This window comes from Centruroides vittatus, unplaced genomic scaffold (genome assembly GCF_030686945.1).
Source record: "Centruroides vittatus isolate TY-2023 unplaced genomic scaffold, ASM3068694v2 contig_1427, whole genome shotgun sequence".
Lineage (NCBI taxonomy): Eukaryota > Metazoa > Arthropoda > Arachnida > Scorpiones > Buthidae > Centruroides > Centruroides vittatus.
Genome location: NW_027120893.1, coordinates 792854 through 862783, shown reverse-complemented (window position 1 = coordinate 862783; position 69930 = coordinate 792854). Strand labels below are relative to the sequence as shown.

At 26.9% G+C, this 69930-nt stretch overlaps 1 long non-coding RNA gene across 1 annotated transcript; it reads right to left on the bottom strand.

The window, feature by feature from the left end:
• Window positions 1-11070: 11070 nt before the first annotated feature.
• LOC136968292 (uncharacterized) lies at window positions 11071-58595 on the bottom strand. The gene is made up of 2 exons (XR_010879636.1): window positions 58219-58595; window positions 11071-11314 (listed from the first exon to the last, which is right to left on the bottom strand). It is a non-coding gene; the product is annotated as an uncharacterized lncRNA (long non-coding RNA).
• Between the last annotated feature and the right edge of the window lie 11335 nt (window positions 58596-69930).

Here is a 69930-nt window from a genome sequence, read left to right as displayed (position 1 = left end):
CGAAGGAACACGATTAAGACTAAAGACTATTGAGATTTTTTATAGCACCAGCGATTTATAGAAAGCGGTAGGTTGGTAGGCGGATAGAAGCACCCAACGCCATTCTGTTCACACGAATGGATTCAAGAAGACAGAGCACTGCGTGGGACAAATGGCGTCTGGTTTCCCTCGGGCGCAGTTAGTATGTCTCCAGTATTGATCGCCACAATCAACTTTACTCGCACGAAACGCATCTGAATAACAACTGAATCCTCAAACAAGATGAAGTATCGTTAAATTTAAGAACCTCCATGAATTTTTCAACTATTTTGATTTTTTATTCACACAATTGTTTGTCTATTGCCTTCTTAAAGATGTGCGCTAGAAATTACATCTATTTTTCTCTTAAATATTAGTAGCTTCCAATCAACTAAATTCCCACAACATTTATTTTATAACTACCGTAAGCTGGACTCTAAAAAAGGGGGGAGGAAACGTATAAACGTCTTCAATATACTTAGCTTGTCGCAAGGTTTAGCAGTAGTGAAGCGATATTGGCAAAAATTGATAGAAATGGTAAATAAATTATTGTATTTTTTACCGAGGAAATTTATTAAATTAAATAGTTAACACTTCATAAACGTCATATACTGTGTATTTAATGTTTATTATATTAGATACGTCTTATGAATCTGTAGAAAAATTGAACTAAACTACTCTTTTAATACTTTTAAAGTCAAAATAACATTACATCCCACGTATTAATTTAATCGAAATGGAAAATTGATGCAAACTAATTCTAATAAAAAGTACTTTTTATGATGCACTTAAAGGATTTATAAAAAGTGACGCCTCGAGAATGAGGTGAATAACCTTAATTCTAAATTTACAAAATAACTACTTAGAATTTCCATTTTCCTTAATATAAGAAAATATCGTATTTATTTATAAGAACGTTTTTTAAATAAGATATTCAGGAATTTCTACATAGAATAACGAACAATTTTTTCGTTCTCCTATCTAATTTAATACTGAAATTCTTTTAAGAATATAATAAAATTAGAATACACGCAAAAGATAACCCGTATATACGGTAAAACCTGTGTAAACCGGACATTCACGGTAGCCTAGTTTGGCAGGTTTTCCGTTCCGAACAGGTTTTACTGTATTTAGCGTGTAAAAATGGCGGGGGGAGGAATTGATTTATTTTTTCGGTTATTTAACATTATTAAACTTCATAAGTCATGGAATTTTTACTTTATATTCTTCCATAAAATAGAAACGAAAGATTAAACGAGGCAATTACACATGCTTTAGCGCAATTATAATTTGATACCGTTAAAGTTTTCCCCGAAGACACTTTCCTCGCCAGTATTAGATTTCATGTTTTCAAGTGGCACGCAACTACCTCCTCCAATGAGTGATGAGCATGCCAAGCCATTGGGGGTCCCGCCTTCGACACAACAGCAACAACGAATCTGCAAATGCTGTTTAGACCCGCGCGGTGCCAAGTGGCAGACTATGCGACATTTGTCACAACTTAAAGATAAAACTGTCAGTTCTACCATACCCAAAAAAGATGTATGATGGTATAACCGCCGAATGTGTCGCCACAGGTTGGTTGCACCTGTCACGACCAGTCATTTGCCAAATAGGAGAAAAGAGATTGAAAGCACAGGGTTAATTTTCTCAAATCATGATAAATATGTCCTCTTTCTAACCAACAGCAATAATCTTATCTTCTATTTTGTAATGGTTCAACACACTTTTTATTATTTTTCAAGTTTTTATTACTTTCCAACGGTTTAAACGTCAAAAAATCATTAAAAATTTCAAATTTCTTAATGAATTTTTTATAGAAAAGATAGTAAACTGGTCACGTAAATTTATAAGAATTTAATTCTTATATTTTTCCAATAAAAACGACTAAAATGTTCAATCTTCTATTGTATAGGTAGGGGAGATTTATTAAATTTCTATTATAAAAGTTTACTCGTGTCAAAAAAAATTGCATTTATTGTAAAAAATAAAGTAACAACATAACTAGAAATATAAAATATCAAAAGCTGAATTGTTACCGAATAGATAAAATATGTGCCGATCGATATTTAACGAATAAATTTTTAAATAGAATTGATTCTTTTGAAGTAAAGTTAATGGCGTTGGATGGATGTAACCGATCCAGTTAATAACTAACCGAGAATTTAATGTTCCTTTATAGGAGATAAAATGCTAACAACCCACCCTTCCATAACGCGTGGCATATATCCGTAACCCACCCCCAAAAATTACGTAACACGCTACGTATAATACATAGCATAGGGTACCCAACGTTACGCTGTCTTATTAATTAGCGGTATAAACAATGTGGTTCTCTATGCAGCTCTTCGGAAACACAACCGAATTAGTTACTCGAGGGTCGAGATTCTAGCATTACGTAACGTTTTTATAAACGTCCCACCCCTTGTAACTCATCGTAATGACTATATGTATATCCACCCACACCAGCGTTACGTAATTTATGGACCACCCTACGTTTATAAAACAAAGAATAATTTTTTTTAAATTAATTATCGTTTGTCTATGCAAAAGACGGACATTTAGAAAATAATTACAGGATGTAGAAATGACATTTTTCCACGCTTATTCCTTATATAGTTTCTTGAAAATAACAATTTTAATTCTTATTATTTCTATTCGTTTCCTTTTCGCCATTCCATAAATAGATTCTAGTTTATAGATTAAATCTACATTTTCTGTTTTGTATACATTTAAAATGAATAGAATACCTGCTAACTAAAAACAATATGGAGTACACATATAGGGTATTGTATATAAATAGCTTTCTACGTTACATTGAAAAGATTCAATTTTAATCAGTCAGCCTAGATCTATATATAAATGAATCTTACATCTTCTATAATATTATTTCAATCATTTTATTCCTCTAAAATTAAATAGAGTTTTAATAAATCTATTCTTCTTGTAACACAATGTAGTTGTAATATCTTGTTACTTTACTTAATTTCCTTATTATTTTCGAAAATTTAATAGAGGACAAATTACTTGATTAATTGAATTTTTATATATATATATTTTCCTTCCTTATTTTTCAGAAATATCCTTTCATTTTAACATTACTCGAGTAGGAAAAACGACTCGCTTAAAGCATTAAATTTATAGAAAAAGTTCAGTAAAATTCTAATATTCTATATGATAATGTTGTATTATATTCAGAAGAATTTTGTTTTTTTTTTCTTATTTAAAAATTACCCCTTATTAGAATTTCAAAACATTTTACTCCAGGCTAACATTAAAGTATGCCCCGATTAAGTTATACATAGTCGGAATGGCAGATAACGAATATAAATTAAGGAAAGATGATGTTGGCCAAATAATTCAACAGGAAAACATAAGTATCGAACGTAGGGAATTTTAGATAAATGTGTGACAGTCAGACCTACTAAACTTCAACACTAAGTCAGCGTAAGTTTGTAGAGTTGACTGACATCTAAAGACAAGTCTATTGTTCCCACTTGTTCGACCTTAGGGCATCGAAAAGAAAGAAGAAAAAAAAACTTCATAGTGCTGAGTGCACAAAAACAGGACGAACTTTCATCTCAAGGACGAAAATTGCTTGGTTAAGTGAACAAGTAAAATCTCCCGGAGCGAATATGATGACTGAGATATAATATCTTCTCCCCCTCCATGATGAAGATCCCAGTTAGGTAACAATGAAACTGATTTTGCTTAGTAACACTGTATACACTTTATTAATAAATAAATCTAAAATTTATATGTATATTTGCTTATTTATTTAATAATAAAAGGATGAAATTATCATCTCTCTTCTTTTATTTATAGTCAAAATTTTATTTAATTGTTGTAATTATAATTTTTATTACATTTAAAGTTTAATTTTTTTTATATTTTTTTAATAAATATATAGTAATTTACTGTAATATGTTTTCTATTTTTTTTTTTAAATCATTATTTTTAAATTAGTTTAATTGAGCGGGTTTTATTTTTAGGAAACATTTCATTAAGTTTTAATCAGAGAACGTGTTTAATTTTGAATTTTTATTAATAAATATAATAAATTAAAAATTACAAAGAATTTTCATTAAAAACTACTTTTTTAGCATTTATTTTTTTCCTCCATCTTGATGAATTTTATTTATATTTTTAATGAAAAAAGTGTGTAAAATTAAAATTAAATTATTATTAATTTTTTTTCCTCTCTCCGAAAATGATTAAAATATTAATTCAACTGAACGTATTATAATTATTATAATTATAAATTAAATAATAGTTTTATATAAATTTTAATGTCATTTTAAAATGCTTGTAGCCAAGCAAAATCCCTTTTCAGTAATAAGTTTCGAGGGGCCTCAGAAATATGAAAAAAAACACTTCTACATAAAGGGCCTTATAACAAAATTGCGCTTAGGGCCTCAAAGGAACACAATCCGCTACTGATAAAGTCCAAATATATAGAAATTATATAATGTTTTCACGTAATTTTCATCGCAATTTTATTATTTTGAACCCATTAATCAGTTAAATAAACTTGTCGAAGCTCAATGATGCTGAACTCAAAAATTAAATGGAAATAACTATAATAGCTTCGTCTAAATGCTTAGATTGATAAACAAACAGAGTTTAAATTATTAACTAAAAGAAAATAAACAGGCTATAAGTCACTTTAAAGTAATTTACGTGACGTCCAATGTCTATTATTTTCAAAACTTATTAAATTAAAATATTTGTAAGCTTAATGCTAGAGAATTTTCTAATCTAAGCCATTAAAAATAAATTCTAAACTTTCGTATCATCATTTATCAATTAAATCTATTTATTTTTCGATTGCTTCAAGGCAATTTCAATCATTATTCATATACAGATTATATTAAAATGTTCGTGACTTAAATAGTAACTCGTTTATTCATTTAAAAATTAAAATACTGTATAAATTTTATAGAATAATATGCATTAGTATGAGTAGTAGCATAACCAGAGAAGGGCCCCTTAATTTTTATACATAAATATTTGATTGATTTCCTTCATTTAAGTACAGGGAATAGAACTTAATGTGACAAATTCGTATATATGCAGTACAATATCTAAGAGTTTACTCTTTATCCACAGCGATAGTGGCTATATCCATAGAGGGTGAATGTAGATTTGCCACGTTTACGCTGCTGTGTACGAGTTTAAATTGAATTATAACACTACCACAGCAAAAATATTACAAGGATATTCATATCGTTCTTTAAAACTCAGCATAAAGAATTATGCATTTAATATAAACTAATGGTCAATCACAATAAAACAATCACATAAATAAATAACCCTTTTATTGAGTTTTAACCCCGGATTCAATATACAATAGAGTTAATAGGCTGTAAATCTTATCAATAATCTCTGTTGGTGGGCTTCACGGCTGCACATCACCGTACACTGTGAAGCCTTATAATACGTAGAACAAGGAGACGATTGTACAGATGTAGCCATTCTCTGTATAATTAATGGAATACTTTATTTTATTTTCAGTTATTTCTGCTTTAAAAATAGCATTAGATACTACTAAAGTCGAAAATATTTGCATAATAAACAACTAAAAACACTATGCTCTATGTAAGACGATACTCCTCTCGAGGAACTTTTTTTTTTATATATATTAAAATTTTTATTACAAATTTCCTGTTTGTTGGTTGCAAGGTCGAGATGTGTAATTAAAATCATTGTAGTTAAGTACATCTTTATGTAAATAAACTGCTGAGATTATATAATAAATCTACAGTTAAAAGAAAATCGAACTTTTTATACATTTTTATGATTTTTTTAAATTTAATTTTCATACAGTTTAATTGATTTTTCTGTTTTAAATTTCATATTTTATGTATATTCTAGTTCTTAAATAGCACAGTTTAAATATTTATTCGCATTAAATATTTAAAAAATGTTCTTTAAAAAATATTAAAGTAGTTCTACACAATCAAATTTCGCCGAACAACCACTTACTGTATTATTATTTATATATTATTTGTAGCCTATAAAGATTTTATCAATATTAAATTACAAATATAAAAAATATATATATATAAAATTTTCTATGTACTTATATATTTTTCCACTTCTTTTTATTCATAAACTTTTTTAAGGTTTATAAAAATTGTATAGACACACGACAAATGTAATTTAATATATTATCTAACATAAAATTTATGGAAATATTAAAAATTACGAATGTTTTATTCGTTAAAAAATTGAATTTTAAATATTTTAAAGTCAAAGAATATATATATATATATATATATAGGTCGAGGTAGTTTTATTCATGAATTAACTACGTGAAAAGATTGAAATAAAAGACATTGTTATAAAGGAGACGTTATTCAATTGTTTTTCCTATTATTACTCGGGTAATAAAACCACCAAGATTACTGCTGACTGCTTTGATACTCCACAAACACTTGGCACATTTCCACAAGCATATGGCAACCATGTGGTTAATATATCGAATCAGGTTCCTCCTCAGGACTATCCGATGTCTACCGCAAAGAATGTTTACAAAAAATACCCCCTCTCCATTCTTGAAAATCGAGATAGACAAGTTTCAAATTTATACCAAACAATATAGCGATTATATATTTATGCTAATAAGCTTTAAATTATATCAAACACAACTTTTTTATTATTATTATTATTATTATTACTAGAGTCAATTACATTTTACGAATGGCCCAGAATAACATTGAAAAATGGTAGACATAAAAATTCACTCAAGTGCACCTGTTATTTTCGATGTAGTTGTCAGGATATTAATAATAACATTAATTTCTTTTAATAGATTTAAGTAAATAATATATTGTTTATCACGAAATTCGTTTCGAAAGATATGACCTATATAAATTTCACAATTTTGATGTATACGTTTGTGTTTATTTATATACTCGTATAGGCTATATATATATTGTGAAATTTCTATAAAATATCGTTTATTAGTAATTACATTTCCAGTATAAATAAATAAAATAAAGACAATCTTCTTAGCTTAGAATTTCAAATGAGATATTGTGTCTTGAAGAGAACGACTTTGTAGATATATATATATATATATATATATATATATATATATATATCTTTCATGAATTTCTAGAGAAAAAAAAAGGAAATAAATATTCATGCTACGACAGTTGATTCTTAAGAAGTCGTTACAAATGTCCTTCATACGGTGCTTTGTTATCAATTCTACAGAAGATTTTCCTACTTAGTTTAAGTTTATTTTGTTTAGAAATAATGGTAAAAAATAAAAAAAAAAAAGATTGAAGATTTATAAAATTTAATAATTTAAAATTACAGTTATAAATTTGCGAATTTATAAACTTTTTATCTTTTTGAAAGAGTAAACCGATTGAAATTACATAAAAATATAGTACTAGGTGATATATTTAACGACGTTTACTTAGTTGATTACTATATTTCGGTGGATATAAACAAAATCTATTGGAAGGAGGATCTGTAAAAGGAGAACGGTCGAAATCCTACCGCTAGTCCTATTAGCAGCTGGTATTATCTTTATCTCTTATAAAAATTGATCAAGTTAAGCTTCCTAGAAAGCCGATCAAAACAACGAATAATGATAAGAAGGAGCAGCATCCAGGATACAAATTTAGGAGGAAAAAAAGAGTAACTTTTCCTATTGATTGGATTGTAATAAATTAATAGATTCAGCCCGAAAGACGAATCGTTTTGGAAAACAATAAAAGAAACGATGCCATTAAAATAAATTGTTTTTAATTCTTTAACTGCAACTTAAAACAATAGAAGAAAAAGTTGGAAGAGGATTTAAATAAAACGTGACGCAACAATTACTTGATAAGCAATGAAATGAAATTTTTCATTCGTGACGTGAGGGATTTGTTTTCAACAACGATTAAACAAGCATCGATCACGTAATACAAATCTTAAAATTAATTCGATCTTTTAATATATCATTTGTATATATATATATATATATAACGCGCTGCGTGATTAAATTCTCTTCGTCAACAAAGGAATTTAAGATTATAATTAAATACGTATGACCGTTGTTTTTTCGATCAGTGAATATTTTAGAACTGTTTTCTTATCGGCACTTGAAAAAAATTCCAAGAATCTCGTTTATCACCATTATATTTAAAATTCTATTAGAGAGAAAGAGAGAGAGAGAGGAAGGGGAGGAAAAATAAAAAACAGTTAAGACATTCTTCTCTCGTTACACCGACAACTGGACCGTATAAAATATGCACATACATAAAATTTAAAACAATTAAAATACATAATTAAATATTATATATTTGAATTATAATTTGATAAAATCATAGAATAATCGAACTCGATTCGTCCTTGTACATTGCTCTTTCTAAAGTTAAAGGTAATCTAACACCTGTTTACGAGTTCCAATCACGAAAGGGCAATAAAACACATTCAGAGGTCAAATATCGACAACCGAAAGTTTGAGACTACCTTGCAGGCCACTTCTACTTTTTATCATTTCTTCTTTTTTTTTTTTTAATATAAAGTTCATTATAATACTCGTATTTAAGCTCATTAATCATGAAGAAGAAACTTTATCATATTTATAAGTGATAAATAACAGATATACGTTTGAAAAAACTTACGCAATTTGAATTATTATAAGCTCAAATGATATTAGTCATCGTGTAAGATAGAGAAGATAACAGCTGCATTATACACATACACATCACCTGATTCTTCAATAATAAAATCAGATAATATATATATATATTTTTTTCAATAATTAATCAAATAATATGTTTTGACGTTAACTAATTAACTTTTTCTCACTTTCATTCAGAAAAATAGAAATTAACTATGTTAAATACTTTATTTATTTATTCATATCGAATTTAAAATATATACAGTTTAAATATGGCAGCGATTATATCTTAAAATATTGCATTAACAAAGATGAATAGGGCAAAAAATATCCAATAAACGATATATAAAAAAAAAGAAAAACTGTAACTTAAAACATATCAGAAGTGCTTAACATAGATGTGTAATTCAAACCCAATGGCATTGACTTACGAGACAGCTCAGAGTTGAGTGACAGACATTCCACAGTCGTGCAAGATTTATTTAGTGTGCTTGAATAATACAGAAAAGTAACCGAACGATTGAAACGATCGAGAGATCTTTTTTCCTTTTTAGAATTTGAAGCGAAACGACAACCCAAATTTGGAATTTTGTCTATATCGTTCGACCGTAACGATACTTTTATTTCAATCATTTAAACAAGAGATGAATTTCAATCGAGTGTTCGGTTGATAGCATATGCATGGTAAGAATCAAAAAAGCAGGACACCAAGATGACTGAAAGATACGTAAGATACAAAAGACCCTTGGCGACAACACGACGCTTTAATGGACATTTATATCAACACAACTATAAATATTAAACTCAATCGATCCTTCTTCTTTCCAACTTATATAACTCTTTCTGTTATAAAACCTAATCGCTATAATTAATATAAATATATATATATTTAAATATCCTATTTCAAGGCCGTAGAGGTAGTGTATAAATACATTTTTATGTAACTAAATTAATAATACAGTTATAATATAAGTAAGATGTATGCTGTAATGTACGTTATAAAATACATTTTTAAGTGTTTATAAGCTGTTATAAAACTTTAATAATTCGTGTTATATATGTACTATATTGTACTGTACGTAATAATTATTTAAAAAAATACTTTTTGACATTGATTTTTTTATTATCAGATTAATTATAAACTATCATCAATCATCCAAATATAAAATTCATTCAGAAAATAAAGCAGGTGATGCTGAAAATAGCAATCTTTTTCCCATCTGTTTCTGATGATTTTTCTTTGATACGAAATACATAATTAGCAGAGATATTAATAATTTCATGCAGCTTTTTTTTATAATATATTTTTTATAATTTTTTAGTACTTAGCATCCACATTCATTGATCATAATTTTGTATATTTTTTATTTTTTACTATTTTAAAAAACTTGACTACAGGCACTAAGAACCTTTGAAATTTAACATCCAAAATTAAACTTGGTATAATGATATTTTAGTTGGTTATTAATGTAATTGGACATTTTTCAAATAGTTCTATTTATTCGTAACAGATGCATTGAAGAATTTTAAACATAACGAGAGATTTAATTGGAATTTGCTAGACGAAATGTTGATTTTAATAGAGAGAGAGAGAGAGAGAGAGAGAGAGAGAGGACAGTTTAGAAAAATGTTATGTAAAAAATAATTGGAAATTTAATAGACAATGTAACTCAAAAGTAGATAAAAAGAGTGAAATTAAACGAAGGAATGTTTGTAGAATATCTAAAGAGTAAATGAACAATAACAGTAGATATAGCCCGAAGACACGTGACCCGGGGTCAATGCCACCGAAGAGAAACCCTCAAATATTTACTATAGAATTTTCTCCCACTTTAGACACCTCTCTTATAGAAATCATTCGTCTAAAATTTCATTACGGGTTGCGATTTTTTTTTTAAATTATTTAAACCGTATTTATTTATGTATAAGTATCCCGCACGAATCTTATTCCCGAAGGAAGAAAAGATCGAAAAATTTACAAATGTTTTTACTACTTTCACCAGACAAACGAACTCGCGACGTGTTAGAAAAGACATTAACTGTAATAACGAATCATAAAATTTAAGGAAGAGAGTAAATAAAAATGTTCAGTCAAAACGTGTGAAGAGAGAGAATTTTGGCATCTATCCCGATGACATCATCCGGAGCCGGCCATGACGTCACAGACAACCAGACCACGCCCTCCTGTTTACGTATCGTAAATACCACCTCTACGCATATCCATCTGCTCCGGGCCGGTGTTAGGGGTAAAAAAAATATAAGACCGATTTAACTGTCCCAACGTTACAGGTAAAAAAGCATTGACTTTAGGGAAGAAGCGGCCATTTTTCCATACTCGAAAGTCGTTTACCCGAAGGAAAAATCTCGGCTATCGATAGTCTTTCGCTTCATACATTTAAGCCTAATGATAACTTAAGGTAGGACACTCACCTCTCTTCTCCAAAGAGTATTGTCTGCCTTTTTTTAAAAACTAGTCTTTAATTTTATTTCCGTCCGGCAGATGTCGTTTGCAGTGGTGCCCTTAAAAATATCCAAGAGAGAGAGAGAGAGAGAGAGAGTTATAAGTGATGTCACAATCCTCCACCACGCTACACACACAACTGAGACCGATATGGCGGTGGTTCTCTGGGTATTCTGCTACAGCATCTATCCCTTCCGCCACACTGCCATCTGGTGGAGAGAAACACAAGTATTCTAATCCCACATTTTCTTATAAAGTAAAAACTTTAATAATACATAAAATAATTATAATTTATATAAATAAAGTTAAAATATAAATTAAAATTCATTTTCTTATTTAGTATTTTTTAAAAATATTTTTAAAGAATTCTTTGAATGTCCTCTGTTCTTTGTGTATTTGGATATGTTTTGAGAAATGATGTTAGAAGTTCGTGAGGTCGGAAAGATATTTTAGAAACTATGTCCGTGTCCGCGAATACACAAAATATAAATGCAAATTTAGAAATTTCTAAGCATTTTGATATTTTCTATGATATTATAGTCAAATTTTGCTTGATAATTCTTAAGCTTTAAGAAGTTGAAGTGACATTTTCAGATTAAAGTGAATACACGTCAGATAGATAACATTTATTATAGAGGAAAAAAAAAGAAAAAAAAACCTTCTTTCTTTGTTGAGAAAGCTTTTATATCCATTGTATTCGGGTGAATAATCTTGAGATATATTCACGTATATTTTAAACTGCGCATAGATTCGCGTATGGAGAATACTGTAATGGAGTCCATTTTGAATCTAAAGATACAGTACATACGTTTTGCTTCCTACACAGAGCACACTTTTACGGCAAATTGACATCATTATCACACTTTCTCGTAAGAAAACTGTAAGAATGACGTCAAATTGATGTAATAGCGGTGCCAAAACTTTTCAATTGTTGCGTAAGTCGTAAGTAGGTGGGCCATAAAAACAGTTATTTTGTCTATGGAAGCAGATCTGTTTCTATTATGTTTAAAGGGTGTTCTAGTGAAGGATTTGAATCGGGGATTTAGCATTATTTGGACAAAATGTAGACCTATAAATTCTTCTTGTCTTTCTTTTCTTACTCTCGAGAACCGTGTTAGATAAATGAAAGTCGAGACCAGATATGGAAAGCTTAGGAAAAGGAGCCCCGATTAACTATATACGAACTTCCGGTCCAAACCGGATATCACGTGATTTCAATTCAAAAATTTTCTTCAGAATAGGGTTACATAGATGATCGGTATGACTCTACTATTAACAGGAAAAGTATGATGTACAGGGGCAAGACACTACTAATTTGAGATCGAGAGCATATATTTTAAATTAAATAAATTAAAAATTTTTGCTGGTTAAATATAACTTCGTAAAGCATTAATTTAAGGCGTATCATAATTAATCGATATATAAAGTTAATAAGAAACTTGGAAAAAAACCATTTTTAGTTTCGTTTAATATGATTCACTGGAGCGAAGAACGTGTCAAAATGATTTTTATTTCTTGCGAAAGTCCAATTATTCAACTAATTAATGATTTTAATTTATCGTTATTATTATTATTATTTTTATTTTTTAATAATTATATAATTTACCGAATTTATTATGAATATAATAATATACATTCGATAATGCTCGGGAGTATACCTTATACAGGGCCACAAATATAGATTAATAGTTATGCCAGGATAGTTTAGAACCTTATTACAAAGCATTTAATATTCTCTCGTTTTATTAATTATAATTATACGCAATAATTTTAAGAGTAACTGTATAAGGCTAATTTAGAAGTGGCAATTTTAATTGAATATTAATTAATTACATATTTAAAATTAATGAATTAAATCACCTATTTGTACTCTCTCTCATAATTCAACTGGATTCATGCACATTTTAAGGATGAATAATTTTCCTACTAATTTTTCTTAAGATGGGTTAGTGTCATCGTATACTTAATTTCATATCGAATGCCCACTTTTTAATTAATTTAATATTTTTAGATCTAGAATTCTCGTCTCGAAAGAATAAAATTTGTATTCATTCGTTGTTGGAGACAGATGCGGAGGAACGAAAGGTAATGGAACGAATTAAGTTGTAAACATAGTTACAAGACACTACAACTCTATATGAGACTTAATGTAAAAGATGTAGAGATTAACGTGATGAAGTAACATATCCGTATTACCTTCGGCTCATAGCTAAGTTAAATTCATTCTTACTTATGTTTTACTGTAGGAATTTTAATGAAAATTTATTAAAATTTTAACTATAAAATATATATTTTTTCTCATTTAAATTTTTTTCGTAACACGAAATGAGATGAAGAAAAAAAAGAAAAGTCTACCTGAAGTTAATTGTCACACGATAAATACTTTTATTTCTTCATTACTATTAAAGCTTAATTTTTCATTTCAAAAATATAATTTAATTTCACGAGGTTATCAAATGATAATATAAAATATTTAAATATTTAATAAATTATATAATGTAAAGTCGTAGTATACGTAAAAATTATTGATGATAACATAATTTTCACTCTAGTGTTGCACTATATTAATTAATTAATTATTTAAAATACACTTAACAATGCAATTTCCTTAGATTGGTCGAGCTTCATTTTGAAAAATTCATGAGAAAGCTTAGATTAATTTTTGTAAAATTAGATATTTTTCGCTCCTCTTGAGCGATATTACTAAAATAAAAGTCAATTAGTCTTTGTTACAGTTGTTAGAATTGGAGTTTCTGTATTTTATTGCAGAACAGAGACAAAACGACGAAAGCTCTTAGTCGAGAAGTAAGAAGTTTTCCTTTTTTTTACTACCGCAAATTGGAAATTGTTTCATTAACTACGTCTATTGCCAAATTAATGAAGTCTTCCTTCTTCAAATTAAAATTGTTGTAGAAAGTATATATTTAGATAAAGTTTTTTTTAACTTGAAAATATTATTTTGTACTTTAATAATATTTTTAGTTTATTATCGATTCATTTTTCTTATTGAAACTGTTCAAAAGATAGAACAATAAATAATTTTATCACCATAATTATTGGAGGGCTTGGAGACAAGTAGTTGCACAAATAAATTTTTATTTAAGGATTTTTCGGGGGTTTCCACAAGCAGATTATTATAATACAGAATTACAGAAAGACAGAAAGACACGTCGCATAGTCGAGGGTGTAGGGTTACATATTACAATCACTGTTACGATTTCAATTTGTGGAATTTTTTACTCGATCCCAGGGGGGAAATTGCTCCTTTTACCCCCTCTGCGGACGTCCATGTCCACGAACTAATATTATAATAATTATTTTAGTATCGTTAAAGTTTATTATGAAAGTAACTTCACTTAGAGTGATCGAGTATCATTTTTCTAATATTTATGTGATGCATACTTTCCTCAATTAATGACACGATTTTTAAATATCTTAACTTTCATCAGAGATCATTCATTACGCTTTTAATTCATTAATCAACGAAAAAAAAATAGATAAATTATTATACATCAAATTGCTTATAACAACAATTACTATCATTCAAAGTTTTAAGAATAAATCAATCTAAAGCTATCAAATTAAGGACAACTTATATACATATATAAATTAATTTTACAGGGTTAAAATATACCGAATAACTACAGTTTAGATTAATAATAAGGCTCGAATGCGAGTGTTCGTAATAAAATATCAAGCTTTAATTTCTTAATTAAATTTTCTTGCCATTTAAAGACTCATTATAAAACCCAATTAAGAATTCCTATTAAATAACTCTATTATTAAGAACAGGAAACTTATTAAATATTCAAATCATTTAATGTATTTAAGGGATGAGCAATTGTTATAAAGAATGCTTTTAACTCTACATAAAATGGAAATTTGTTTAAAATATTAATCATATATTCGGTTAATATTTTGAAATTTATGTTAAAGAATAAAATTTCCTTTGTATTTAATACAGAATTAATATTAAAATCGATTTTAATAGGCGTAGATTATAAGAAGTTTAACACGAAAAATCTCTAATTCTACCGATTATATATGAATGAAATGTTTTATGATTAATTTAACCAAATTATCTGTTTAATATTTCATTGAAAATTGAAAAAAATATATCAATTTTTTCCTCCCTATTTTAATTTCAAATTGCTTTGAATGAGTCTGTGCGTGTTATAATTTAGTAAGGAAACTTTATCTCGTTTTACATAACTCTTTGGTATTCTATCAACTGTAGAAGAATTTACTGGAGTGTATATAATAAACTGTATTTTAATAGGGAATTTCTCTCGAAAAAGATAACAAAGTTGTTATAACAGTGTTAATTAAATTCTTTGTTGTTAAACAACAAATACTAAATCATTTGATATGCGGTCTAAAGAACAAAAGGGTTTAGAAACAATGACTTTGCAAGATAAGAATTTGTGAAAAATCCATTTAAGAAAACAAATTAAATTTTTTTTTCTATACTAAATTTCGTCTCATTGTGTAATAAAATCTTAATAACATTTAAGCTATTTAATAAATTTAATAATAAAAGTTTTCGATTGTTTGTGCCAATTTACGTATTGCATAAGCACCGACGAATTCATTGCTATTTTATGAAAGTTTTAACACGTTTGATATTTAATATAAGTTATAAATCATCACGTCAACATTTCAATTTAGAAATTTTAAGCAGATGACTTACAAGTTTTGGTTTGGAATAGCTGAAAATAGAAATCTTTTTATTAAAAAATGAATAAAAAATATGCTGTAAAAAGTTGTTTTTTATTAATTAAAGCTTGTAAGTTTTGATACAGAACATAGTTTTGTATAGGAAAAAAAAGAGAATAAATGAGTTGAACTCAATAATTATCCATAAAAAAAGAGAACTTTTTAGGATTTTGGAGATTAAAATCGCATAACCGTTAATGATTAGCTTATTTTAAATATTTTTTAATGTTTATCTTGATGTCACTAATTATGTACTTATTAATATAATATAATGGCTTCAATATAACGTTATATAACACCTTTTTTAATATAAGCAAAACTGTAAATAACCAATTTAAATATCTTACGAAATATTTATTATATAGAATCTTCTCTCTATTGTAACTATTTAGCAAAGAACAATGAGTTTTTCAGAGGAAAATTTTTTGAAAAAAAATGAAGTTTAATTTGCTATTAAGTGTTCAAAACAAGCGAACGTTTGCTGACATTGAAAGGTACACTTTCATTTTAATTCTTTTCTAGCCTTAAGGAAACAAACAGTCCGTAAAATCCGACTGACTAATATAGAAAGTTCAAAGAAAAGTGTTTACTTAAAAAGCTGCAACGTGTAGAACGAGAGAAAGAAAGAAAGAAAAAGACTGTATAAGATTACATCTTGTCAACGCAAATGTACAGTACAGTACATTTCTTTTATTCAAACTAAAACAGAATATTCTGAAATATCTGCGATTTTGATCCTATTTAAATCATGAATTGTTTTAATTAATAAACTCAACGAACAAGTCTTAAAAATGCTTCCTTTTGGTGTAAAAAAGTTGGGTGCATTCGTGTTGTATATACAAAACGAACACACCTTTAAGTGACGATACAAGTCAGACTATTATAAACGGTCGTTTGCATATAATTTTATAGTGACTGTTGCATTCGTTGTAGGTTATTATTAGAAATATTAATCATACAATGTTACCAGCCTTTTTGCTCAAAAGCTCGAACGATAATTGCTACAAAGACGACAATTTTTTACAATTAATTAAGTCGATAAAAATAGAATAATATCTCCCATCATTTAATGAAAACATTATATATTTGGCCTATTTTGAATTTTTATGCATGTCAGTATTCATTCTGATGCGGGTATTCTCGCGTGATTTTCATCCTCTTTTTGCATCTTCTATCGTTTATGTTAAATTTTCTGTTTATCGTTTCACTCTTCAGCTTATATACTAAATAACTCGATGCATAATAAACATGTTTCAAAACCGAAATATCAAATATCCTTTTAAAATTCTCCTCAAACTGTTTAAATTTATATTATCAATATAATAATGTAAACACGTCTTACTTAATAATTTATTTATTTACAGAATCTTGAGTTTTTTAAATTTAGACTAGAGAAATTATATTTCGAGTGAAAGTTTATGAATATCTCTCCCCGGAATATTTTACATTTGAGGCACGAATTCGCAAAGTAATAGCTCTTTATGCATGACACTATAAAGTAGTCATGTGATAGGCATAAATTAGTAAGGAATATTCAGCCATTTTAGGCCAAAAACCTTCTATCACAATGTTTCTGATGCGTTAAGTAGGAAGAGAAAAAAAGATAAGTGAATTGGAACGCTTTTAGTGTGCTAATAGCTTACTCAAATGCATCACACGATGATAATGTCTTCATTCTGTTACGTTATATTTTATATATTAAACCGAGCGTGACTACTTAGCTAAAAAAAAACAGCGTTTATATTTATAATTTAACATGTTTATGACTCTCGTATTGTTATCATAAAACAAATAAAAAGATTGTATATTGAAACACAAATAGAGTATTAAAGTGTAAATTATGTAATGAAATGCTTTACAAAGTAAAAAGTCCAAAAACGAGTTGCTTAACTTTCCCGGCTATATTTAAAACTGAGTATGTGGCGCCATCTGTTGTTATATTTTATTTTAAAAACTATTTATATTTTTAATTATTATGAAATGGAAAAAAAAAAAAAAAAAGCATAATGTCCGATCCTACTCGAGACATGACACACGGCCCCTCTCTATCTCTCCACTCCGTCGACCTTTAACCACCAAAATTTAATAGCATTAATATCTGTAATACACACATCTCCCTGCAAAATTTCAGAAATTTTCGACAAAAAGCACAGGAGTTATTAAGCTTCAAAGAGGGAGAACAAAATTGTGCCACACACAAACACTAACTTCCAAACATACATTCGCCATACTTAACCTCTGTTATATGTAACAGAACCTGGAAGGTAAAAATCGTGCTTATAATTTAATAGAGCATCTTGTAAAGCCTTCAAATGCTCTTCATACTCGTATAATTTTATCAGCAGTTACATGACACTGCACTGTAATACTATTACACGAAAACAGTTAAATTCGAATCAAAATTATGTTGTACGAATAGAATTTTCTACTTTAAATAAATACTTAAAAGATAAAACTGATTAAATTGTTTTCGAGTTAAGTAAAATTTATTGAAATTGTGCATCAATAGTTTTGAAATTCTAAGAATAGACGAATGCATTGCTTCAATTGTTTATTGCTTTTGAAATGGTCAAAGAAGAAAGGATCTTTTCCAACTGAGCTTTTGTGGTATTCACCGACTGAATCAAAGCAACTAATCTATTACTTTGCAAGTAGTGGAAAATGAATGGCGAGAAGTACCCAACAACAGCAAACAACAATCAATATCAATACAAGCATTTGTTGAACTCTTCTGATCAGAAAAGGCTTAGCTTGTTATCGATTAGTTGCAATTTGGACCAGTATATATGATGTTAATCTACTGTTATAAAGTATCGACTTAGATCTGACAAAATCGGATGAATTATACATGAAAACAATGAATTTTTAAGGTATAAAAAAATAAGTGTTTCATTTGAAAACCATAAAGCAGCACTAATGCTCGGGAAATCTGTAGGCCTAGATCAGGATGTTTCGACAGTAAAAGGAATGGAAGACCTACTTCGTGGATGGAATTATGAATTAGAACAATTTCCAAGTTGCTAAAAACATCTCTAACAGAATTTGGCACTGAGCCATACATGACGCCTTAAATAAGAATTTTATGTTTTAAATTCCAATTTTATTTTCGTCTATCGAGTTTTTGCTTTTATAAATAAACATATTTGCATGCTCAAAGATTCTTGTATATATTTTTCTTTTTACGTAGAAAATTATTATCACCTTCATTTCATATTTAATATAATAAAAATGTTTGCTCATATGCCACTTGTCGATTCCTTAATTTATGGTTGAGTTATCTGAAAGTAATGATTTATTCAACCGTAAATTTTGGCCAAATAACCTATTAAGAGGTGGATTTCGAGTTGATTTTAATATAAATTCGTTTATTGCTTTTTAAAATTTATTATCATTTAGAAGTGTGAGTATTTAATTCTTATAATAAGCTAATGAAAAATTATAAGTATTAATATAGAATTGATTAGTAAATCTATAAAAGATTTGATTTTTTTAAAGAAAATTGTAAGTCATTCTGAAAGGATGATGCATTTATCGTGCATTTATTTGAACTTTATCATCTTATTCTGTGAATATCAGTTCGGTCTTCAGACAGACAGACAGACAATGCAATTTTCAATAAGATAAAAACATTCATTGGATAAAGTAAGAGATGAATATTTCTATTCAGACAAATACTTTTAAGTCATAAGTTTCTACAGAGAAGTTTTCCTAGAATAAAAGCTTTCTACGAGAAAAACTATAAAATATACATACATACATACATACATACATATATATATATATATAGGAATTAAGTAAGGAAAAAAATTAATTTCATAAATTAAACGAAAAAAATCGAAGGTAGAATATCTAAAAAACACATTTAATATATAAAAAGTTATAAATTTCCATTTTATTTTTTATCTTTTCCAGTTTATTAAAAGAGTTAGATTTAATAATTAATTTCCTTTAATATTTCCATAAACAGTTATTGAATTTATTTATATTATTGGGCTGCAATTTAAAAATATTGTAGACCTACAAATTCCCACTATCGCCAGTCTGTATGTCTGTCCTTCCTTAATCTCGAGAACGGTGTTAGGTAGATAAAATCGAGATCGTATTTGGAAATTTTAGGAACACGATTAACTATACACGAACGTCTGACCTTGACCGGATGTCACGTGAATTCAATTTAAAAAATTCCCCCCCCCCGAATAGATGACCGGCACGACTCTGTTGTAATCGGGAAAAGTATGACGTACAGGGGGGAAAGATACTATAAATTTGAGATGGAGAGCATATATTTTAAATTAAGAATATGATTAAAAATTGCTGCCAGGCATTGTGATAATGTCACAATAAATAATTGCTCGTCTCAATTCGATAAATTATTTATTTTTTCGATTAAATATCTCATATATTTTAACTGTTTTATTATAACCATATCAATAAGAATTTAGTAATTATATTTAAGCATTTTTCTGTAGAATTTAGATAAGTATCGAATATCATATAAAACATTTTCTTCTGAATTCAACAGAGTTTTTTTGGTGTTTTTTCCCCCCTGTTATTGTCCAAGAAATCTGAGCAAACGTTTTATTCTATCAGGTTACTGTAATAAGTATAACAACATAAAGAAATTGCGAAGTAAACAGTCTCAGTTGATAGTAAAGGACCTTTTTATTAGGATATTTCTTTGTAGGATATATAAATATATTCTATATTCGAACCTTCAATAAAGGATACCTCCCAACAGCGGCCATTTTTAGGAATTTATTATTATTTTTTTAAAGATACATACAAAAATAATCTCCGAACAACGGCCACTTTTTATATTCCTTTCAGTGTCCGTTCTTCAGAGGTTTGGCTGTATTAAAATATTAATTTTGTTAATATATGAGAAGTAATTAAACTACCATACTAATCACCAAAACCATAGCAAAATTAGTGAAGATTTCATCGATTTGAGATATTAAAATATTATATAAATATTAATTTAGATACTTAATTAAGTTAATATCTGATAAAAGATAATTATTTTGTTATAATGATAAGCAGAAGCATAAAACGATATCATTACAGATGCATTCTGTTAGTTTTTGCTTTATAAATTAATAAGTAAAGCTTAATTTTGTTTTGAATGATTGTTTTTATCTTTTAAAAACGTTTATATAACATTCGATAACAATTAAATTTAATTAAAAAATAATAGTAATTAGTACGAAGTAAGAAAGTTATTTAATTTTGATTAAATACATTTAAACAGTTTATAAATTTTAATTAAAGTTTTTACGTTCTTTAAAATTGAATTTATACAAATATTATTTGAAAAATCAATAACAATTATCACTATTAACGTAGATATAATTTAATATTTGCTTAATTAAATAATTATTTAAATAATTTTAAACATTAATTAATAGAAAGTTTAATACTAATATTATATTAATATATAAAAATATTTTAATGGTAAAGTTTTATAGAATGAATATAATTAATTATATATATATGTTTATTTTAATAATTTAATAAATTTATCATAAATTATGTAAACATTTAAACTTTAAATATGTAAACAGATTGATTTTAAATGTTTTTAAATTAAAAATCTCTCTTTTATATGATAAATGTTGAAAAAATACATGTAAACTTATGTGAATTTTGCTTCTGTTTGCTCCTTTTGTTTTTTCTTAAATTGAATTTCGGATAATTGATTATAACGAAGGACAATGATAATTGTTAACCATTGACCGAATCTCAAGAGATTAATTTAATGAGAATTACTATTCTATATGTTTATCTCGAAGATATTTAATTTGTATATAAGTAATGCATTCGTATGTATATAAATTAAGTGTATTTAGATACGTATACGAGGAAATATAATTGTTTAAACTACATAAAAATCAAATATAAATTGATTATTTTAATGACGATATCGGCAATTAAACGAGAGGGGGATTAAATACTTTAAAATCGGTATTAAAGAAGATAATTATTAATTCAATACATAATTTTACTCTATATACTTGGAATGAAGCTATATTTAACGCCTTTTTCAATTTATTTTCGTGAAGATGAAAAACAAATTTCTTTAATTAAATTTACTTTAACCGTAACATTTAATTAGAAATAAGTAATAGACTTCTGGTATGGAACATGCCTATAGGCACTTTTAAAATGATACAAAGGACATCGTTTTTTTTGTACGTCGCCATGGTGACTAGCGACCTTGAAAGGCGAGCGTGGATAGGAACATGATAGGGTAATGGAGCGAGGTCAAAGTTCGCAACCTAAGTGTCTTCGGTCTTTAAGTTAAAAAGACACTTGTCGTCTCGAAACTAGCAGTTAACGTGTCTCCAAAAACCAGCCTTAAATCTATCGGAGTTGAAAAAATACAAGAATTAATACAGTATATATATATATATATAAAACGTACTGATTACTTTCACTCTCACACGCGTTTATTTGTCAAACTGATAAATACGTTAATAATTGATGACTTTATGAATGAACATTGTCACGCGAAATTTATTTGTGTTACCATGGCGACCATTGACTAGAGAAATGTACTTTCTCATTGTAACCATAGCAATAAGTTGTCCATTACCGACACATGATAACATATCACCATGGCAACACAATATTTCGTCCACGTGATCTTTTAGTTACTATGACAGCAAGAAATCTATTTCGACTCACGTGATCTTTTGTCAGCCCATTTCATTCATGTGCACTTTGGTTGCTATGACAACACGCCTTATTTTTCTTCCATGTGATAAATGCCTTTGAATAACGTGTTATTTTTTTCTTCAAATGCTGATTATTTTATCTTTTAATTCGAATGAATAAATAAATAAATTGTTTTTTTAATTATTAATTTTATCTTAAAACATTTCCACATATTTTTATCTATTTTATTTTTTTTTCAAATATAAAATATAATGAAATTTTTAGCAAATATGATGGATTTATCATATAGAAATCAGAGAATTATCGTTATTACCTGTTTATTTTCGATTAACATAATTCGTAGAGATTATATTAATCGAAAAATCTTTTATTATTAATTAAATTCGTAATTATTTAATAAAAATATCGATTGGATATTTAAAAGAATAACGAGAAAGCAATAATTAAATTGTTAGAATTATTCTATTAGAAACATTTAAATTGTTTCTGGAAGTTTAATTAATTTCTAAGAGAATTTAATTAATGAAACAAATATTTTCAGAAATATTTAAACCGTCTGATATTAAGGTTATGAAAATTTGTTATGTATAAAATAAACTACTGGCTTGGTTTAAAAATATCGATCGGCATACAAATTTATAACAAATGAAACTATTGGAGAAGTATTTTATCGGATTCTCATAATCTCAGTTTGTTTTAGAAATTAGGTTAATGAGTAAGTAAAAATTAACTATTTAAGCTAATTAAATATAAAGAATATTTATGTCTGCATAAGTTATTTACGCTTATATCATTACTATAAGTCAGAAACTTCCGCCGTTGTAAGATTAAATATGCTACTTTAGCTGTAAGAAATTGAAGACAATCTCTTCATTTCTCTCTTATTCTTACGATTTTGAATTAAAAGTAATTAAAAAAATTTCATAAAAATAATGTTTAATATGTTTTTAGAGTGGAAACATTCATCATTTATTTTTCCTTTCTGTTAATTCAATGCAAATGAATCAATGAATAAGGTTATAAACATTAGACTAATCAGAGTTATTATTGAGATATTCTAGATGATAAATTTACCAAATATCATCGTAGATCATTCTTTACATTAGTTACATTTATGAATTATCATCGATGGTGAGAATGATTACTATGGAGAGATAGCATTTTATACGGAGAGACAAAGTCTATTTTGGTTAGCTCTAATAAGCTCAAACCACAATTACTGAGAGAATGATGTTATCTTCTAGAAGACAGATAAACTTCATCAGTGATATATGGTACACCCTATTATTCCCAACCGAATTTCTGAGAGGATAAATGAAGGTGAAGCATCCAATGTTAAATGGTAGAGTATGAGAGATCGAGTCACCTGTCATCTGTCAAGCAACGTGCTCGGTTTGCCGATTCCACCTTTTAGTTTCATGCAGAACTGTCACTTCTTCCTCTTACATTTGCCCAACTTTGACGGATTATTGTATTCGGAATTCAAAACTGCTTTATTTATAGACTATACATTAATTGAGAAATAGTATTGGGTGATAAAACATAATATTATCGGTTGGATGGAATTCAGATTTACGAAATCTCGAAATATTAAAATTGAATGTCTTCACAGACGTATCATTTATGGGCATTTAATACATACCAGGAGAATTTTGATCAGTTTAGAGGGGGAAATCGAAACAGATTTATAAATATGGAAGGCGATTTATATTCATAGACTAATGCAATTGTAATATGAAAAGTTGATTTTATAGAAGCATTAAAAAAGACACGGTTATTGAAGGAAGATCCATTATAAATGAAATCGCCGAGACTAGAAGATTACGATCGTAATTTCGTGTCAGTTTAATGCAATTTTACATGACTAGATACATCAAATAACTAACTCCGAACAATAATTTGTCAAGAATTGAAGTGAGAACAATTTTTTTAACGACCGACTTTTTCTACGAGAAATTTTTATAAATATGAAAAATATCGAAAATATCAATTTTCAAATAATTTAAAAGATTATAAGTGATAGAAAAAAATTATCTGGAATCTGTTTAGAAATTCCATTAATCATTCGACTGATGCCAATGACACAGGAATTGTGTTCCTGTATGATTAATGAAGCCATCTCTTCCCTAACACCATCATTAGTAAAGCAATATGGATTTACTCAATATACTAATTCTGTTTGTATTTAAATAGCGATTTTATTCGTTAATCTTATCTCTCTACAAAAAAAAAACACAAACTAAATTTCACTTAAGAAAATTAGCGCTTTATCCTATAATAAGTATCCAAACTCGATACAGATTAACATTAATATCAACAAATATATTCTTATTTTTATGTGATACCAGAAAAAAAACTACTTAATTTGTAAAAATAAAATATAAATGGAATTTTATTTGAATTTTTTTCAGATCTGCTCTTTATTTTTTATTTATTTATTATTAATTTTTTTGAAAGGGAAGACAAGACGGAAGAAAATTATCCTAGGATTATCATTTGAAAATATGGATTGAGTACTAAGAATATTAAAGTTTCACCAAGTTATCTCGATTGATTTTATCATCACACTCCATCAAAGAGATGGAGCGCGATAAAAGAAACTGCATCTTGGAAAATTTAAAAATCGTTCTACAGTTTCTAAAATAATAAAGTTTCTCTTAATAAAATACCGTGTATTTAAAAAAATATTTTTTCATTAAATCGATGAATTTAACGCAAAAGATAGCCTCGGAGTGTTCTATAAACTGTTCTGAATTGAAAAGGTCGGCATCTCTCCTATTCTAAAGTCATAGCTGTTGCACCGGATGGATGCAAGAGTAAAATTTCTAAATTTATGCATTGACCGTAACTTGAATTAACTTAAGCAGCTTATTAATTAAGAAAGAATTTATTTCGGGTCTCAATGGAACGGTCATATTTAACAAAACTCGTAATCATGCCAGCAAACTAAATTTCATTTTTGTTCTTCGTCTAAGGCATTTGCATTAATACATATAACTGTCATAATTGCCTTTACAAAAGATTAAAATGTCAAGCTCCATTTTAAAATCGCTATTGGGAATATGAATATAATACATTTTCTATAAAATTCGGATTTTCTCATTGTAGGAATTACAGTTTATAGCATAAATCAATCGATCAAATTAATTCGTAAATCTAATTAATAACAATTAAATAGTTAACAATTAATGATAAACTCACAGACAACATTACATATAAAATAATTGAATTATATTAATTAGGTTCTGCATTACTAAACGGAAATCCTTAATTAGTTAAAATATCTAATTGGTTCGAGTCTTTTAAACATTTACATCTTCCTAAAATATGCAGAAACCTTATCAAGTAATATAATATTCTTATCAGGAAATCGTCTTTTAAATTTATATATATATATATATCTGCATATATGCAGATTGTTTCAATTAAAATATTACACGTCTAAATTTTAAATTTGTAGGATTATATTACAAACAGAATTTCACGTTTCTACTCAAAACACCAGTAGAAAACTTAAATATAATCGGTATTTTAACTTTAATTTTTTAATCAATTAATTCTCTGTTAACGTTAAATATTTCTGGAATGATTAAGAAAGATTTCTAAACAAATTTACTTAAAAAAAACCTTAGATAAGAGATGGATTTTGAGAGCTATATCGTATGTTTAGTATAGCATTAGCTGTATGAGCTATAGCCTAGTGGAAATTCGTTATGTTTACTCTACCTGAGCATTACTCCTTTAGTAATGTTTAGATGTTATAAACATGCTTCAAGAAGAAGTTGAAAGGTGTTTTTTCATCCCAAAAAAATAAACTAGATATTGAGAAACTGGAGAGAATCTTTTCATATTCTGTAGTGTTTTTCCTTTCAAGAAAATTCACTTTGATTAAAGTCTAATCATCATAAACTTAATGAAATAACAATTAAATATCCGATATATCTATTAATAATATTCTAAAATGTCATAAATTTTCAAAACACGTGAATAATTTAATGTATATACTTCAAAACTTTGACTATATAATTTTTTAATTATATTTGCATGTTTATGAAAGCAAATATAACAACAAAAAATACATATAAAAGTTATGAATATATATATATTTGAAAAATAACAAGATATAAACATTATTTTCTAAGAAAAATACTATATAATTTACATAAGAGAATAACGTAAAAGAAAGAGAATAAAAAAGCATATACTGTCTTTCGTTTTCTTATAAAAATCTAAATAAGAAAATAAAGAAAATAGCTAAAATATATTGCTAACATTTCTTTACAATATATTTATATATAATATATATATATATAAGAAAAATAATATGAAAAAAATAATCTAAGCGGAAGATTCGAAACTTTATTAATATATTAAATTATAAAAGTAAAGATAGTAAACAAGAAATAAATTGCAAAAGTTTTTCTTCTTTTAAAACTGATAAGAAAAGAATGGTAATCACGAAATAAGTTTTTAAATTTCTCTTGTTATATTATAAAAGTAAATATAAAGTATAAGTAAAATAACAAAGAACAATTTTTGAAAAATGTATAGACTATTCCATGTAAACTTAGCTTTAAAAATGAAGAATATGTTATAAAAATTAGTTAAATTAAATATAATATTTCTACATAAAGTTAATCGTAATACGGTAGGCCCTCGATTTAACAGACCCCGATTTAACGGACAAAAATTTCAACACGTATAGAGCATTCTAAAAGGTTGGGGTCAATGAGTCAATCGGTATAAAATACTTAATTTACTGTACTGTACGTTATATTACTATTTCATTCGCGATTATATATTACTATAACATTTTAAGTTTGTTATTAATATATGTTTTTAAAACATATTCGATTTAACGAACTTTCGTCATTAGCCCTCCAATTAATCCGTTAAATCGAGGGCGTACTGTATTTTAATTATACTGTTTCTATATAATAAATATTTTAAGACAATGCTTTGAGAAATTCATTATAAATCTATAAATATATACACACGTTTATGTACTTTCCCCCCTCTATTATAGGAAAATTCCCACGTGATTAATGACGATTAAGTAATAATTAGTGTGAATTTAAATTTTCCCTTTTTAATAAATAGATATACAACAAAAGGAAACAATAAATAAAAGGAAAATTTGACAAAAATATACTCTTAACTTTCCTTAAATTACTAAATAGCTTGTATAGAATTAATAGTTTAAATAAAGACTTAAACTATTAATTCTATACGGCTTATACTGTAAATAAAAATGCAGAAAGGAGTATAGAAATTGTATTAATTCCCTTTAATTCTGTAAGTTAAAATATTATATATATATATATAGATAAATTGAATGTTTACATAATTATTTTTGCTTTCTTAAGTTTCAATAATTGGCAGTGTTTACATTGACAGATAGGAAAAATCACTATTTATATCCCTTAACTGGATGTAAAATATTATTATATCAATTTAGCGATAACTAATTTAGCAGAATCTACTTTATTATTAATTTTAAATAAAGATAAATATCGAAAACATATCTTACGCCTGACTAACTCCATCCTTAATCAGAATTTAAATAGATGTTCCGTTGCTAACCTAGAAACGGTAGGTAAATCATTCAAGGCTTATTTCAATCAGGCAATGACTTAAGGCCATTTAATCGGGTCGAAGGAAAACTTGAGCATCATCTCGATAATGTGACATCGAACGTTCCGGTATATCGAGGAGAAATTTTGACATTATTTAACCGTGACAGTTAATTAACGTCTTGTCTAGAAGAGGACGAAAGCATCCACTTTCTAGGCTCTTTCAATGCCAAAAAGATCGACTTTTCATGCCATAAACTCGAAAAATATATATATACGTGTAAAACAATCTTCAAAGGAGAATTTTTAATAAAAATAAAAAAATTACTTCTAAAAAAAAGTGGAAGCGTACAGATAAGTGAATTAAGAAGTGTGAAGTTTAAATATACTTATGTATGTATTTAAATTTATAAATTCATTTTCGGATGGAATTTTCACGTATTTATTAATAAATTTATCAATTTGTGCGAGAGAAAATTTAGAATTAACGAGCAAATTATTTATTGTCACATCGTCACAATGTCGGGCTGCAATTTTTAATCATTTTTTTAAATTTATTTAATTTAAAACATATGTTTTCCATCTCAAATTAGTAATGTCTTTCCCTAATCTCTCCATATCTAGTTTCAACTTTCATTTATCTAACTCTGTTCTCGAAATTAAGGAAGGACAGACTGACAGACGAACGGATGACATAGATCTACAATTTGTTTTTTTTTTAATTGCAGCTCTTCCATAAAATAGTAGAAAAATTTACACTTAATGTCAAATGGAAAATTAAATTTTTATTAAATTAAAAAGAAAGAAATCTTCGATAATTTATTGTCTCGAAAACTTTATGAGAAAGACATAAAACTTTGTTAATTCACAAGTGAATCGTTTAGAAAATGTGGTTGTTTTTGTATTGGGATTCTGGCCATTGTGTCACCTAAAGTAGAAAAAAAATATAATAGATTTAATAAGATGAAGTATGAAATTTAAGAAAGTAATTGTTTTCTTATAAGTAGTCGACATTTTGATTAATAGGTGTTATGTCTGAATAGCTTTATTCTTGTCAAGATATCAGAGAAGAATAAACCTACTTTAGTTACCTCGTATTCATTAAAGAAGTAAAACAGCTAAAGTGGGACATAAAACTCCCTCGAGTTTGTTTTTGGTAATGAAGTCAGATTACCGGTTTCAAATTACTGTTTAAGAATTAGCATTTTCATTTTATTAAATGATATATTATTCTTAAGTTCTTTCTCATTTCGGTACATGTCTCCTTTTAATGAACTTGGCAAATCCCACAACGATCGTATTAAAATCTCACTTTCTAGCTTTCTGACTCATTTGTCGTTAAAATTTCGACTACTTTAATCATTTTAAACGCTTTTAAAAAATTTATAAATAAACTTATACCGGATATATTTCTTTAATATATAAGTAATTTATCCAGTTTCTCCGTCCACTCTTCCTTAATATGTGATTAAATAAGCAGAGTTAATAGACATGGATGTTAGTTCATCCGTGTTCTCCTATACATTTTCCGCTATGGAGACGAGGAAAGAAAGGATTAGTTTCATATATAGTTGATAGATGCGACAAGATTAACAACTGATGGACGTCATCTAATATCTTAATGGTAAGCCCGGTACGATACACGCTGAACGAAGATTAGAAAGGGAATGAATCATTCACTATTAATTCAGGAAACAGTAAAGACTAAATTAACGTCGATTAAAGACTGACCGAGCTTAACTCCTTAATCTTATATTCGTGTAACGATAGGACACGTCAGAGCAAATATTTACCGACAGACAACCGAACGTTTCTAGAAAAAAAATCACTCTTATTTTCTATATAAACGCAACTCTATGATATATAGAAACAGAAAAGTTCTAAATATAGATGATGGGATAAGTAATAAATTTACCAAGCGGTAATAAAATAGACAGCTCTATCGAAAAAAAAACACGAATTTAGAAGTAGAGAATACAAATTGGAGAAAAATACTCTATAAAAAACCGATAAGTTATCAATAGCTTGTAGGGGAAAGAAAAGAGATTGAAAGTAATAAAATTTGTTATCTAAAGGCGAGAAACTGGATATAGGTAGATGAAGAGAAATTTGAAATGATCCTTTTGTATGTGATGTATGCTGCCAAGCTATAAAGAGAGATGAGAAATAATAGCAGGAAGTAAAAAATTTATAGGATGAAGAATGGATATTCGTGTACACGATTGAAAAGAAGCACAACTATGCATTCCAATCTGGAAAATATGAATGGATATAAGTCGAGTATTATTCAAGTTTCTAAGTACTTTAAGACCGGATTGCTTCGTTGCATTGTTTTATTTTCCATATTGGAGTTTAGTCGCTGATAAATAAAAAAATATTATGTTATGCGAAAAGTAAAATGCGAATAAAATAGATAAAAGAAAGAGTTATACCAATATCATTGTCAGAACATTCGAGTGAAAAAATTGAATAAATATGAGTTATTATCGACATTTATGGTATTTCATGGAGTATTTTTCTTGGTCGAATCAGTATCAAGAGAGAAATTTATAATTTTTCTATAGGATTTCTTCACTTAGGTATATTTAAGTGATAAATTTCAAAGTGTACTTTTAAAAAAAAAATCGACATATTTTAACTTTAAAACTGACGAAAATCTGTCTTTACTTAAAACGTGTTGCCGTGTTTATTGAAACACGAACACCATTTATTTCTTTAAAATACACTTTTCTTTCTCGACTGTTTTCCATATCGTTTTATTTTCAAACGAGTGAAAAATAATATTCGGATTAATATTTGCCATAACAAATCATAAAAATAGCCCATTTCGGTTGGAATAAAATACTCAAACTTTAAATAAAAAGAGTGAATATTTATTGTAAAAAAAAAATGGCATTTTAAAACACGATTTAGAATGCCATTCTTTTTACAAAATGTCATTTCTTTAAACTAAAACAAAATAATATCAATTCGTACATTTTAATTTAATAAAATAGATGTTATAAGGGTCAACTATTTTTTATTATACGCTATGTATCACCTATAGTTTTTATATAAAAATATTATTAACTAACCTTTTATCATTTAATTTTTAAGAACTTCTAAACTGATTTATAAAATCGTATTTTGAAGTTAATCTTCTTAAGAGGAAAAAAAAAATTGGTTTATGTAACTTCGTTTTGTTCAAGTAAAGGATCTTAAATATTAATTCTTTATATACAGTATGTTTTATATGGGTATTTCGTTAGCTCCTTTCTATCTGTTCTTGTACACATGGGATTTTTTATTCTTGAAATTTCGCGTAAAATTCTTTCTTCTCAACTGCATATATGGATTTACTTTTCACTGTTTTTGAATGATTGATGCATTGTTTAATCTGTTAAATCTAAGAAAATATTACAAAAATCTATGAATTTTCATACTTTAATTTATTATTTACATAAATATAATATAGTTTGAGGCAATTTATATTGTTCTTTTCTAATATTATCCTATTGATAAGAGAGGAGGGGGTTATCATTTACTGAAGGTTTGGTGGTATATACAAGTCGTTTTTCTTTATCAAATTCTTACAAAACATTATTTCAGCGACTCCATAAAAAATCACAAATTCTCTTAGGGGTCATCTTTTTTGGATGTAGATGGATGAAGATATCAATTTAGACGAATGACAATTGTAATCTCAAAATGATATTTGAGTTATATGGCGACAGAATTATATCGTGTCTTGTGATAGATTGTGGTCTCTAGAGGATCATTTGCATAAAGCGAAAAACACAAATCAGCGTGGTATACGATATTTATAGTAGTTATTTGGCAGGAAGATTATTTGAAGAGAAATTATGATCTGGAATTCTTATTTATAAAACTTTATGATATACGGATTCTTTTCTCGAGACAATATTTTTTTTTCTTTAGTCTGAATAGAAATTTTTATTGTACGAATAGTATTTAAAGTAAATTACAAATTAAAGCTGGTTGTAGGAATTTTATTTCTGGAGAAAATCTACTTACAATGCTGCTGCACCTTCCTGTGCTTTATTTGGAAAAAATCCTTGTTTCCTATTCCGAAAATGTATTTCGGAAAATAAAAAAAGATCGCCAACATCCATTACATCACGAATTTTTGCCCGTAATCATAAACTTTACTTTATTAATGGAAATTAATATGCACCCAAGCGGTCGTTAGACTGGATCATGGAGTCATTCTCTTTCTAGTTTCGAGTTTTTTTTTCCCCCCGTGTTCTAAACATTCAACGTGAATTTTAGTATAATGCTTTATTATAAAACTTTATTTTAAATAGGGGGATAGAGATATTTAGATGCGTAACAAGCGCTTGTAATTTTCGTTATAGGAATAAAAATCAATAGGAATTTATTCTGAAGTTAGCATTATCATAAAAATCAACTTAATCTGTATTTTATAAAATTAAATTTGAAAATTTAAGTAATTTTGCGAAGTATACATTAATAGTTATCTTCTACGAAGAACGATTTACATATAAATTTCTACATTAATTTGGATATTGCATTTGAGGCCCGAGGAATATTTGAAAATGATCGATTTATCTTATTCGGATATGGAGTAAGAATATCCTAACTACTAAAAATCATGAAAATAAGATGTTACTTTTTATGTATAGTTTATTGCCTCAGGATTTCTCAGCATTTTTAGATAAAATAGAAGAGTTTTCTTTAAAAAATCTCCACTTCTTGATAAGCGCATGATTTTCGAAGAATTTAAATTGCCTTAAGCAATACAGTTGTTAAAAGATAAATAAATCGTTATGAATTCGGGATTAAATTCTCTTTTAATAAGTTAAATTTCTGTTATTAAAAATTTAATTATGTTACAGCTTATTTCTACAGTTGTTTATATTCTAGAGATAATTTTTGTATCTATTAAACTTTCTTTCTACTAAATATTCCTAGATTTATAAGGTTTACGTTTCCAAATGTCTTATACATCACTCAAGATTAACATTAAAAAAAAATAAACTATCTTAAATATTGGAAAATAATTCATTACATTCAATTTTCATTCTGGGGATTTCCTCTGTAGATTTATCGATCGACGAACACTTTACAAAACTCGTATTGAACGAAGTCATTAATTAGGTAATATCAATGATCAGGGGGAAAAAAATTATTTTCTGAAAAATCAGAATAAGTAACAATCCATAAAAATTCGTGTTATTCGCATTTTCTCCATGGGAGTCTTTTGTGTCAACCATTCTCAAGAGATCTCAGCAAGAAACATTTGTAGTAGTCTAATGGATGACGGAGGCAACGTCCTTGCTGATTCTATCGATCTACAAACACTTACATAGTGCTTACTGGATTGTTTCAGACTTTAAATCCGTATATGCACGACCTTTCAATTGGATTTAATCTGAATATTCTTAAAACCTTTACAGAACCGAAAGAACCACCATAGAGATAACCATAGGCCTTTAAACTCTATCTATGCGAAAAGCAATAAACAGAATCGAGATTATCTTTCTTTTACATTTTATATGTAAAAAAAAAATTTTTTAAACAGATATTAAAATAAAATTGAAGAAATATAAAAGTAATATATTATAGTTCAAATAGCGCTTTAAATAATTATTTTTTTTTTTTAAATAAAAGAAAAGAAATATGGTGAAGTTATAATATGTTGAGCCGAGAAAACTCATCAATCATATTTTGATTTTATGTTAATATATCATTATCTCGTAAGTAATTTAAAAATTTCTCTATCATTTTGCGTGTTTAGAAGCAGAGAATGTTATTTGATATAAGCTTACTGCATTTCCATCAAAGACACAATAGAACAAAGCCAGTTTTATCTATCAAAACGGATTTGATTGCTATTTAATTCGAAAAATCATACTGTATTTATATAACTGTAATATAAAAGAAACTTAAACTTTGTTTTTTTCCTTTTTTTTTCCTCCTTTATTTAAATTATGTTCATCTCTTATTTGTATTTATAATTTAATTCTGTAATGTGATCTAAATGAATTATTTATATAATGAATATATCTAGAATGTCACGTCATTTTATTTTATTTTATTTATTTTACTTTACAGTTTACGTATATTAATACCATTTTTTTATTTTTATTACAATTTATACGAATTTTAATACGTTTATATTAATAAAAATCGTTAAATTTAATTAAATTTTAACAGATTTTAAGATAATAAATGGCATCCTTCTTGATATTTCCGTTTTTCATTATAATTAGCGTATAATTTAGGAATATATTGTAAAATTAATACAGTTTTTAAATAATAATTTAAGCAAACTTTTAAAATAATAATAGTTTATACGTAAAATCAGATAAACGATTTGTGTGTATCAGCTAAGTGAATGCCCGAATCAGAATCATTTTATTATGTTATATTCGCTTGCATATATTGTTGTTATACAGGACGGAAGGATGCAATAAACAGTTTGATTTGACTTGTGCTTAACCGTTGAATCCAAATGAGTAACAGCATCGATAGTAGGCGGCAATTACCTTTTATTATTGGTCAGGTAAGTTTAAAGCACGTGAAATGGTTGGTTTTCCTATTTAGTGAAGTGAGACGTTTCCTCTTTGCACACTTGGAGACCATTACAACCAGTATATGATCGGATAAACGTAATAATAACGTGGTTTGAATGTGAGAAAAGAACCATTAGCTACCGTGTTTGTAAGTCATTATTTTGTAACGGTCTAGCAAATATAACATTCGTTTCGCCATTATACATACGCATGCATTCACATACATAAATATATGTTCAATTAAACAATTCGATATATGATTTTTTTTTTTTAAATATATATATATATTAATAATAATAAACAAGATACTGTAATTATTTCAGAGTAAGCTAGATCACGTTTTATATCTTCTTTTCTCATTTTTATCGAATAAAATAATCGATTTTTACTATTATAATTAGTTCGTAAATGATTTTTTAAAGCACTAATTACACTGCAATTAAATATTATTCTGAAGTTATCGTTTAATTGCAAAATTTTCTTTTTATTTTTTCGTTAAAATAAATTAAATAGGGAGAGGCAATTACGTTATAAATATTTATAATAATATTATTATTATTATAATCTTGTTATCCACAAGATCAAACATCCTCCTGCCTTATAAAAATCTAACACGGCATAGAATTCTTTTTTGAGGAAAAAAATAAAATTACATCCTTTCGGGTCGCAGATAGAATTTCCATTTGGGTATTTTTATAGGAAAATATTTGTGGTTTGTGATAAATCTCTTCTATATATTTTTGTAATGTATATAATAAAGGATCTTAAAACAAAAATGAATTATACGAAGAAAAAAAAAATCATTATAATTTAATGAAAACGGATGGGAAATCTTTCTTAATTATAATTAATATTAACACATTTTCATAAACGTTATTAATATTAACACATCATAACTTTGTGCAATAATAAGGCTTATTTAATATAATAAGTTCCATACAAAATCTTGACTTATTCACTTCATCATCTATGTTTTTCTTACTTGTTGTTTCTACTTGGATTTCTCTTCTTCTTATTCTTTCTGACAGATTAGAGAGACAGATAATAAATAAAAAAATCCTGATGATTAGCAGATCCAGAAATTACAGACGGATTTTTCTACTTCATAACATTATATAAGATGACATTACAACTCCATAATCGAATAGATTAAAGTGTATAAATATTATAAGCTAAATGTAAATTATTCAAAATTTAAATCGTTCGAAGGTCGTTTTATTAATATTTTGTAAAATTTTAAGCATTTAGATTATTTAGAAGTAAACTAGTAAATTTATATATAAAGACAACGGCGTATCCAGTAATTTGAGAATATGGATGCATGCTGCTTAAGGTAGATTTGGGGGACCGGGCACGTGCTTCCTTTTCGTTTTTTGGCGATTGTATAGACCGGAAGTCATGTGATTTAAATTCAAAGCTTTTCCCCAGAATGGATTTAGATAAATGACCGGCACAGCTCTGTTGTTATCAGGAAAAGTACGATGTACAGGGGCAAGACACTATTAATTTGAGATCGAGAGCATATATTTTAAATTAAATAAATTAAAAAATATGATTAAAAATTGTAGCCCGGCATTGTGGCAATGTAGCAATAATTTTACTCGTTATATTTCTTTTTATTTTAAAGTACTAAAATCGATCGCTTTAGTATCGAGGGAATGCTACAACACCAATAAGCACCCCTTGGATACGCCCCGTGTAGAGAAAATATTTTCAGAATTATTAACAACATATTCATTTAAATTAAAAGTCATTCAAGAGGATAAGCATTTTCTACGTCATTTAAAATAAATATTTAGATTAGATTTGATGATATACGAACACAATTTTATTGTTCAATCCGGAACGTATTTTTTTCCATTATTTAATTAGAATAATGTAGTAAATTCTTTACCATCGTGTAATTTTTTTTCGTTAACGATGTAAGATAAAAATCTTTATCTGGAGAAAAGAAAATGTCCTAAGTTATAAAATTATAAATCGGTTACCTGAACGAAATTCCATAAATGTTTTCCACTACAATAATAACTAAAGATATAGAAAACAATACAAATCCTTTCTATATGACATGTTTCTTTCGGCAACGTATCGTTTATCCATTATCAATGTTACTCTGCCAAAATGCATTTTGAGAAAAATCATATCTCGCTCTTTCCAGACGAAGTTTTCACAATCTGTTTTCCATCCAAGCATACATGAAATTTTGTTTTCTAGCAACACGCTATATAAAAATCCTCTCCGTCAGTAATGCCAAACTTAACACTTTTTCAAAATACCAGAATATAAAAGTATTTTCAGAAAACGTAAACAGAACGGTCAAGAATTATTGTGACATCGTCGCAATTTCTAATCATATTTTTAATTTATTTAATTTAAAATATATGCTCTCGATCTCAAATCAGTAGAGTCTTGCCCCTGTACATCATACTTTTCCCGTTAACAACAGAGTCGTGCCGGTCATCTTTATAATTTCTTCCAGGAGAGAACGTTTGAATTGAAATCATGTGAGTTCCGGTTTATATCGGAAGTTCTTATATAATTAATCGGGCCTCTTGCCTCTAAACTTTCCATATCTGGTTTGGATTTTCTTCTATCTAATACAGTTCTCGAGATTAAGGAAGGACAGACAAACAGTGAGAATTTATAGGTCTACAATTTTTTCAAATTGCAGCTTAATAATCTTGCTTTTTATAATTATAATTGGAAAATTCCGATTGTTTTTTTTATGTTTGGTTAATTGTAAACTGTCAGGGAATAACAGTTTATTGACATGACACTTTTTGGAATTCTTTCAGAATGGCGTCAGACGTTATGAATAATATTCAATAGTTCTTTTAGCAAAAGGAAAAAGGAAAAAAGTAATTTTCAGAATGTTGGTCACCGCCATTATCAAGCCAAACTCTTACACCAGACTAATTTTATTTCGGGTTGGAAATTCTTTATTAATTAAAATTCCAAACGAAATTCCGTTATGTACAGTACATACACTCGTAATGAATTTTCACGTTGCTTGGTTATTTATTTTTAATTTCCTTCCGCTACATTATCAACATTTGTCATATTTAGCGACCGTTTTCGGGTCAGTTGAAGGACCCTCTTGCAACAGCTGACTGAAAGAGTGCGCATGATCCTAGGTAACTCTTTGGGTGACAGTGTTGCCACTGGTTATTCAGCCAAGTAATTATCTCGAGAATATTTAATGACGTCACTACCAAATTAGGTTCGAGAGTCCTCTGGAAGTATTTGGAGTGGAAATAAAATTGGAATGTTTCTAATTTTAAGGGGGTACTATGCAAATTTTAGCGGGAAAAAATTAATCAATTTTATAACTTATATTCGCCTTAATGAATGGGTTGTAAGGCCTTTTGTACGCGCGTTTAAACCAAGGGAAAAATCCTTTATCCTTTTTTTACGGTGAGGAATGATAAAAATCTTTGAAATGTATGACACCAAAGAATTATTTTTCTCATTTAAATAATACTTTCTTTTAAAGTTTTATATGTTGAAAATCTACAGATTTCTAACCGTAACTGTAAGGAGCCGAGATGGAATGGAGAGTAATGAATGGGAAAAAAATATTTGTAAAAGGATACGAGAGATAAGTCTATATGGTTAAAGAGATCAAACAGCATTGATGATAAATTGAAGCTTCGCTTGGCTAAAGAAAAAATTGTTACAGGGATATGAGCGTGTGAAAGTAAAGCTCTGCCTTGAAAAATAACAAGATGACAAATGTATTTAAGGTTATTTGCAATTTTGCAAATTAATGTTTTTGCGGCAAACTTTCCTTTTTGGCTTTTTCTTTTTGAGGTTATTTATTTATTTATCGTATTGTTTCAGATACAAAGCTTCAAAATTTCATTTATTATCGAAAAAATATCTTTCAATTTATTTATATATATATATATATATATTAAAACTATATCTTAATAAGCCTATTACACAGATAAAAAATTCCCTATAAAATTATTAAAAAATGGAAGCAATAAGTTAAAAAATAATAAACTATAAAATTAAAAATTCCGAGAAGTTAAGCTAATAAAATTTAATATTATGTTCCTTTTACTATAATTTCTTTATAATTAAATTAAATAATATATTTAAAAATTAATTTATTTAAATAATGTAATGTTTTATTTTAAATTTTACGATACTTTATTGCTTTTGTTCAAATTTGTTTTTAATCATAAATTATTATAGTTACAGCAAAACACACAACGGTTTTATTACATTTGTCGTTTTTATTTAAAAAATGCATTTATATTAAAGAAAAAAAATAGAATTATGTTTACTTCTGTTTTTATTTAATAGCTGAATTAAGAGTTTTGCAAACCAAAATCCATTAAATAATAATTTCACTAAAATTATTTTACAGTCATCCAAATATTAAAAACTTATGAAGAAAAAAAAGAAAATTCGGGATGGAATTTTTATGTAAGTAAATACTTCAATTATTTCTCATGTAGATTAATTTTCTAACATGTTACATGAAAAACAACAGAGGAAAAAAATGCAATAAAACAAAATTAATTTCTTAAATTTCATTCAGGATGTTACTTTCTTCAATTTCTAACTAATAAAATATTCAAATTAAATATAAACAGTCTTAAATCTTGGAATTTGAAAGAAGAATTAAGGAAAAAGAATAATACTTTTGAATATTAATCGGTGCCAAGATTACTAACTTTAACGCCTTTTGCTATTTAACAACACTACAGAATGGGATTAATTGGATGATAATGAAAGACAAGAGATGCTACAGAAGGGTGAAAAAAATGTACAATGTTGATACATTTAATTAGTTATCAGTCAATAGGATTTTCTTATTAGTTATCTTTATTGGCATCTGTTTGAAAATAATTAATTATTATTTAATTTTATATTTTACAAAAATAAAAAATAAAATAAACAATTAAACATAACTTTAAAAAATTAAAATTTAATTCGAGGTAGAACAATTTCTGGTGTTATATAATGTTAGGAAAGTTTGATTTTAGTCGAAACGATTTTATAAACGGCTTAAAACTTATAAAATTTTATAACTAACAAGTTGAAAAATTAGACCTGGATAAACTTAATCTTCTCTGTGAAAGAAATGACTTTCGGTTTGCAATTTCTCTTCTATAATAGGTAAACTTGCCACCATGGAAGGCTCAAGTTACGTTTCATTGTATAGCATTGAATTTTCTTCTCTACGAATTAATACTATAAAAACTAATTCGTATAGTTAAAAACTTCAAATTCTCTTAATTCTATATTAAAAATATGTTACTGTACATTCACGTTATTTTTATAGATATAGGCTTTAGTTTCAATTCGTGTATTTGAGAATCTATCGACATTTAACAACTGTTTTATCTTCATTATTTGTTAAAATGTATTGTTTTAAAAATACATACTAATCTACTAAGAAACAAAATAGAAAAGCAATCACTATTCTAAGGTTTCAGCATTCATTATCATATAAAATTAAATCCATTACAAAAGAGGTATTGTGAATGCGATAACTGAAATAACCTTCGTTATAAAGATTTAAAAATTTCCTGTTTAACATCTTTCTTAAGGATATATAATACCGAAAGATAAACCGAGAAATCTTTCCTTACCGTTATATACACGACAATAGAGTAGTAGTATAGTAGATTACAGAAAAGGCTGCGGGCAAAGATAAGATGCGACAGATCACATGACAGATTGCACGGTAACTCTCTTTTGTTGTCATTACACAAGCTTTAAGATTTGCACTAGCATTATTTATTGTTAAATCCATGCAGATATATGAAAATAAAATACACTTTTCACAAATCTATACATATATATATATATATATTTAATTTTAATTATTATTAATGCTTTAAATAACTTTATCTTCATCCATAGATGTCAGGAATTTAGATGTTCAGAGATGAAGATAGGCAATTTAGCCCTTACAAAATTGAATTTTTTCCTTTTTTTTACTGTCGCCAAATAAGTTTACCCGATATTTTTAAAGTTAAACTATAAACTACAACATCTGTCATATAGAAATATTTCTATTTTCTTCATAGATGAATATTAGAATTGGATCAAATTTAAAGTTTAGTCTTCGTTTCAAAAGTTTAGAAAAATCAATAAGAAAGATACAAGTCCGATATCTACTAAGGAAAAGAAATAAATATAAATTGAATATACGGTATACCTTCGATCGAGTTAAATATAGTACTATTACATACATAATTTAAATATAAAATTATAAAAGTTATGCAACTTATTTTACATATTGCATACATCTGTTGCTATTTTAAGAAAAACATTCGTATATTGCTTATTTAGAAAAATGTAATAACTAAGAAAAGACTCGAATACCTTCTTTCATACACATGGCAATTATGTAAATGATATTTAAGGAAAAAATAGCCTTCAGTTATAAAGTTAAATCGTCCACAAAAAATAAACAGACGTGTACTCGCTTACTGCAAAATATGTTAGGATGAATAAATTTTCCATTAATCTTCTAACATTTAAATCACTTATATCTAAATTGTTAATATTGCAAATTAGATGATCTACTTTATAAAGAATTGTAAGAAAGTTATTTCAAGAAAAGGCCAGAATAAAACTCATTTTTAAAAATGATTTTAGCAATTACAAATAAAACGGAATTAATTCGAGTTATCTACATTAAATTTCCTTATTTTTTTGAAGATAAAAACTCGAAAATTAAAGCTGTATATAATTTTTTTTTGTTCAGATTTTAATGATAAACTATTTCATTGCTATTAACTTATTAATAAAATAAAATAAAGTAAGCAGTAAGAACGTATGTTGATATATAATTTTTGTAGTCACGCTCTGAATGTAGTTAGTTTGCGTGATGACTTATAAGGCATTTATAAATATTAAATTATCGAATCTTAAGCTTATATAGGCGTACATAATTCGATATAAATGCTGTACGTCAGAAATTTAGAAACCAAACTTTATATAGTAAACTTAGATTTTACATAAAAGCATTGGAAATATTTATTCTTCAAGACATACAATTTATAGAATAAAATTTATAAATTTAGTACATAAAGATTTATGAATACAAAAATGCAAAATTGTATAAATAAAACATTCGATTAAATTTGATAAATTAGATTAAGAGATAGATTTTATTTTTTTTAAAATAAATTTTCTATTTTTATCATCTCTCTTCCACTTTTACAATTCTTCAAATGTAAACCTAATATTATATTTTAATCTATAAAATATATTCCTTAAAATCACAGTGGTTGTTAGCATTTTTCGTACCTCAAGCACCGTAAATAAGAGTAAATGTATATCTTAACTGTTGACCGATTATTTAGTTTTGTTAACGACAATTGGTTGGAACAATAGAAATGAATAGATGTAATCGTATTTTTATTTTTAGCCACTAACAGATCGTCGTCGAGAAATCAAATAAATAAAAGAAAGACTAGAAGCTTCGTAAAACAGAAATCAATCATTGTTAAAAAGAAGTATCGATTGATATCTCGTTTGGATTGCAGCAGTGTTTCAGTCTGGTCGACACAAGGCTAGAATCAGCCTGTCTTGTTCTCATTCTCTGAAATTAGCCCTTTAACACATGATTATTAAATACATTTCTGTCAATATTTTTAATCCGTAAGACACTAGCGTATTCTATATTAGCGACAATGAAAAAAGTAATTAAATCTAATATCCTTAGTATTTTACCATGCATTAGTGTAACCCTTATCTTTGTATATAAATAAGTATAGGAAAAAAAAATTTGAATGTGACAAACGCACTTATACACACGTGTATATACAATATCTAAGTTTGTTCTTTGTCCACAGCGCTAGTGTGGCTACATACAGTGTTACAGGGGTGAATGTACTTGTAGGTTTGCACGTTCTTATTCGGATCCTCCCTAATATCGGTTCTATGCTATTCTTTCCTTATTGGAATTTTAATAAAATAAGTTTAAATAAACGTGTGTTATATAAGTGCTTAATACATAAATATATGTAACTATAAATCGATAAATAAAATAGAATAAATAGTAGTAAGAATGCAATTTTTTACTTTAATAACAAGTAAATTAAATAATCCACTTATTAGATTTTTAAAAAAATAAATTATAACTTTTACAAATATGAAAATTTGACTTTCAAACATTTAAATAAATCTTCAGTTTTCTCACTAAATACTTCTATTTTTTAAAATTTATTTACCAACTGAAAAAACACAAGTAATGATTAAGTATTTGAAATTAAACTCTTATTTATTTAATGCCTAAAACTTTTTCACAACTTTATTTAATTGATTTAGAGGCATAAAAAACTTTTTTTTTTCTTTAATTTTTATAATTGCCAATCAGCTTGTTATTGTATTTGTTGTTGAAGTGCCTGCAAAGTTTTTGATATAAATGTATTTTGTTTATATATATATATTATGATAATCTAATTTTTTCTACAAAACCTTCGTGATTTTCTTCTGTCAATATTTTATTACATTATTTTATTTTTTATTTTTTAAATAAAATTCAAACTATACTTGTATAGAAAACTAACAGGAGTTTTAGACTTGTGAAAGTGGAGATGAAGATCACGTAGGTTTAAATATAGAATTGAAATTATTTGTTAATAAAATAGTAACGTTAGATAATATTAAATGAAAATGTCACGAATTTAATAATTAAATAATGCAATAATGGTAAAAATTTTCATTAAATATTAAGTCTTTTAGCTATTTTAAGTCATTCAATATTAAGCAAGCATTGCCTCAATTGTAAAATATTTTTGTAAAACTTTTCTATTATTATATAAATATTTAATTCAAAATAATACGATTATATTTTTCTTAGTTTCACTAGTTTTACTTTTAAAATATATATTTAATGTTAAATATAGCATTATATATATTAGATTATACATTTTAAAATGACAGTATATTATTAAAAATACATTCAGATTAATATAAATATATGACTTAATAAGGTTAATTTTCAAAAAATATATTGTAAATATAAATTTAGAGGGAATAATTACGTAATATTATTACAAGTATATTAATTACAAGAAATATAAATCTTTATATTTGATAAATCATCTCGAAATAGCTTTAAAAATAATATATATATATTTTTCCTTTCTACAAAAAGTATAAGCATTAAATATCAAAATACATTTGAATACATTGCTGCATATAACATTACATAATTCATATAAATACGTTTTATAGATAATTCACATACACTAATTTAAATTTACGTTATAAAATCTAACATTTTAATAGATTTTTATAGTATTTTTCTACATAAATTTTAAAATTCCTTAACTACAACTTAATATATAAAATTATCATGTAGCATTTTAATTATTTGGCAAATCTGGAAGAAAGGGGGGAGGAAAGCAGATAAAAAGAAAACTTAATTATCTTAAATTCATATAAATTAAATGATGGAAGTTAGATTAGGATCAAATTTGCTAAAATAATAAAACTGGAAATTTTTCCAATTTGCTTTTATATTAAAATGAATTAAAGAATTATCGTGGAATAGATTATTAATTTTTTGAACTTATTAAGCGAATGGCTGACAAATCGATAAAAAGATTATAAGATTAGAACCGATCAGATAAGTAGAAAAAATTACACAGATCAAATTTAGTCACGAGTCGTAGAATTCAATTAAAACGGAGCACTTATGATAATAATAATAAAAAAAGGGTGCAACAAATTTGCTACTTATCCGAATAGGATCTTGTATCCAACATAGGAGACCAGAGATATAAAATGTGTACAAAACTCTAATAATAAAAAAGAATCAGCGCAATGTCTACTGAGTTGCGATGACGTGATTGATGAGATTCCTTCATGATAGAAGGGGATTTTACTGAAGCATTATATCAGCTACTGAAAGAACGGTTCGTCTCTGTTCCTTTATTCTACATTATTAGGTTCCTATAATCGCTTCTAAATCGATCGAATAAGTAGTAAAAAAATAATAATAATAAGATCGCAGAGAAATAAATGATTCTGCTATATTAAGCATATTTAAAACTTTATAACACAATAGAGAAAGGAGAATATTATCTCTATACATGTGTGATTTTAATCCCGAATTTTTACTTGTAATCTATATTAAAACTCTATCTGCTTAATCTACTAATCTAATGAGCTGTCATTTCAATTATTAATCCTTAGAGGGAAGGATGATAATCTGATTCCTGGAAATTTCCTGCTTAGAGTCAGTTCTTTTGTAGATATTGGTAAATCTGTTTAAATGTCAAAATCAGTAACATCTGCAAATGATAATGGAGAAATAAATTTTTAAATCTCGCATTTAAAAACGCCCTTTTTTTTAGTAGTAAAAACACTTATATTTGTCGTTATTATCTTTTTATATATAATATTTATAAACATTTATTGTTAAAATATAGCGTTTTACGTTTGTATAAATGGTTAAATGAATAAAACAATATTTTTTATTTTTGCATTATTTATGATGTTTATAATTCGTAATGTTTAAATGTTTGCTACAGCCTTATATAATATATATACTGAAGATATATTTAATATATAGAAATTTAAAATAATTTTTTTCTTAATAAATTTATAAAATTCATAGCAAAGAATGTAACCATAAAATACTATACTATATAAAAGTACGATTTAAATTTATAAGAATATATTATGCAAGCATAAAATTATAAATCTAGTGTAATTCTATGACAAAAAGTAAATAAAAAGACTACACAGAAAAAAATATAGAAAATATTGAAAACGATAGATATATGTTAATAAATATAGAATTATTTATTATTATATTTTCAAGGTAAAACTTGGATTTTCTTACTATAAAAAAAAATCTATTTTATTTTTAATAAAATATTTTACTTCTGTTTAAGGAAGGAGGAAAATAAATAAATAAAACAATTTAAAATTTAGTTGTTATATAATTTCCTGTCTTAGTTGTTAAAAAGGAGAATGGCAAGGAGATAAAAATAATCCTTCAAATACGAATGAAGAGTTTCCAGGAAATGCAAGCTATTGGAAGTAAGGAAGAAATAGGAGCACCTGTCTCCAAAGTTCCCTTTTCTAGAATCTCCTAAATTAAAGAGGAAAGTGGAAATAAAAAGTAGGAAATAAAAAAAAACCGCGCAAGAAAAACCATTGGGAACAAGACATCCAATTACTGTACGTCGTGTAAATCACAGTCGATATTTATTATCCTCATCTACTAAACCCTGTATTTTCAACACAGTTCATATCATTTTTTTAAGGCGTTAAACCAGAATTTGTTAATATTAATAGCCGAAATGGAGTAATCGACACACTTAACACGATACTATAATGGATCGATGAATGACAATGCCAAATATAAATGACATATGAGAACACTTTTAAGCGGTAAAAATGGACTCGAGATAATTAAGATATCGTATTAAATAATTATATTTAAATATAAAAGGAGTTTTTTTAAAAAAATATATAACTCATTAAAAATATTTATATATAAACATGCCTGTAAAATATGGTTTTAATGATAATTTACGTGGAATACGTTTAACCGTGTTACAGTTATTAGATTTACGCGAATGAATAATTTCAAATGCGAGTAACGTATATAAGCTCTAATTTTAAGCAAATAAACAGTAATTTGAATTAAACGAATTGTATTAGTTCGAATTTAAAATTGTAATTTTATTGATTTTTTAATGTAATATTACCATAAAATGTGATGTAACCTTTAAAAAAAATTTAATGTTTAAAAGTGTGGAAAAATTTTTCATATTTAATAAATAATAAAAATGGTTTTTAATTAAAAAATTTTGACCTAAAAATTATTTTATAATTATTTAAATTATCATAGAAACAATATTTGATATATAATAACTGTAATTATATATTAAAACCAATGAGTTTTAAATGTATATCATTTGTAAAACTTGAAATTAAAGTAAATTATACATTTTACAACCAATAAATCACCTAAATAAAAAAAGAATACATTAAAGATAAACTATAAAATGTGAATGCTTTTACTTAATTGGAAAATTAGTTAACAAACATTACTAGCTTGTTTAGCAGTTGAATTTATGCTTTCAACTACCATAAAATCCAATATCAATAGGACGTCTCTAAAGTGCCATTAATAGCAATTTCTAACATCGTTTCCCGGACGTTCTGTTGTCGTTTTAAACCCTAAACGACCCCGTGTTGGTCGAATGACAAATCATTTCGGTTTAGGATTCTTTCCATCCTTATATATATATATATAAAATGTATTTAACTACTTATGTATATAAGGCTAATTTAACTTAAATAAAAAAATTGGAAACGTTAATTCTTCCCCAGTGATCGATAAATAATCTTTGATCGAAGTTATTAAATGCCATTAGATATATGTTGGCATAATATCTGTAACATAATCGAGAGAAGTCATAAGAGGTTTATAACATTAAGTAAGGATAAAAGAGATCATGCTGTCATCATGTTGTGGTTAGTCTAGTATTACAAGAGTATTAAATTCTGTATGGGTGAGATTACTTTCTTCATGAGACATTAACGAAAGTTTTACGTACTTTTAATAAGTTGTCAGACGTGCATAAATCGAACTAATTAATATTATTATTGACAGATTTTTGACGGTTAGTTTCGAGTAATAAACTTGTTTAAAAGTGATCGTTAGTTAATTAAACGAGATTTTCAATATCGTTTCCAGTTAATATGATATACTTGCCAGTATATAAATAATGTTTGAAACGTGACAATTTTACTTATATTAGTTATTTTTATGTTATTAAAATTTTGACAAGATTCTTAAGGAAAATTTATAAATAAAAGGAGCTTTGATGATTCAATTTGGTATATAATAAGATGAGTCATTTTATAAGGTGTTCTTTCAGTAATAAAATTATATAATTATTTATATATGGAATGCCATATTTTCCTTTAATTGTAGGCTGTGTGATGTAACGTTGATAAAAATAGAATGTATGTCAAACAAATAATATAAATTTGTTTACATACGTTTAATAAGAATTAATAAAGAAATTAAATCATGGTTTGTTTTATTATAATAGAAATTAATATATAAAATGATAAACTTTCCGATTTAAACTTATCATATCGATGCGATGAATTTTAAGCCAATATTTTCTCGGATGCATTCTGCTAAGCTTTAATATTATAATTAAACAGGGAATGGGTTATATAATCATAGTTTTGCTATTTAAGCGTGCCTCGGATATATCTGAAGACAAAAATTCGATTTAAACTCAAGAGATACGTTTTTCAGAACATGCAGAAAAAATAAATTCTGCAGGTCCAAAAAAAAGCAGGAAAAAGCTCATTTTTCAGCAGCGTGACCACTCCGTTTATTTATTTCTTCTTGTGATTTTTGATTGTGGTTCACTCGAAAGCCAATGTCTATATTGGTAATGTTTCTGAAATAGATCTTTGATAGACAGCATAACATAAAAAGTAACATCATTCCTGTCAAGTTGTGTTCCATCATCGATTATACCGTTCCAATTAATATTTTATCGAAGATTATAGTCTATTTTTTGACAGTTATATCCAACAAAGTCATTTAGCTAACATTATTCTCTATTCATAGCTCTAGTTTTTCCTCTGTAATAATTTTATAAAGTAAGCTTTACTGTGTATTTCTTTCCCGTTCAAGAACTTATATAAATCTCAGGAAATAAACTCATATAATCCTCTAATACATAACTAATTTCTTTACCAAACAACAGAAACATGTTTACCAAAATATTTTTAAAAAATGGCATTTCCTAGTATTAAGTCTTTAAGTAAAACATTTATCTACAATTAAAGAAAGGGACTGAACGATTCGCACTAGTTCGATTATAGGAAGTTAAAGAGAATCTTTAACATGTTATCTGGCCATTAACTCACCTGTTTGGTGAAAAACATAACCTTGTTGTTAGTGTTAATCCCTTGTTCATGCAACAGTGAGAAATAGGAAACATTTCCGTTAGATCTAATGGTTAATAAGAAAGGCTTCGCCTGTCCAAGCAAATCACTCTACTTTTACTATTGAGCTCTATAGCAACACACTAATATGACATAGGTCGAATGGGAGGAGTAAATTATGACCAGTTGAGTAATCATTTATTTCAGAGAATGGATTATTGTTAACGTCAGCTTTGCTGCATTCATTGACCTTCTTCCTATATGCACTTGTTTATAATTAAAATAACTTTGATAATTTTTGTGTAAAGTTATAAAAATAACAATCTTCTGGTTTATTATATTTAATATAATAATATAATATAATAAACCAAATATTTTATAGTTTTCGTATTTATTTATGCATTTTAAATGTAAATTGTCAGGGTAATCTCTTTAATGTTTACTTAGTAAAATATTCAATCAAGTAAAGAAGAATTTTTGAAAAATTTACTGTTATTCAGTTGGTCTCGTTTTTCCAGAAAATATTCTAGAGAAAATAGGAAATTTTATGAATATAGTTTTTTCGCCAAATGCATATTTTCTATTATTATTTGCTTGAATTCTTAATTTAAAACTATCGAAAATCACTCAGAGTAAAGTTACCAGCACCATTTAGAATTGAGAAAGCCATTTGAAAAGAAAGAAAATATTATCATCAATACATTTGGAATAGTCTATTATTCTTTGATTCTAACGTAGAGAGAGAAGTTTAAACTGGGAAATGCATTAAACCATGTTATAAATCTGATATAAGAATAGCGAAACCCATTTATCGGATTTGGCAAAGTGTTATTTCTTTAAAACTATAGAATATTTTCTCACTAAAAAGCACATATATTAAAGTTTATGCATCAAAAAACAAATGAAAAAGTCTCATTTAACTTAAATGAAATAAGATAATATATTATAAATCTCCCGAATTACTTGCATATTTGCATTATAATTACACACACAAAAAAACTAGGAGCCGGAATGAAGATAGATTCTTGGAATTTACAGACAGACAGACAAGCGATCGCATAAACACGCCAAAAGTATGTTTGCAATAAAAGCGGTTAAAGAAACAATACCCATTCGTGACGAGTTCCTCGTACAAAAGTCACGTTATTTTTACATTATCTTCATTTTTCCCCATTTCTTTTTTTCCAAAATTTTGATCGGAAAAGCTTGACTCTACACTGAAAGTCCTTAAAGTTTTACAATTTTATGTTTAATTTGCTGACGATAAACACGTCCATTAACTTATGTGAACTATATACTATAATTAAAAATACATATTAATGCCCCGTCCCACAATTTATTAATTACTTTTAATGACCATTAAATTATTAAAGAGGCAACAATGTGATGGATATCAATATCAGTTAGGATATTAGCTTTCTGATGTTGTGTTTTAAATCACAAATTCAATAAGATTTCGAAGGATGAATAATTTATGATATTCATTTAAAGGATATGCCCGATGATCATTAATTGTCCTTAATCTAATAGACATAATGCCGCTGGCCATTATAAAAATTAGGATAAGTTCATTAATTGTTCTCGAGAGAAAAGTTGTAGATGTTCATTTTCAAAAATGCTAAGAATGACACTTAACTATTTTAAATAATTTGTCGTTCATTATCGTTTATGAAGATGAATATAATACTCGTTAACCTTCAAATAGTGAATAAATATGATGCTGATTATTAGAAAAATGATTAAAGAGTCTATTACGTTTTAAAACACAAATTATATGTTATACACTGAAATTTATATAATTTATCATAACTTATTTTGTTGGTAGACTTGATAAATTCTTTACAAAATTGCAATATCAAAATATTATCAGAAAAATCTACTTTATCACAGAATAGAACATGATATGATGTACAACTTCAACGATAAAAGGACTTCTAAAGATTCGAGTTTCAGAAAAATTGAATTTTTAGAAACAACGATAATAAATTTATTTCATAGAAAATATTTTTAGTATCCTACATAAATTTTAATAATTATATTCATTATATTTCTAGGTAAAATCGATTTATACGTACGACTAATTTCAAAATCTAACTAATTCTGTATTCAATTAACATTATTTGTATAATTTTATATAGGAAAAAAAAAATTTATACAAGATCGTTTAGGAGTGTTGTCGACACTTAATTTACATTTATAGCTAATATTTAACTAGAAGTTTAAACAGTTATCACGTCGTTCGTTCTATAAAGCGCTATAGATAACTTCCGAGTGATTTTCCGGATAACTTTCTTATTAGCATTCTTTAATCAGTCGCCTAAGAAATGATATTCCGAGGAAAATATTTGACTTAATTAATGTTCATTCAGCTCTAAATACTTTATTCTCTTCATGCTTAAATTGCTAAATAATCTTATGTAAAGTCATCTGATACATAATACGAAGAAAATAGTCGGCTCGAAACTTTTATACTTTGATCTCTTTCTTCCAAATCTTATCATCACTTTTATCTTCGGAATTATTTCTTTCTAATACTGTTATCCGGATAAATTTCTTTAATGTTCTTCGAGTTTCGGTCATTATCTTCCAACGTGAAACTATTGAATGGCATTCATAACTCGGTAGAAGTCCTGAAACTCACTTTAATAGTTTCGCGAAAGTTATAGAAATATAAGAAAAAATCTAAATATCTGAAGGAAATTTTTGATGTAGAACGAATCGCCACTCTCTCTCTTATATATATATATATATATACACTTACACTATCAGTTTCTGTATAATTGGGAAAAATTTGAATGTTTTTCAGACAGAGAATCTGTTCGAAATACTCAACTTCCTTTAATTAACTATTTTTAATTTAATTAATGATGAATTAGGCTAAATTAATTGTAAAAGTATCGATGATTTATATTATTTTTAATTGTTTCAGACATGATTTATGTAGCTCAATTCTTAATTATATTTTAAATGCGAATAGAAAATAATATGGTTCGAGTATAAAAATGAGTATAATCGATCGTGGTTATAAGTTGTCTGATGTAATAAATATTTTGTAAGCTTATATAAATGACAATCAGACGTATATTCAGACGAATGAAAAGAGCGAAGTTGCCGTAATAATTAAAATTCTAGACAGTTTGCTTAAAATAACCTGAAGTCGGTAATTTGGCATTTTCTAGATTATTGAATAACGTAATAGATTTAATATACATTAATTAAGTTCTGTAACCGGAGAACATTTTCGAGTTACAATTAAAACTTCCATTTAAACTAAGAGATGTAAAGCATGTAAATTAACAGAATTTTCAAGCTTTACATCAGTCTAAAACATCTTTTACGGGCCTGCAATACTTAAAACATACATAAAGTTGGTTATCTAAATTAGTTCACATGAAAAATTATTTTCGTACATATCATTCTGTAATATAAACGGAGTAATTAACTACATATAAATCAATAAGCAAAGTATAAATATTCTTAATTGGTTCTGAAGACTTTTAAAGCTAGTCAGATGAAGCTAGATTGATTACTCGTAGTTACATGCTCCTATCTGATTATATGAACTCGCTCATATCTTGTTTCATACATCCTCATATCTGGTTACTCGTAGATAGATAAATTACAGGTTATAAGACAAAGTTAACCATAAATATACTGGTGTATTGTTAATATAACTATCCCACGATTCAGATTTTGTTCTCACACTTCTATATGACTGCAAATTATAATTATAATTTACACTTTATATATAAATATATACCAAAAAATAGTGTATTTCTGTATGTAAACCGTAACCATACGTTATTATTTATGGTTATTTACATTTTGTTTGTTACGCTGCACATTCACTGCTTAGCATAAACTGTGAGCGTGCAGTATCATATACAACAATAAAAATCAATAGTAAAGAATATAATAGGAATTAAACTACACAAAAATAAGCTTACAGATATTTAATTTCGTCGTTGTATTATTTTAAATTTAACTAAAATACGATTTTTAACTTTAAATGGGGTTATAAAACATAAATATAAGTCTATAAATGTAGATAAATTTAATAGAATTCTGCAAGATAAAGAATAATAACCTTCACTCTTTACAAACTTGTTTATTATATTTATTTAAATATATAAACTTTTAAAATCAAAGCTACTTTCCATATAAAAATAAAATATATACAGTATTTTATTATATATAACGTATGTAGAATTTTTATAACGCTGACATTTATAAAACTATTAAATGATAACGTAATATAATCGAGACAATTAATTATTTATTATCTAATTTAATTATCTCAGCATACAGAAATTATCGACAATGCACTAGAATAAATCGCTTAATAATAAACTTATGAATCTTTGGAAGATAATCAGGATAATGTGAATATAATGATGATTTAAATCGGTTATTTATAGTTATTACATTATTTATCATTATTATTTACATTATTTTACAAGCACCAGTCATAAACATCTTTAGTGAAATGCGATGAATATAATACACATTTGTGTTCACGTAGACAATTAAATAAAGGAATTTTCTTACCTGATGTCGTATAGAGTTACAAGTTAAACAAAAATTCAAGAAATAATGAGGAGGAATTTAAACGTTTTTGACAGGCCACATCTGAGTATATCTTACTTTCTTTAAACATATTATTATGAGGTAGTTTTATTAAAATAAATAATAGCTAAAAATTATTTTCAGTTTCAGCTTTCCAACAAAGCGAATGGGATTTTCTTTAAGTATTAGAGACGGACTTTAAGGTAAATTGTTTTTCTTCTCTCGTATTTTAACTGTCCCTAACATTTCTAAGTTTATCAAATTATTGTTACCAACAAATCATGATCTATAGACCAATTCTCTTGGAAAATTAAACTATTTATCTTGATTTTGATTGCATAAAATAAAACTGCTTTCTTGTTTATTGTCATATCATTTCATATTTCAGTAGGAAAAATATTTCCCACTTATTCACGTTTTTAAATGATTTAATATTGTAACATTAAGTTACATATGTTAATTATCATAGCATCGTGTTATTTAATTACGTCACAATTAAATTTACGTTCCATTATATTGATTATCGCATTTATGTATGGAGAAAATAAGTAAATACCGTATATTAAAAATAAATTTAATTGATACTTTTTTAGAAAGGAAAGATTATATTGTAATTCTTTAAAAGGTGTATCATTAAAAATTAGGAAAATATACAATGCAAAATAAAGAACGTTTCCATTGTAATGTCTTTTTAAAAAGTTTATATAATGTAAAATTTGGAGTGAAGAAGTTAACCTTGTAGCAGAAAGATTATTAACCCAAGCATAAATCTCATCAGCAGTGCTTCGCACCCCCTTATCTTAGTAATGGTAGGATCCGGGTTGGCTGATACCACAGCTATATTGATTACCAATATTCAATTCTTTCATCCGATAGAACATAGAGGGGAGCATTAACCATCCCTGTCGCTTCTAGACACCAGCTTTGTACTTTGCGTTTGTTGTTTTATGTCACTCTAACAACGTCAACCGGCTCCCATCACGGTTACTGTTGATATTCTTTCCTCTTACCCGAATTAATAAGCTGAATTTTACCGCAGCATCTGCTACAACTAATCCAATAAAATTCTAAATATATTTAAGTAAATTCTTAAAAGAACGAAAAAATAATAATAATTCCCTTTTTTTAAATTGCACCAACCAAAGTTTTCTGATTTACTACAATAAACAAAATTTCCGATACAACCTTATCGATTCAACGACTTTCTGATGATAAGGTTGCGTAATATCTCCGTAATTTTTCTTTATCACGTTTATCTGGCTTATATAATATTCTAAAAAGCAATTTATGCTTTAATCTACAGTTAACTTATTATTTAGGCACTCATAAATCAACTTCTTTTTTCTTTTACAAAAAAATATAAAATTATTCGTTAATAGAAACTGTTCATCGAACCGGTAGAAGCATCACTTTCATCTATTTTCTGATGCAGGATTTGGCAAAAACGCATAGAGGCCAACGACTTTTTTCCACTGTCTTACAGAAGAGACCTTATAAAACTGTGGATAAACAAAAGTTGACATAGCATATGGCCCACACCGGTATCGAATACTGACAATAACATTATTCTTCTTCATATTTTGGCCAGATTTTTCACCGTATCGAGCGCATCTCCAACCGTTTCCAGCTGTCGAAAATGAATAGAAGTGTATCGTCCACGCACGCACAAAAAAACACGACTTAAATAGAACCCGTTCTGATTTTAAAACTGCAGAATACGAGATTATATAAATATAATATAAGAACTAATGCCAAAATATGGAATATTTTTACTACAAGAAAAAATAATAATCGAAGATCGACTTCAAAGAGAAGAAACGATTTGTTGAACTTTTCACTTTTCTTTGACGATTCCCAATTTACTGTATATCAATTTTGATCTCTCAACCAATATGCCCGCTATACTGACATGTCTAATAGAGTAGTGTAGATGATCGATCACTACTGATGCCTAGTAGAGGCACCGTCACTTCCCGTTTCAACACATTTTTTTTTTCCTTCTTTAACCTTTTTCCTTTCGCTTTCTAAACCCACAAATCAGTATACAGTATCTGAAAACTTTTTGAAATTATTACCTACAATTTACAGTATTTATATTTTATAAATATAGAATATATTAAGAAGTTTTTGACGATGATTTAACATAAAAATTTCATAATGTAACAAGGAAAAAAAAAAGGTTAATGTATGACGATCTCATCCATGAGATTATCTACGCTGTTGAACATAATAGAGTTGGTTAATGGTAAAAATTGAATTGAACACTTGGTCACGGTCCTATGGGATTTTCCATTAGAGTACACTTAAGCACGCTATGGTCTTTTCGCTTGTATCCTATTAATTTACTATTATTGATTCATTCAGCATTTATATAACAAGCCATTTTCTTTAAAGCGGGATTAAATCCAACAAATATCATTAATTTATACATCTTATTATAATTAAAACGTCGGCAGTAATCGGAGATAATTAACTTTATTTTCGTAACTCGAACTTTTACTGTAAACTTATTTAATATTTACATTATAAAAATCAATTTATGTAAAGTAATAAATACGATAACACATAATTGCTTACATTAAATTAAAAATTTATAACTAGAAGTCAGCTGCACATCGTTCTCGCTTTATAATGTTTACTTTTGCTATAAAAATTGTATTGTTAAAAATTACTGGGAAATTTTATTATAAAACTTTATACGTATCGATAAAGAATAAACTAAAATTTAATACATTATTATTATTATTATTATTATTTTATGTAAAAATCTCCAAAGAATAATAAATAAATATTTATTTTTTTCTTTTAGTTTTATATATAAAATACACGAAAAAGTTTCATTTTGCGGTTATCTACAACGCTATTGTTTTTCTATAGGAAAAAAAAATTCTTATAAGATAGGAATTTTAAAGGAAGTTTAAAAGAATTGGTGCATTTAAAATTCGTAAAAAAATATGTGAACGAGGTGCATAATACATGAATGTTGATAATGTCTTTAAAAGTTGAAAGATTGGAAAGATAAGGAGAAAGAATTTAGCTGTTTATAAAGCAAAAGAAATGTTTAGATTTGGTTTCTCTTGGAAAGAAAGTTACTATAATGTTAAACACAAACAGAAACATAAGAGATTGAAATAACAATGGCTTTCACGATAGCATTATACAAATAAATTGGTCAAAAGATAAAGATTTGTGACCATCTTTAAGTATCGTTTTTAGCTCCATTTTAAAAATTGTTTTTCGTTTCAAGAGTTGAATACCGTCACGAAAACATAACCTTATTATATATTATCGTATCTTTTAGTTAAACTACAGTATATAAATATAGTTTTCCTAGGTTATTCGGTAAATTGTATAAATATTTTTTCAAAATATTTCTAATAAAATAAAGAAAAAAATGCTTAAGCTTTTATTAAGTAATTGAAGATAATACGCAATTCTAAAACATAATTAATTAATTGATATCGTGTCACGCTTAGGAATGTCGATATTTTTTACATTATGCACTTGTGAATATTGTATATCTTACTTATTATAATATGTATGTCATCTATATCGATGTTTTATTTATAGTAAGTAACAACATTAATCATTTACTATATAAACAGACTGCTCGGTTATTACTATAAGTATTTAACTATGTTAATATTAACAGCAATATTTGTATACATGTATGAAATCGTCCCAATATATTACAGAAATTTATTAACATTTAAATGGAATTTCATTAACATATTAAATTGCATAACTTGTATGAGGTTTAGTTGGTACGAATATTTGATTACCACTCTGTAATATATTATTCGTGGCTTGTTCGTATTGTATATTTTATTACAGTTAATTATTTATTCTGGCCTGAATTCGGTATGTATATATACATATATTGATGTATATGGTCGTAAAATCCTAAAAGTTTGGATTGGAAGTGAAAAAAAGGTATTTTAACAATCTTTGAATGTATAAAACATCAAAGAGACTGCCTATCATTCCTGTACATCCAACGTTTCAGCATGACAGATGTGTCAGAAGGTAAAGCGCACTTCGGGGATTTTTATCGTTTTTCGTCCAGTTGGAATACGTGGTGACTGACATAAAATGTTTCCTATCTGATATCCAGTAGTCGTGACTTTGCGCACGGATTATTTTACTCTCTGCACTGACCACAGTATATCGATAGAGTAGTTGCTTCTGCTCTTTATTTCCGGACTGACCACAAAAAAACTAGATATTTGCTACTAGTTTCCGAGACAATAACTCTATTGCAAGCTTCACAATAATGTTCTGCATCACGTAAGACGTTATAAACATTTTTAAAACATGATTTATATACGTATGTATAATTCGATTCTATATATAGTAACTCGTTGTATCGAATTATATATTCATTATAATTAAATTTCCATTTGATAAAACTATTTTTCCGGTTGAAAAATTACTATAATATATAAAAATTTATTCTCTTAAAATATTCTTTCTCTTTCAAAAAATCTTTTTATATGCATATTTTTATCTCGATTTTATTTTAGTTATTATTCTAGAAAATTTGTATATATTGATTTAAAAGAATAAATTTGACATTCTTTTAAACAAAGATTTTGCTCTGGAAAAAAAAGACAAGCTTGACAGTGACATGCCATTTTATAGTTTAGATTTTATTGTTTAAACTTAAGCAAAATAAATATATTTTAAATAAACGTTTAAGTTATTATTAATTATAAAAGAATTTTATACGTTAATTAAGTCTAAGTGTATAAAGTTGCATTATTTAAAAATATTTTAAAGTAAAACAAAATACGAATTTAATTTTTAACTTAGAAAAGCCAAAAATTAAAATTTTAACTGATTAAAGCGAGTAGTAGTAGTGAATAATTAAGAAATTTACCGAGAGAAAGTAAGGATGTAATAGGATAAGCATAAAATATATGTAATCAAAGTGGAGAAAATGGGAAAGAAGAATAAATGTGACAAAGGTTAGTGATATATCCTGTATACTAACAACAACCAATGTCCGATAAGCTAATATCAATGCGATAACTTTACCGATATTGTTTGTAAGACGTGTTTCGGATAATTTATTGGCAAGTAAAGATCAGCCAGCGGACAGAAATACCGAGTGAAGAAAATAAAAGAAGCACTCACCAGCCACCCGATAAATTCCTAGTAAAAAATTCCACCAAAACTATCAAAAATTCCGTGTGTGCCGGCCACCTAGTCGTACCACCGCCGGCTTGTCCTCCTCTATGTTGTTAGGCCTAATATGTAGACGGACCCCTCAGTTAACTGGTCCTGGATGCGATCACGTCCTCTGGTGGCAAGCATACGAAGTGGAAAACGCCCTGGGGACCAGAGTTCCTGGAGATTGGGGAGCGAAGTAAAAGGGGAAAAGCTTAGTCAGATGTCGAACGTTCCATTATTGGAGTGCGAGGTATAGTCCGCCATTTACCAATAAACCGGTGAGCCACCGACCCAAGGCAATTCTCAACATAACCAATAAACCGGTCACTAGACGAAAAAACCGGTAAATCTCACGTTATCAATATGTTTACCGAATTTTTGATAGGTGTAATACGGCAAAATATTGCGATTTAGTTAAATTTTTTGAATGTTTACCGTATACTCGGTTGTTTCGTCTTTCACAAGGATTATGGTATTTTCAAAAGATATCTTTCCAAAAGGAATAAGTTTTCATTCTCAATATCATCATTTAGTATCTTTTCAGGATTACCTAAGGATTTAAATATAATTCGTCTAATTAGATACAGCTATACTTTTTGCCTTATATACATATATATATATATATATATTCCAGTATCGACTTATCCCGACTCACTCGCATATCTTACTTGTAATATAAATATTTAAAAAAAGAATTCAACGTTAATTTAAACTTTACTTCGATGATTATTAAGATTTTTTTTCTGTTGCTTCTTTGTTAGTACGCGATCTTTTTAAAAAAAATTTCTTTGTTATAAATTAAAAATGCATCCACACGAGCCATTAAGTTCTCTATTCTTGCCAACTTTGCACTGTTTTACTTAGAAGACTTGAAATAATGATTTAAATTGGTAACAAGTCGAAACTTTATACAAAATATTTGCTTTTTATATGAAGCAAAAATCTTAAAGCAAATATTTTTTCATAACTCAATTTGTTTTATGAAATACAATTTACCATTCGGCTCCTCGGGCTTATCCACCCTCTTTTAACAATGGACTGATTCACGCGTCAATCAATATTACCAGCTGCGAATTCCCATGGAGTAGTATATACAACGCTTCTGCCTCACGTAAACGAATGTTGTTTCTTCACCAACTGGATAAGCAAAGAAGTATTTGACGCTATAGAAGAAAAATGTATATCCAACATAAAACAAAACTTCATTTATTCTACAAATCTCAGTAATGTTTCTAAATTTAATATAACTTCTTTCTGTTTCAAAATGTTTTAAGCATTATTGAGAATCGAGGATTGAGATCGAAAGTCTTTTAAAACGAAATAATAAAGGATAGTTTAGAAAACTTTCCACTTTGTTTTCTTTTAATCTTACTTAGTCTTTATTATTATTATTATTATTATTTAATTAAAATATCTTGTAAAATCTTACAAATTTTTTGAAGAATATTTTAAATTAAATTCAAGATCTTAATTACACTTTCATTGAAATTACCACAAAGCACAGTAAAAGGGAATTTTTCAGTCATATGTTAGAATAGTAGAAATATTTGAAATCGACCGCTATCATCGGATTAAGGTAATTTCTGAATTTAAAGTAGATAGACTTAGTTAAGTATCCATTCCTTTAATTACAATTTTTTTTTTCTGGTGTAAAATAGCGCTATTTTTATTATCAACTTAATTTGCATTCTTTACATTTTATATCTTTCACAAATGCTTAATGTAAATGTTGATTTGGAAAATTGCCAGAATACCTTGATAATTTTAGCTTTTCTATAAATGAGATTTTTTCGAAATAACAAAATAAAAAATAAAAAAAAATTATATTTTGAGTAACAACGAATCAATAAATAAATTAGAATTAATAATTGCCCCTGTAAATCAGTCTCGTTTGCAATATTCACTTGACATGAGGTGAAACTAACGTTGATCATATTTTTAATCTCTTGTTAAATAGGCTATAAATTATTCAATTTCACACATTTTAAAACGCAGTTTGTTTAAATTATTTTATTATCACGCAAATTATAATAACGTAAAAGAATTTTATATAATTTTTGCAATGTATTTTAACACAATTATTTTCATCTTAATATAATTAAAGATCATTTCAATTCAAGTTATTAAAATTCAAATCATGTAACATATTCATGTATTGTGGCAATTTAATTTTTTTATTAGTTCCTTTTATAGAAAAATGAAATATCACTCGATATATTTTACTGCTTTAATAATAAGTAATTTAAGAGCATATTGTTTAATAAAAATAATGATAATCATCACTCGCTGTTCATATATATATATATATATATAATATTTGCCTATCTAATAACATTAGAAATTAACAAAGTGTAAAGATAATTAAGTACTAATGATACATTTGTAATATGCAAAATGTCACTCGTTATATTTGTATACTTTACTGAATATCGAATAAATAATATTATTAGGAAAACATTAAAACATTTAAATATTTTGAAAGATTTAAATTTAAATATATTCTCATTAGATAAATGAAAAAAGTAACTGTTGTTAGTTCGATCCCAATGGAGAAAAAGAAAATTTCTGTAATCGTCATAAATATTCCATTATTGTTTCAATGCTTAATAGAAATAATAAAAGATTTGAATGTACAAGTAATATACGTATTAAGTGAATTGCTTCATGAATAATACATTTTAAGCTATTTTATAGAAAAATTTAATTTATATTGTCCCAAAATTTATACTATATTGGGAATGTTTTTTTTTTACTTAAAAATTGTTTAACTTTGATATTCAAATTTAGTAATTAAATTATTTTATAAATCTCTCAAGAGTTGTTTGACTCATTGTTTTGATTGCTTAAGGATTTTACAACTTTTGGTTCTGATCTTTTATTTGAAAAGATCCTTGCATCAACAAATTTAAAAGTAATTCTTTTCACAAATCAATCTTTTAATTCCAGCAAATTACTATGTCTTTTAAATTGTTTTATTAATTTACGATTTAAAATCTATAGTATTACTGTGTGATATTATTAATGTTTAATATATTTAAAACAATTTATTTTTAATTTTATAACATCCTTATAATATATAAAACATTTTATGAGGTTTACTACTTTTAGAAAAAATTGCAAAGTAGGAAGATGTGATTTAAAATTAAGAATTTATACCCCCCAAAAAAGCATTTTATAGTCATAACAAATATGCAAAATAGAATTAATGAATAGAATTTTTAAAATATATTTCATTCAAAATATCTTCTAATGCTCTTATATTTAAAAGAACACACTTTTCTATAATTGAGAAAAAATTCAAATTTACAATGAAACATGGTTTTGTAAGTCTCTCCGAATAACTTCAGAATATCAAATTACTTTTGAAAATTTTATTATAACAGAATTGATTTTCAGGTAAATTAAAAAAATAAATAAATAAATATGAATAAGCAAATTTTGAGAACACTTCATTGAAATAATTCAAATATTTCGTATTTATTTAATAAAATATAAAGCAAATAATAAGCAGTTACATATACAGAAATAGAAGTAATTTCTTGAGATATTAGTTTCACGAAATCTTATTTTCTTCGAAGAAAATACTTTTCTATACAATAATTCAAATTTGCCGATTAAAAAAGTATTACTCTAACTTTAATCTTAACGATTTCCGGATAAATTTCTTGATACACTTAAAGTTTATTAAAGTAATGGATGATAAACGCAATAATTAAAAGAAAAACTATAGATTATTCACGTAAAAACCGCCTGTATCAATCATATAAGTCTAAAAACGTTTGTGAAAAAATTTAAGCATTTTTATTAAAAACTATTAATTAAACAGATGAAAAATGTCAAAAAAGTATTCTTATAAACATCATCAGTCAGAAAACCGAAGCCATTAACCTGACTTCAACTTCTCCCTCCTACCCATTTTTGCTACTTTCTGGCAATGCTGAATCGAGGTGCAGAAAAAAACGACTTCTTTTTCGTTTGATCTCAATGTTCCTGAACTAGTAATCTTTGCCAACAATTTATGTTCACTGCTAGAGGCAGACTTGACCGATGATAAATCATTGTGGATATCCCTTAACATTCATGGACAGAACTTTATATTGAACAGTTGCAATAATGTATATCTTGAGTAATTTTTAACCTTTCTAAAATAACTTGGCTATTTTTTTTTTAACGGTTTATACACTGAACTGGGTATTAATTAATAATTATTAGCAGATTGGAAAAGAAAACATTGCACGTCTCGAGTAATATTAATACATTAGAAATAAGAAAAAAATAATAATGAAAATTTTTTAAAATGTATGACATGATATTGAAATTTAGATATGAAGGACTAATCTCGTTTTGTTTCAATATTCGAAAAAAATTGTAATAATGCCAATCTTTCAATCTCGATTGCATGATTTTATCCGTATATTTATTGCTGTGTTTGTCAGATTGTATGAATAAATAATTCTTATTTTAACGCCAGCAATGTTACAGATTGAAGAAGAATAAGAAAAGAACAGGAGGAGGAGGAGTAGAAGAAAGAGAAAAGTTTAAAAAGTCGCATCTATCGACTGGAGATTGAAATGGAAAGTGATTTAAATTCTTTGACAATTTGAAGAAGATTGAAATGAATTTCACATGAAAGTTTCTAAATGAGAAAAGACAAGTTTAAAATTGTTTTTTGATTGTGTTTTATCATTTCTCACCAGTTCTATCGTTGATGTGGAAACGCATTTTTAAAATCTTCTAACACAGATTTTTATTTTAGCTTTATTTCCCATCATAAATTAAATAATATTAATTAAAATAACTCAATTAATATTTGAAAAATTAGCTAATATGAAAATTTAAAATAATATTTTAATTAAAATTACTTTAATAATCACTGTGTCAACGATAATTACGCTGTAAATGTACTCCTAGAATGTACAGTACAAAAGAAGTGAGCAAAAAAAGGGCATGCTATAATCGAACCAAAGCAAGATGTAAACTCTACGATTCAGGCACGAAAGCTGAAGCCAGGCATATTATTTAATACAGCAGACTGATTTCACGACACTATGTTGCTATAACAAGTATAATAGAAGCTCAACGCTGCGAAACTGAATTCAATGGGACATATCATCGCTAAACGGAGCACACCCAAATAAATTACCAACATACATCATCTCAATCTGCATAAAGGAATAGAACGCATTCATATTTATTGATGACCAGTTTTTTTTCTAGGTTTTTTTGCATCTAGTTTTTGCAAGCGAGGCTCAACAGAGGGATGAAACCATATACCATGCATACAATTCAAGTACAAATACAAACAACAATACAACGATATAAATGAGCTTCTAATATAATATAATACTTTAGAAAAACATTGGATATGACACGCTGCAAATATGAAAATGGAAAAATTACAATTAATGTAAATCGTAAATTCTCCGAAGACATTAAAATTCATGCAATACGAACATAAAAATTTCATGGAGTTATTTTAATACATTATATATGCAAAGGTAGTGTTGCAAATTTTGTAGACAGCCTTATGCCATGTTTTCGTTCATTTAATACCAATCTTTAGAACGAATGAATGATAAATTTCCGAATATATTATACAATATCCCTATAAACTTCATTAAAAAATTTATTAACAAAAACAGAGGTTTGAATAATAAATTGTTATCTTATATTCGACTTTTAGTATCTAAAATAAAAATTGCTTGACAATTACTTCTATCAGACATTTATCTACAGTTTAAAAAACACAAAACTGAGCTTGTTATAATAAATATAAATTGATTTTAAATTCTATTTTTCATTTATATTACGATGTTCGAAGTTCGCATAAAGCAATTCATAATTTTAGATATGTTTAATAAAATATTTTAAAAGAGAAAATATTTGTTTATAAAACACAAAAAAATAAGGTTCAATTACTTTGACATTTTATTTGATAATTTAAATTCAAATAACGGCAATAATAACCAACATTTGCATTGTTATATACCTTTAAATCTAACAAATTATTATATGTAAATAAGAATTCATTGTAATCACAGAGAATTCTTTTAAAAATTCAAAAGAAAAGACAATGTTTTCTTAAAAAGAATATAATATATATATTATTTTTGCAAACGTGTTTAAAAGTCGAATATTCTATTGACAAACATATTAAAACATGAAGAATAACATATAGAGAATGCTATCTTCTTTTAAATTTTTAATGAATTTGTTATGATTACATTAAATTTTTATTCGTGTATTATAATTTGATATGTTTAAAAGGTATATAACAATATAAACGTGGATTATTTCTTTTTATTTTTAAAAAAATTGAAGAAAATCATATAAAGTTCTTTGTAATTTTTCAGTCGGAAAAACTTAGAATGCATATCAAGTAATGGAGTGAACAAAGAGGAAGAGGATCACATTACCTATCTCTGCACCATTTTCTTTTAAGGAGTGACTTTTATATGATCCCTTTCTGAAGTAATTTTAGGAAGTTAATTAATTTTCAAGTATATTATCAATTTAAAAATAAAAAAAATATAAATAATACAGATTTTATTTAACTTTTTCAATTGCATGTTTTATAATACTTAATTCAAAAATATCATAATCGAATACTACGTTATAAAACTCACTTAAATTACATCATCAGAAACTTGAAAGAAGAAACGAATGAGATTAAGAAAGAAAAATGACGAACTAAAAAATCCTCATCTTAAAAAAAAATACATTTAGTTCATGTTCGCTCTTGGACCAAAATTAGATTTTTTTTCCCCAAATCCGTCGGAATCATCGCACAGTTTTGTCACGAACAACGTGAAAGTCATGTTATAAGTTTTAGTCTCCTTTAGCAGGCTCTTTGTTTGTCGATTAGTGGAACTGATTCGCGACTGGTTATCCTCATTTCGTTTCGACAAAAAAAGAGACCTTAGTACTAATGAGAGTGCTACTGTTACTAATACCAATGTAACAAAATACAATTATCCTAATGACAGGAATTATACTTTAATACTTTGTTAATCCGATACTGTAAAATATTGGCAAAATTCCATTTCTCCAAATTAATATATTTATTTTAATTACAATAGTCTCTTATAAATCATATATCTTAATTATAATTAAATTAATTGTTTTTTTTAATTAACTATTAAAGCTAATTTTGACTGTACTTTAATAAAATTACGCATGCATCTTAGCTGAAAAAATCTATAAATAAACGTTATAAAATATCAACAAATTTGAAATATTTACGGGTTATAAGTTATGAAAATGCTTATATTAATATATAGTAAATTATAAATGATAATTTTCGCATTATTAAAGCCTTCTATATTGCATAATTACTAACGATATGAATAACCCGATATTGATATGCCAATAACATTCCTAGAAACGATAAGATTAATTTAATGACAATTGTAATACTTGATAACATCGAAAATGTTTGCTTATATTACAATACGAAAGATCGTTTGTCAATAATATACTCCGAATAATATCAATATATTTAAACAACACACAAGTATAATGTATATTTAATAGCGTTATTAACTTTAAAGAATTATTTCTATCGATAAATATTAATATTCTATCAAATTTCTGTCGTGTACATTATTAAATATACAGTTTCTAATTCTTCTCCAATTAAAAAATAATAATTGGGCTGCAGTTTATTATAGACCTATAAAATCCTACTGTATGTCTGCTCTTCCTTAATCTCGAGAATGGTGAAAGTCGAGACCAGATATAAAAAGATTAGGAGCAGGAGGGCCCAATGGAAGTCACGTGATTTCAATTCAAAAATCTTTCCTAGAACAGAGTTACGTAGATGACCTGCATGGCTCTGTTGCTTTCAGGAAAAGCACGATGTACAGGGGCAAGACACTACTAATTTGAGATGGAAAGCATATATTTTAAATTAAATATGATTAAAAATTGCAGCCCAGCATAGTATAAGGTGTAAAAATAATATGCATGTCAACATATACGTTGTTTCCAGACGTTTTTATTTATTTTTTAACAATTGATTGAATGAAGTAATGTTTCTTGGCTGTTTTCTCCCCCTTCCTTTTTTTAATTTTAAGTAACTTCCAAATTAAATTTTCAACAAAAATATTTATAGTTTTATTTGATAATTTAAAAGATTTTTTTATTTTTTAGGGCATTAAAACAAGACGAAAAATAACGATTAAAGAGTAATTTCCACAAAAGAATTTTTCGAAGAAACACTATTAACATAACGATTAATGTATTCAAAGAAAAAGTAAAAGCATTTGCGACGATGCCATCTGGTGGACAAGAAAATTAAAAAGAAAGAGGTTCTATGTGAAGAATTGCATCATACCGAGCAAATAACATTTCCTACCCCTTTTCCCATTTTCTGCTTTTTTATCCTTGCCATTTTCTTTGTTGAGTTTCTGAAAGTGGAAATTGTTTTCGATTTCATTCTGCCCCGGGGATCTTTCCTTTTTTTCCCTCTTCCTCCCTTCACTTCCGTTGACGAAAATGGCGTATTTGTGGACTTTTCGCAATTTCCATTCGGCAATTTCCGATGAAAGTTGGCAAGGAGACTTAATATCAACTACCGTAAAATTATAATTTCTTCGCCAAGTTACTTACTTATATATAGATTAAGTACTATATATATAGAGATATTTGCTTCAAACTTTTCTGAAGAAGTTTATCAGCAAGCTTTCATAAAACTCCATACAAATGTACTAATTAATAATTGGGTTGCAATTCGAAAAATTGTAGACCTATAAATTTCTACTGTCGGCGTCTGCCCGTCTGTCCGTCTGTCCTTCCTTAATCTCGAGAAAGGTGTTAGATAGATAAAATCGAGATTAAATGTAGAAAGTTTAAGGGCAGGAAACCCCGATTAATTATCTACAAACTACCAGTCTAGACCGGAATTCACGTGATTTCAATGCCAAATTTTTCCCTGAACGGAGATGACCGGCACGACTCTTTTGTTATCGGGAAAATTATGATGTACGGGTGTAAGAAGACACTAGTAATTTGAGATCGAGAGCATATATTTTAATAATTCTCGTTGCTGATAACTTTTATAGATTCGAATAGATAAATTAATAATATTTAGCTTTCTATTCGAATATTTGATTATTGTTTTATGGTCCAGAAAATAATAAATAGCTTTGGGTGTAGAAATTCGATTCCTTATATTTTGTTTGCAGACTGTCAAGAAACTGTCAGATCTTTCGTTTAGTCTTCTTTACCTTCCGGCCATTTATCGATAAATGTTTGGCTCGTCTGCCAATAGCATATCTGGTACCTACAAAGCTTGTTAACCTTATTACAGATTTTAATGATTAAGACTTTTCCTAAGAAAACAAAAGTTGAAGAGATATATTTCACCTCTATGTCTTTGCTGCTTCGAGCTTCTATTAAGAATAAATCGTTTGCTTTCACGAAACGAGATCTCCACCTAAAGATAGGATTATTTTATTGGAATAGAACGACACAAACTGTATGGCCACTTTCCAAAAAAACTATTGTACACAAAGTTTTTTTTATACTAGAAGTTCTTTCAGTGTGGGTGATATGACGTGACAAATGTAACTCTTCGGGTAGTAAAGATTCAAGTTGCAGGCAAAAAAAAAGAGTAGAAGTTAAACCAGATCTCTGGCTACTGTTGGAGTGAAAAAGTCTACAGGAATTATGTCTAAAGAGCTGGAGGGCCATAGCTGGGTCCTTCAAGGCCGATTTATCTTCCGGGCATCTTTTCCTTCTAAAGCTTTTGTATCGTTTTAAGGTAGAAATTCGGCCGCTGGTAGAACGATGTTCTTGAAAAATCCTTTACGAAAAATACTACGTTGTACTTTCTATACTACTGTCATCGTTTTCTTCAAATTTTGATTTTATCGCCGGACTGAGACTACCGTAAATTAACTGGAAAACCTCCAAAAAACGTATAAAACGACAGTTATGTTCACAAAAAATAAAATGATTTTTTCCTGTTCGTTTAATTTGACGATAAAATCTTTTTAGAGAATATTCAAAATGTCGTTAATATACGAGAAACCACCTTATTTTACTATTTTAAGCACTTAATCTGCGTCTAGGTGGGATACAAAAATGTCTTTCCTTTTCGTGCATCGAGCCATCGAATTTTTATTTACTTCGACCTATAATAGTATCGTCATCAATATTCAATCAGAGGATTGATCAGCATCAAATATCTTTCTTCAGTTTTTCTTATGCATACATATCGAATACATTTCAATGATGATGGAGATACAACAGCTGAAGGATACGAATCTTTTGTGCTGCAGTAACATTTCGAGTGCTATTTCGGGTAGACTTATTTTATGAAATTTCTACTGATACAAATAATAAAAAAAAAATTCTTATTGCAAAGTTTTCTTTTGAAAAATCATTACCAAAACTCATAAATTACAAAAGAGAGAATTCTATAGAATTCTGTAGGAAGATTTTATTATAATAAATTATCTTATAACCTCTGATACGGAATTTCGTGAAACTTTTCGATAGTCTCTTTCACGATATCACGTGTTTATTTTTTAAAATATTTTTTAAATAAAAAAATGATTAAAAATTATATTTATGTTCTATAAAATAGTAGAATTATCAATATGGGAGAGAACATGTGTGCAGCTATGAAAAGTAAACACGTGGACGAAAAGTATGTGTTAGCTAGTGACTATTGCTATCTATTTCTCCTCCTATCCTTTTTAACAATGACTCTGCTTTATTGTTGTCCAGCTATTGTTGTCAAAATGCTTTTGGATCTTTCGTTAAAGTTTTCTATTCGATAAATACTGTATTTTTTGTGATCCTGGTGACAAAATGCTGTTTTTTATCTGTTACAATGCGGTATTTTTTGAAACTATATTCTTGTGTCTTTAATTTATTGTTACGTAGACAAGACATTTTTTTTATTTAAAAAAAGGGTGTTCTAATAAATATTTTAAAATGATTTTAACTGGATCTTTAACATTTCTTTGAGAAATTTTAATTGTAAAATTCATAGATTTAAAATGAATACTTTGTAGATTTAATTTTAAAAGTTTGCGCTAATTGTTTATCTAATTGTGATTATTTGTAATTTAATAATTATATATTGTATAAATCAGACATAATTGATTTATTATGTAAAATTATAAATAAATTATTTATAATTTATGCTTTTTAAGATAATGTTAAATATTTTAATAAACGTTGAAGGATAAGTTAAGATAGAAGTATTAAAAAAAGCTGTTTACTAACCGAATCATTAATAAGAACATGGAGAGATTATGTAGTTTCCACCATCTACTTTATGTTTGTTGCCATAGAAACATATAGTAAAGTTCCCTATCGACCAGTTTCCGTCCTTCAAAACTGTCGCCTGTCAATAGGGTATGTTAGCCTTGACGTCACTTCAGAAATTTCCTCTATAGATGGTCCTCTATCTATTTTTAAAATCTGCGGATGTCGTTACAGTAGATCCGCTACTGAAGTTATTTCTTTTCACAGATTTCAAGGACAGCAACGATTGATATCTGCAAAGAGATAAGGAATAAAAGCTTATATATATTTTTAAACTAAACTGCTTTGTGATTTTTAAACAGCTTATGATTATCGTTGCTTACTACTGAAGACTTTGCACAAAGATACATTTAAAAAATATTATTTGAGAGACAATTATTTTATTAATCAATACGG